The sequence below is a fragment of the Triticum aestivum genome, chromosome 1D (assembly GCF_018294505.1).
Source record: "Triticum aestivum cultivar Chinese Spring chromosome 1D, IWGSC CS RefSeq v2.1, whole genome shotgun sequence".
In the NCBI taxonomy this organism is placed as follows: Eukaryota; Viridiplantae; Streptophyta; class Magnoliopsida; order Poales; family Poaceae; genus Triticum; species Triticum aestivum.
Window position 1 is genome coordinate 21,391,035 of NC_057796.1, and position 72,089 is coordinate 21,463,123.

Below are 72,089 nucleotides of genomic sequence, written 5' to 3' on the forward strand. Positions count from 1 at the left end.
AGTTCAAACAAGACTCAAATAATATTCATAGATAATCTCATCATAAATCCACAATTCATCGGATCTCAACAAACCAACCGCAAAAGAAGATTACATCGAATACATCTTCAAGAACATCGAGGAGTGTATTGAAGATCCAAGAGAGAGAGGAAGCTATCTAGCTACTAGCTATGCATCCGTATGTCTATGGTAAACTACACACATCATCGGAAGGGCAGCAAGGTTGATGTAGAAGCCCTCCGTGATCGAATCCCCCTCCGCTGGAGTGACGGAAAAGGCCCCAAGATGGGATCTCACGAAAACAGAAGTTTGTGATGGCAGAAAAGTATTTTGGAGTGCCCCCTAGTACACCGGGAATATTTAGGTATTTATAAAGCAAAGATTAGGGTTAGAGGAGCATAGGGGGGCCACAAGCTTGGGGGGGCACGCCCCTGCCCACCCCAGGGCGCGCCCTCCGAGCTTGTCGCCAACTGGAGGCTCCTCTGACCCTCTTCCCGAATGTTCCTGGATGTCTTCTGGTTCAAGAAAAAATCTCAAAAAGTTTCGTTTCGTTCGAACTCCGTTTGGTATTGATTTTCTGCAAAAGACAAAAATAAAGAAAAAACAACAACTGGCACTTGGCACTAGGTTAATAAGTTAGTCCCAAAAAGATATAAAATAGCATAATAATGCATATAAAACATTCAATATGGATAATATGATAGTATGAAACAATAAAAAATTATAGATATATTGAAGACGTATCAATCCTCCTTTTCTAAAACAAATTAACGATGCTAATATAGCCGAGTACAGCTTACAACAGTGGAAGTGAAAACAAAATGATAGTAAATAGTTCTGAGGTAAACATTGTTCGTGACTGCAGTAAAATCTGAAGGGAAACGTTTACACCCGGCGCGCCGGCCAATCTTTCCGCCGGATGCGCGCGGGCCACTGGGATCCAACCGAATCGTGCGTCACGCGCATGCTGCTGGAGGCCACCCACGGCCGCACACATCCTGCCATAGGCCATCCCATGGTTGTGCGCCATGACCGCCTTGCAGGTTTCACCACCCTACGCCTTCGCCGCCGCCAGCCACCCTCATAGCCGCACGTCGTCCCACACCTCCTGCGCTCCATTCCGCAACCGCCCTTTCCCAGAGTGCCGGTTTGCAACTTTTTTTGCTGCAACCGGCCTTGAATTTTGCTGGCATCGGCTACGCGGTGAGCTACAACCGATGCGGCGACCTCGGCCATGGGCTACGACCTCCACCGGGGGGACCAACAATGAAATGCTTCAAGGGAACAAACCCTTGATGTTGCAACCCGCATTCTGGGAAGCTACAACGATGCAGCAAAAAGCTTCAAATTGCGACAATAGATGCTGGAACCGGCCGCTGCCACAATGAAAAGCTTCAGCCGGAGTCGCAAAAAGCTTAAACCTTCATCACAAAAATCTTCAACCGACTACGAAAAAAGCTTCAACCATACGGTAGTTGGATTTTGCTTCTACCGGTGAAGTTTATTGCTACATCCATCAAGGAGGAACTGCGACCTCGTGACGGCGGCAACAATGATTTGCTGCAACCGCTGTCATTTTTTGCTATGACCGGTGATGGTTTTTGGTACGTCCATTCAACGGCATTGATTGACTGGCTGGCCGTCGTCGACGCAATTCCATGCAGCGAGTATCAATGGCAAGGGGTGCCGGCGGAGCTAGAACCGGAGTTACACCCATCGCTGCTGAGAGCTGCAACCGTAAGTGCAGCTGTTGCAGTGGTCGAGGCGGCGACGAGGACGGCCGGCGAAGGTGGGGAGAGGCGATGAGGACGGCCACCGAAGGGGATAGGCCGACGAGGAGGGCCACCGGAGGGGAGAGGAAGCGCGACGCCGAGCACCCGAGCGGGGGGAAGAAGACGCTGGGGCGGTCGTTTTTTTTATGACCGGATCCACTGACTACGCGGCTCGCATCCAAGGCTAGGGCGCGTCTGGCCCAAACTTTGGGCCGGGGCGTCAGCGCTTATCGGTGCCCAAATCTGAAATGGTATCTTCGCATCTGAGGCGTCACTCAATTCGGATCAGCGTCAATCTCCACCCCCGGTTCACTGGATGCGCTTGACAGTGTTGAATCGGCTTGAGTCAGTTAAGGTCCTGACAATGTACCACTTGGACAAATCTAAATGATCAAACAGTGATATGATGAAGATTGCTTTATACAGGGGAAACGCTCCCACAGTACTACTCCCTCCGTTCCGAAATATAAGTCTTTTTAGACATTTCAAATGGACTACAATATACGAATGTATGTAGACATATTTTAAAGTGTAGATTCATTTATTTTTCTCTGTATATAGTCACCTATTGAAATCTCTAGAAAGACTTATATTTTGGAACGGAGGGAATAGAAAGAATATGCCATGAAGTCCCACAGTGGGTGCACCAAATTCAGTTGATACATACTCAATAAATAGTGAAGGGTTTATATAGTAAATATTTTGCAATAAATAAATAATTGTGCATGTTAAAATTAAATTCACGAGATAATTACCCATAAAACTTAATACCTTTTTCAGGCATAAAGTGGAATGACAAAAGATAATATCCGTGGATGCTCCCGCATCATCCTCCCTGTATTTTGAAAAACAAATTGTCCTAGGCTTGTAGTAGGCATAATGAATGCTACTCATGAGCGGCTCAAGATCGATTCCTTTTTAGCTTGACTCGAGATCAACTGGCAAAGAAATGAGCCGAGTATGAGTGCTTTATATAGCTCGGTTGGAAAACAAGCTGATCTTGAGCCAACACTAGCTTGCTCGATTTAACTCGATAACTCAAAAAATATGTAAATATGTAGAGTAATTATGTTAAAATTTAAAAATAGGATAATTTATTACATTATATCTGTTGGATGAGATTTAATTAATAAATTTTGGAAGACTAATGTATTCCTTTCTATATGTTGTGCACAACATTTCTCTTCCTTAATTCCTTTCATATGCAAGCAATATCCGCTTTTTTATTATTATTATTTCGCTTAGCTCGAAACTAGCTCTGGGTAGACTCGAGATCATTACAGGGCGAGTACAAACCAATTTTTTTTACTGTTTTGCTTAGCTCAAAACTAGCTTTAGATCGACTCGATGACTCAATGTAAGCTCGTTCGAATTTGAGGATGAGCTGAGCCTAGTTTAACTCGCTCAAACTCAATTCGTTTGCAGCCATATATGGGGATGAGCCAGTTCGAGTGTCCTTCGGTTTTTCTTTCTTTATTTATTTTATTTTTTCATTTAAGTTTCTTTTCTAATTTTACTTTTTACTTTTCCCTTTTTCCTTTCTCCTTTTTATTTTTCTTATGTTTTCTTTTCTAATTGTAAAACAATAGTGTTATGCTCAGGTCATTGGTGCACAAATATCAAGGTCTTTTCTTATTAGCCGATTGCATATTAGGATAAAGTTCAGGTCAAGAACAGGTAGCTAGGCAGGCACCCTACCACACACCATTACGTGCCATGCGTATTTTTCTTTGAAATGGCAGCTATCTTGCATTCATTAAGATAAAAAGAGTTGCTTCGTTAATTAGAAAAAAAAAACAGATTGTCCAGTTAATTATGGAAAACTGGGCGAAAACCATCACAACCGCTGAGTAGCACACACAAGATACCCCACGCACACTACTCCAATGAGGGCCTCGTCGAGACAGCACGCAGGCGTCATCGTCATCACTCCTCTGCTAGAGGCGTCATCGCCATCCCTAAACCCTGAACAAATGACACACTGCAGAGGCCGCACGAAGATGAATGACGAACTGCACCGGAAGTCAGCCACCTGCGACCAAACAGCTCAGCTCCTACTCTGACGGAGAACTATGAAGGACAAAACCAGGCACGGCTGGCGCCACGGAAGGTCGCCGAAAAGACCACCCGCAGCTAGTCATCGTATACCACAGAGGCCCCACCGCTGCAGTTTCGACTTCACATCAATAGACAAACCGAGGCAATCCCGCGGACACGCAGGAGAAAGAGCCCACTACCTCAACCATTGCCATGTTGCCGACATCGCTCGCACCACCATCGTTGCCACAGAAATCTAGACGCCGCAACCGCGGCCATCCAGCAGTCCCGCTCGCCGATGCCGAGCTCCGAGATTTAGCCCCCAAGAGGGAAAACGACAATTACACGCCGCCATCGTCCGATCACACAAGTTCAAGGGTTTCCCCTGGAGATGCCGTGATGGCCGGATCCATGTAGGAGGGGTGTGGAAGCAAAGAAACGATGCCTCCAAGAAGGTTAACGATGGTCGCAACTGCCGTCATTGTTGGTCACAACATAAGTCCGAGACACGGTTTTCACCCAAGCTCCCTCACCACCTCGGCTGCACATTATCCCGCACCGGCGCCGGTAAGCAAAAACACGGCCATACCATCGGAGCCGCCCATAGACGAAGAAGCATCAAGATCCGTCGCAGCCAACCGCACCACACGGAGACCACCAATGGCCAACCTCCATCACAAGGCGCCAAATACATGCACAGTCGTCCGGACACAGAGCCACTGGAAACAGCGCGAGCCACTGTGCCCCGAGCACCACACTACTAGGAAAAGGGCTAGGACACTAATGGCGCACCAGACATGTGGTGCGCCACTACTATATACTAATGGCGCACCATGTGTTGGTGCGCCACTAGTAACATTTTTTTTATTTTTTTCAAAACTAGTAATGGCGCACCACATCCACGGTGCGCCACTAGTAATTTTTTTCAATTTTTTTCTATTTTTTTTCAAAACTAGTAATGGCGCACCAGGGGAGGCGCACCAGGGGATGCGCACACATCCACGGTGCGCCACTAGTAATTTTTTTTCAATTTTTTTTTCAAAACTAGTAATGGCGCACCGTGGGAGTTGTGGTAATGGCGCACCACTCTCACGGTGCGCCATTACTAACTTGACCCAAAAAATCCACCGAATGCACCATCCCCCGGACCGCCTTTTCAGTTTTAAAAAAAATAAAAGAAAATGATGGAAATGTCAAAAAAATAAAAGAAAATAAGTTTCCCATATGATATGTGGTCTAGTTGTTGGGAAAATTTACAAATATGAATTTCGACTTTATTTGCAAAATCTCTCTGGAATTTGTAAAATGGACATACTTTTGCATACGAACTCGGATTAAAAAGATTTTTATATGAAAAATCATCTACTCGAAAAGTTACATCCGAATTTAACTGGGGGAACCCCGTTAAAAATTTTCAAATTCCTCAAAAACTTAACAGAAAAAAAGTTACGGGGCTTTCAAGATCTAGAGGCAAAAAAATTCAAAAAAATTCAAACTTACTAGTGGCGCACCGTTTGCTAGGTGCGCCACTAGTAACAGAAAGAAAAATTGGTGTTGAATTTTTGTTTGGAATTTTTTTCAAAAAATGATACGTAATATGACCGGGAAGTTTGAAATATTTTTCAAAATTTGATCATACTCATGAACATGAACAAAGTCCTAGACATCAACAAGGTTTAATAGGATTGATATGGTAGATATATCAACAAGTGCCTGTTAAGTGAGGTGGTGCTGGGGTTGGATAGAACTGTGAAGTTAAGCGTCGGGCTGGAGTAGTGTGAGGATGGGTGACCTTTCGGGAAGTTTGACCACTTAGTGCGATTTGACTTGAGATTAAGCATATTGACCTGAGATTAAGCCATAGTGATCCGAGATTAAGAAAAAATTTGAAAAAAAAAATTCTAAAAAAATATTTGCGCCATTAGTAGGTAAAACAAGTGCGCCACTAGCAGGCCTTTTTCAAGTAGTGCCATGCCGACGGGGGACAAAAGAGTGTTGCCCGAGGCCAAGAACCACCATGGTTCCGAGCCATGGCCAAGCCTCAGGTGCACCGACGGCCCCACGTGTGCCACCACGCCCTCCGGAGACCAGATCTGCCACATCGATAGCCAGAGGAGCCCTTCTGTGCCAACCTGGGCCTTGGCTCGACGCCAGAACCATGGCGCCCAAGCCCCCTGGTGCAGTCGCGCGCCCAGCCCAACAAAACTATGTTGTCTCCACCCCAGTCTGCCGCGCTGCCCGAGCAGTAGCCACTGACCACGCCGCTGCGCTCCCTCACGACGGCAGAACCATGTCGCTGGACACCTCATGCCGCACCTGCCAGCACATACGAACCGTGACCCGGCCATGCCCATACCTCGTGTCGCACCTCCCCGCCAGAGCACCACCAGGCCACGCCTACACCGGCCATGCCCGTGCCGTGCAGGACCAGATCGGTCGAAGCACGGGCCACCGCCCCATAGTGCCAGGGCTGCCGCTGTAGGCCGGCCCCGCATGCACACCAACAGATCTGGGCGCGAGAGCCCCGGATCTGCCGCCCACCACCGGAGGAGAGGAGGTCCAGCCCTCCGGTGTCGAGCTTGCGACAACCACACGCCGGCGCCGCATGAGGCAGCCAAGGGCCGCTCACTCCTTGGAGACGAAGCCCCGCCGCCGCCGCTGCCACACGGGCTTTGCCCGGCGACGCATCCCGGCGGCAGCGAGGGGGGGAGACGATGGAGGAAGCGTTGTCAGCGGTGGCTTGGGTCGCCGCCCGTGTCGCTCGTGCGGAGCAGCGCGGGGGCCCTCACTTTGGTACTCACACGGCATGCGTATCATTGTACATAAACCAGGTATATATGATTGAGCTTTGTGTACGTGGAATATGCATTATTGATTCCATCCTCATTGCTGGACGCCATGTAGATAGCAACATGCTCCACTAGCAGTTTTTGGTATACGTTCTATCTTTGTATAATTGGATAGTGGCAAGTTGTTCAACGCAGGTTTATCAGCATATTTAATAGATTAATAAAATCAACATGCCAAGATGTTGACGTAAAATGAATAAACCTATTTGATTACCTAGTAGATTAATCAGCAATGTATTATTGAATAATATGAACAAGAAAGTAGGAGTATAATTTTAAGTAGAAATAAGCAAATGCTAAGATAAGATATGACCGGCACGATCAGCCAATACAACTTGTAGCGAAGTATTACCATTTTCCAGCTAGCGGTTAGATACTCCCGTGTCTTGCATTATTTTGTTCACAACTTCTTATTTTGGGCTAACGGTATAATTATTAATTGACAAGTTGCAAACTGAAGTTGATTTGATCTGGAGTACATGAAATGAAGACTCTGTATAGTTGGCAAGTGCACGTCTCCTATCTCACAAGTGGCACCATAAAAAAAACGTGAGATAGTGATGTTTTGTCCTTGTATTCATTGTGAGACATATCCGATCGGATATTCTAATAGCTGCCACTCCACAAAATGTAGCCAATTGCTGAGTAAGACATGTAAGATAAAGTCCAGATACCATGCATGCACCATGTGCGTGATACACCTTTTCTTTCAGGCTATGTATTTTTATTATGACATTGTGCAGTACACGCAAGTCACTTTTATTTGTATATACTAATAGTTTTGCATAGAGGTATTGTTGAATATTAATCATTAATTGGTCCACATAAAAAATCGTAAACTTTCTAAGGGGGTGTACCAAGGAGGTGTCGTTGTGGCTCAAGGGAGTAGATGCTTCCTATTATGAAAATCATATTTTAAACTGGTTAATTTTGTTTAACAATATACATGTTTATGTCTTATACATGTCCTGAAACATTTTTTGATAAAAAAACATATGTAGTGTCATAGGAAGAAAAAATTAAAGATAAAATATATCTCGTGGAAAGTCATTTTATGGCACAAAAATTATCATTTCACACGGGTCGCAAAAAATATCTCTATATGCGCAAATATAATATAAGATATACATCCGAGATTTTTTTTTAATATTTAAAAATAGGTTTTCCATAATGGAAGACCTATTTTGGCGTACCCAAGCACACTTTGCTTGTTAGTGTTATCTTTTCCAACATGTAAAATACAGCATGGTGTCACAACGTCTCTCTAGGAAAAATGATGTATCCAATTTCAGAGATGGATCCAAAAAAAACGACCTGTCTTTGTCTCCGTCCTCGTCAAATCGGTAAGCAAGTTTGGCACTCCAATGCATGGATAGGATGGCGGGCCACATGGAGCCCGCTCCGTTTTAGTTGCCATCAACATCAGAGCTGGATGTGGCCTCAAGCTAGCTATAGCTAGTAGCAGTATGAGCCTATAAATATGACATGCATTGGTTGATCATCATCCATCATCAAGCAACAACACAGTGCAGTAGACACAAGGGATCGACGATAGCAGTATGAGTGTCATGTTGTCTCTCGTCTCCTGGTTCCTCCTGGTGAGTACTCCAATCGCAGTTGATCATGCATATATGGAAGTCTTCAATTTTTCGCACACTAGCTAGTTAATAAACATACCCTCGTATGTGTCTACTATCCATTCTTTAGAAAGCTTATTTTTCACACATAACATGATGTTAGAAGTACTGGGTGTAGTTCACAAGTTATTTACTGTGGACTTTCCAGTTTCTAGTCAACTTATTAAGATAGGGTTCGAGTGAGGATCCAGCAATTGGTAAATACTCGTGTATATGCATGTCACTATGCATTGAGTTTCATGATATTTATTAGAAATCTTGTGATATTGTAAGGCCAATTAGTTTCTAACATCCAGCTCATAAGTCAATGGTGAGCATGATATTTATTAGATTTCTACATTGTGATATTGTGGGCATGTGTGTGCTTCTTTTTTCTCATTTCAATGGGCATTTTCAGAAGTAATCTTCTTTTTATGCATGCATGCACTATATATGGACTCAATAACATGCAGGACTAGTTAGCCTTTACTCAATATATAATGTCCAGCAGTGGCACTCTGTAATCTTCTTGTGAATCGTAGCACAGCTCCGATGATTAGGAAGATCTGTCCGATGGATTCAGTCTGTGTCACCATATCGCTGATTATGAAGATAGATCCGGCATGGTTTCAGTTTCTTCCTACTCTATATGGGTAGATATTATAATCTCAAAATCACGTGAGATATAAGATATGAACATCTCGCAGTCGCAGACGACTAGGACATGTTTAAAGTTTATTTATCTTTGTCACCCACATCGTTTGATGCTAACTAATGGTGGATATATACACATACAGGCCATGGCTGCTGGAGGAGGCTTGCACGCAAATTCAGCCACCGCCGAAGTGACGATAGCCTCAAACTCGGCTGCGGTTACCGCGTACTGGCACACAATGCTTCCCAACACACTCATGCCTTCAGCCATCCTCGAGCTGCTAGCCCCACCTGCGGGTCCGTGCCCCCCACCCCTCTCTCCCTACCTAGTGTACCTACCTACTCCCTCCGTTCCTAAATACTTGTCTTTCTAGGCATTTCAACAAGTGACTACATACGGAGTAAAATGAGTGAATCTACACTCTAAAATATGTCTACATACATCCGTATGTGATAGTCATTTGAAATACCTAGAAAGACAAGTATTTAGGAACGGAGGGAGTACATCGTTGAGCATGTACTAATCGTGTCTCCATCAAATCTCTTCACATATAATTTAATCCCAGACTAAATACCTTTTTTAACTCAGTGAACTCCTAAAGTAAATTTTCCTGCAAAAAAAAACTCCTAAAGTAAATTAGAAAATAAAACAATATTCTTAACTACCACACATGGTGATGAATTTTTTTAGCATATCCTACGATGTCGCAAATACGATTATAAAGTTTAAACATGTACAACCTACTTGAGGTAATATATGCTCAGTTGTTGTTGTTGAAGAAAACACGAAAATTCACTGATGGGACAAGTTAAAACACCCATGGGTTACCCTAAAAAAAAATCATGGGTTACATCTTACTCCCTCCGTTCCTAAATGTAAGTCTTTGTAGAAATTTCACTATGAACCACATACGGATGTATATAAATGCATTTTAAGTTTAGATTCATTCATTTTGCTCCGTATGTAGTCCATCTAGTGAAATCTCTACAAAAACTTATATTTAGGAACGGAGGGAGTACATGATATTTCTGTTCACTGAAACATTTGATCAGGACACCTATTTATGTAGTCTACCATGTCAGAAATATAACTATTATGGGTCGTTCGGATGATGTACCATGTGTGGTACCTATCCGTTCCACATTACATGGATATAAAGGTTAACTACTACCAGATACTATCTCCTGGAGGCGAGTATCTAATGTGAGCATAGAAACTAAATGCACCTCCCGGAGGCGCCCGATATTTGTTTCCCATCAGGCCAACGTTTAGCCATAGGATTTGAAGCATCTTGACCGTTTTTAACCAGTTCCATGCGGTTGTATCCGTGAATCCAGGGATCGATTGCATGCTTCCTTTGTATAAAAAACTGCTCCCCTAACCACTACCGTAACTCACGTCTGGCGTTAATGTCTCCTGCCTTTTTTCCCATAGTTGCTTCTTCCCCAGAAAATTGAGTTACATGGAAGGTTTATGTGAAACAGTTGTTTTACGTAAGAAGCATGCAATTATTTGGTCTGTAGCTCTGTAATTTTGCATGATGCAATGATTTATTTTTAGCTGGCCAGAAGTGCAATGGTAATTGGGGCTCATCCACAGGGAACGAAGTCCAGAATAGCAAATGTGTATGGGGACCGTCCACACCAAATGACGTCGAGAAGATCAACAATGGTAATTGGGGCCCATCCACCAAAGCTGAAGACGAGAAGAGTAATGGTGTATGGGACCCGTCCACAACAAACGACGTCATGAAGAACAATGGTAATTGGGGCCCATCCACAACAAACGACGTCGAGAAGAACAATGGTAATTGGGGCTCATCCACAAGAAAGGACGTCCAGAAGAGCAAAGGTGTATGGGGCTCGTTCACAACAAATGATGTCGAGAAGATCAATAATGGTAATTGGGGCCCATCCACCAAAGCTGAAGACGAGAAGAGCAATGGTGTGTGGGACCCGTCCACAACAAACGACGTCATGAAGGACAATGGTAATTGGGGCCCATCCACAACAAACGACGTCGAGAAGAACAATGGTAATTGGGGCTCATCGACAAGAAAGGACGTCCAGAAGAGCAAAGGTGTATGGGGCTCGTTCACAACAAATGATGTCGAGAAGATCAATAATGGTAATTGGGGCCCATCCACCAAAGCTGAAGATGAGAAGAGCAATGGTGTGTGGGACCTGTCCACAACGAACGACATCCTGAAGAACAATGGTAATTGGGGCCCATCCAACAAAGCTGAAGACCAGAAAAACAATGGTAATTCAGGCTCATCCACAACAAATGACATCCAGAAGAGAAGTCGTAAATGGGGTCCATCCACCAAAGCTGATGACCAGAACCACAATGGTAACTGGGCCTGGGGCTCATCCACCAAAGCTGAGGACCAGAACCACAATGGTAACTGGGCCTGGGGCTCATTGGACATCCAAAAGAGCCATGGTAATTAAAATTCTTTTTGCATTTCTATTTGCATCAATCATCTGATGAATAAAATACATAATTATTGTACCCATTGTCTTAATATTAAAATGTCTTGTAACTATATATTAAAATTTAGCAGGAGAATCCCACATTGGCCAAGACAACCACAAACATGGAACCATGTCAAACATGGTGTTCTTAGAAGAGGCCCTCAAACCAGGATCAACTATACCTTGTTACATCCAACCATCGGCTACCTTAGGAGCTCCTTTGTTACGGCGTGATGTCGCCGACTCTATCCCTATGTCCACGGGGAACTTCATCAAAATTCTGACAATGTTTGCACCAGCGTCCAACGACATGGCTACCAAAATATGGTCGACGCTGGATGATTGCGAGCACCCGCGCGCTATCAAGGGTGAGACGAAGGCATGTGTCAGCTCTGTGGAGTCAATGGTGGAGTTTGCTGCATCCGTGCTCGGGGTTAGTACCTACAACCTCGCGGCCTTCTCCTCACCGGACGTGCCCGTGGATGGCGTCATGACAGGGAGGGGGTACAAAGTGGCGGCTGTAACGAGGGTCAGAGAGGCGGGGGACACCATGACTTGCCATCGCGGGAGTTTCCCATTCGCTATGTTCATGTGCCACGCGGTGAATCCCACCAGAGTGTACTCGGTGACGCTGGAGGGGGAGGACGTTGATGCTGACGGCGCGGGGCAGAGGATGGAGGTGCTTGCCGTGTGCCACCTGGACACATCAGACTTCCACCCAGCTAAGATGCCGTTGCACGTCAAGCCTGGAGATGCTCCACTCTGCCACTTCATCTCCAGGGACAGCATTCTCTGGGCGCCTGCTACGCCCGCTTCTGCTCACGCTGCTGCTTAGCTACATGTATAGGTACATAAATAAGAACAGTGTGTACCTATGTAAGGCGTATGCATGCATGTCCAGAGCAGTCATGCATGCCTCCTGCGTGTGGCTACGTACCTACACGTATGTGCTCTGAATAATTATTTGTGTAGTGTGCTTGATGTGGTGTACGGTCGTGTGAGCGAGTATCTTACATATATATAGTGTGTACCGATGTATAGGTGTATGCATGTATGTCCACCGCACTCTTGCATGCCTCTCTGACTTTTGTCTGCGTACTTGCACGTGCGTATGTGGTCTTATTTATTTGTGTAATATGCTTGATGTTGATGTACCGTCATGTTAGTGAGTATTTTACTATCACTAGCAAATATGTTCTTGTGTTGTTACTGTTTGATTTTTCCTGAATATTCTGACGACATGGATGGAAACACGTTATCGTCTTGGTTGCACACACCGAGTGTGGAATGGAATTGTTCATCACTTATACAGACGTAATTGTTGATTTGCTCAATTGAGAATACATTGCGCTCAATGGGAACAAACGAAGTTTCCGCCTCCTAGACACCACCTAAGTAGACAATTTTGCCCAATCTTAAAGACTCGCCAGAAAATAATTGTAAGACCCCAAGTGTCAACCCTATCTAGAATGCATGCTACCACACTACACTAAAATCTACCAAGTCTGAAATTTATTTGAAATATGGATAGCGTTCCGGAAGCGGCGATTCGGTGCCGGAGCGCAACTGCTCCTGAAATCGCTCGCGTCCGTTTCTAGCTCGGGATGGGAATAAAGCCCACTGGCGCGTCAGACGCGAGTTGCAGAAAATCGGGCGTTCGCATGAATACGGTACGAAACAGTGGCTCTTTCGTGGGCCCAAGGCGAAGGGAAGGGACGGAGGAAGCGAGCTGGCGTACTGGGCCATGGACCAGGACGTTACGGATTTAGCCGGGCCATGGACCAGATAAGGGGTCGTTCTGGAAACCCTCGCCGCCACCCCTCTTCGGGCAGAAGCACCGCTATCCCTTCTCCTCTAGTGCTACGGCAGCTGCTTCCTGCTTGCGGAGGCCCTCGTCCTGTCCCGGCGCCGACGGTTGAAAGGAGGATGATGGTAGGGAGTTCCTGCTTTATGCCATTGATAGGTTAGTCCATGCAGATCTGTAAAATGGTTTTGGGATTTACCAAAAAAGGCTTTCTCCCCGCTTTATAAATAAAGCAAACCGCCACAGAGCACACATACATGGACTAGTTCAAACACACGCACCCAAGTCTCACAATCAAGTACAAAGGTTATGCTGAGGGCACAGCTCAACAAGCCCAAAAAAGATTAAAAGAAAAGCGTCGAGGCGCAAAGGGGCCAGACAGGCGCCTAGTCGGGATCCGGCGGAGGCGGCGGGGGCGGCGGGGAGAGACGGACGGCAATCGAGCGGAGGTCGGCGATGAAGGCAGAGATGGCGTCGCGGTCATCAGGGCGGCTAAGCGGCCGCCAGAGCTGCAAGAAACCAGACGGTTTGAAGATAGCGTCAGTAGCCCGTCGAAGAGGAGCACGCTGGATCACGATCTTATTACGGATCATCCAGAGGGTCCAAGCGATGACCCCAATCTCAAGCCACCTAATGTGGCGAGACGCCAGGGGGGAGGCCTGGAGCTCCGTATACAGGTCGGGGAAGTTGGTGTGGCACCAATTTCCATCCACCACCTCGCGGAAACAGCTCCACACGAATTGCGCGGACACACAGGAAAAGAAGATGTGATTCGAGTCTTCGGGGGTGGCGCAAAGCGGGCAAAGGCCAGAGCCCGGACCATTGCGTTTGCGAACCTCAACGCCAGACGGGATCCGACCGCGAATCCACTGCCACATGAAGATCCGGATTTTCAGAGGTAGGCGGATGGACCACACCGTGGCAAGGGGGTGGAGCGGACGATGGGGCGATGGCCTGGTACAGGGACTTGGTGGAAAATTGGCCCGAAGGCTCGAGTCGCCATCTAACCTGATCCGGGCCACCGTCCACCACAGGCTCATGGAGAGCCACGCAATCTAGCAACTCACGCCAAGCGGCGGATTCCGGGGGGCCAAAAGGTCTCCGGAAAGCGAGGCGCCCTAAGTCAATAAGGGCCCTCTCCACTGAGACTAAAGGGTCAACCGTGATGGAGAAGAGGTCAGGGAAGCGCGCGGCGAAGGGGGAGTCTCCGGCCCACCGGTCAAACCAGAACAGGGTCTCCGAGCTGGAGCCTACCGAGATGGAAGTCCCGATGCGAAGGACAGGGAGAAGCTGGACGACCAATTGCAGGAACTGCGAGCCGCCAGACCTCTGACAGATGGCAAGGGGCTGTCCACGCAAGTACTTATTCCGGATGATGTCGAGCCAGAGGCCACCATGGCCTTGCGAGATGCGCTAGAGCCATCGGGAGAGAAGGGCGATGTTCATGCGCTTGGAACACATGATACCGAGGCCGCCCTGTTCCCTAGGCTTGAAAATGTCAGGCCAGCTGACCATATGATATTTCTGCTTATTGTTGTCGCCGACCCAATAGAAGCGGGACTGGATCTTGGCGATCTCGTGGTGCAGAGTCTCGTGGAGGCTGTAGAAGCCCATGAGGAACAGGAGGAGGCTGGAGAGGGATGACTTAATGAGAATGGTCCGAGCCGCCTTAGACAGCCATCTACCCTGCCAAGGTTCGATGCGTGTCTGAAGCTTGGTCACGGTCGGGCGTAGATCCGCGACGGTGAGCCGAGAGTCGCTAATAGGCGTTCCCAAGTAGGTCGTGGGGAATGAACCAAGGCGGCAGTTGAGCCGGTTAGCGATGGCAAGGGACTCGGCCTCAGAGTATCCCATCACCATCACATCGCTCTTGTCGAAGTTGATCTTAAGGCCAGACATTTGTTGGAAGCAGAGAAGAAGGAACTTAAGGTTGGGGATGTCCAACTCAGAGCCTTCGACCATGATGATGGTGTCATCGGCGTACTGGAGAAGGGAGATCCCGGAGCCGCCAGCCAAGTGGGGAGTAATCCCACGAATGTGGCCAGCAGCCTTCGCTTTATCTAGGATGGCGGCAAGCGCGTCCACCACCATATTGAACAGGAAAGGGGAGAAGGGATCGCCTTGTCTAACCCCACAGAGTGTGGGGAAGTAGGGGCCAATCTCCCCATTAATGTTCACGGCAGTGCGACCGCAAGAGACCATCTGCATAACCCTGGTAATCCAGCGGTCGTCAAAGCCCTTCCGGAGCAAAACTTCGCGAAGGAAAGGCCAACTAACAGTGTCATAGGCCTTATGGAAATCAATCTTCAAGAATACCGCCTTGAGGTGTTTAGATCGGACCTCATGGAGTACTTCATGAAGAACTAGCACCCCATCCACGATATACCGCCCCTGAATAAAGGCGGACTGGTTGGGGTGGGTAATGTGGTCAGCGAGGAGGGTCACCCTATTGGCGTACCCTTTAGCCAGAATCCGGAAGATCACGTTGATGACCGTGATTGGACGAAATTGGCGGATGTCAGAGGCACCCGGCACCTTCGGGATGAGCGAGATGATTCCATAGTTGAGGCGCCCAAGGTCAATGGACCCAACATAGAACTCCTCGAAGATGGCCATGATCTCAGGTTTAATTACATTCCAGAAGGTTTGGAAGAATTTCACCGGAAGACCGTCGGGACCCGGAGCAGAGGTGGGGTTCATGCCTCGAATGGCACCCCAGACCTCGCCCTCGGAGAAAGGGGCCATGAGGGCCGCATTCTCCTCATCCGAAACCAGCAGGGCGCCGGTCCAGCAGTCAGGAGCCAGGGAGAGGCCGCTCCTAGGAGCAGCAGAGAACAAGGATCTGTAGAAACCGTCAACATGGCTACGAATGTCACGGGGGTCCTGCAGGAGGGAGGCACCATCCCAGAGAAGGGGGATGGTGTTGCGTCTACGCCGGCCATTCGCGATGGCCTGAAAGTAGGCCGTGTTCGCGTCGCCCTTCAAGACCCATTTCTGGGCCCCGCGGAGGCGCCAATAAGCCTCCTCATCAGTGTAGATGATGGAGAGCTGGTCTTCTAAGTCGTAGCGGGAGAGCCACTCGTCCGGAGAGAGGCCGATGGAATCAGCACGAAGGTCAAGGGCTTGTATGGCGGCCAACAAGGCCTTCTTACGCTCGCGGAGGTCACGCCCCAAGTTAGCGCCCCATCCCTTCATGAACTGCCGGCCACGCTTGGCACAGAAATGCCAAGAATCAATAGCCGAGGGGGGACGAGGGTGGGGGTGAGCACGGGCTTCCACCCAGCGGGTGCCAATAGCCTCCACAAAACCGATTTGGGACAGCCAAAATGTCTCAAAAAGCGGAAACGAGGGGGAATCGGCGGACGCTCATCGGCGGAGGAGAGGAGGAGGGGCACGTGGTCGGAGCCGATCCTGGTGATGGCACGAAGGGAGGCAAGAGGGCAACGGAGGTCCCATTCCGGGGAGACTAGAACCCTGTCCAGCACGGACTGGGTTGGGGAGGCCTGACGATTGGTCCAGGTGAACCTGGCACCAATCCTATCAATCTCGCGAAGGCCGAGATCGGCAATGCAGTCATTAAACATTTGCATCCGTGCAAAGTTAACGTTCGCGTTGCTCTTGTCCTCCGCGAAACGGAGGAGGAAACGGAGGAGGTTGACGAACGAGGCTTTTGCTGGTGAATGCCGTCGTTTTTTCAGATACCCACTGCGAGAGGAGTTCGCTAACAACCTTGATCACCAGATTCGGTTCCCCTCGTGTTCTGGTCGGGCCTGCGGTTCCTGCTGACTCTAATGCTCGGTCTGGTTGCGCCGAAAAGGTCGGGGACGATGGCGCAGGTAAAGCGCGTGAAGGAGTGTGCCGTCGCCAGTACGCATCTCCGACAAAATCGGCGCAGTCGACTCACAGAGTCAATCCAGAAGCCCTGGCTGGACAAAAAGGTGTGAAACAAAATCTTCCCCGCTGTTGGACTGTATTGCTTAATCTATGTCTGCAAGTTAGTATGCAGTGAACGCTTTTTATCAGAAACATTAGTTTACTTTGTTAGTCCGAATCAGACTTTCAGTAGCCATTGTGAAGGCGATCATTTTAGGCCAAACTTGATGATTTTCCGTGCCTCAATTACATTGCAGGAACTCGACTCTATACTTCAAAGCCATGGAAGTCGTGCGGATGGGCGATGCGAGTGCAGAATCTTTGGATCACATGTTTGTTGGTCTCTGAAGCTCTGCTTGTGAGTGGCGCACCTTTGGTAGAGAAGAGGGATGGTTTGGGTTTTGAGGACTGTATGGCAGGTCTGGCAACTGGCAACTGGGAGAATGGACGGCAATGGCGAAGTTGCATTTGTTGGGGACAACGGTGCTGACCAGTGCCATAGTGGTGGGCACTCATTCAGTGTGAATGCCCTTCAGGGTCTTGCAGCTCCAGATAAAGATAGAGGGTCACAAAAGAACAACATGCTTGGAAAGAGGGGAGTAAGGCCCCATGCAAAGGTCTGAATAAGCGAACCAGGTTCTGTAGCATTTGCCGTCGCGAGGGTCACAAAAGAACAACATGCACGGAAAGCGGGGGTGCCCCCAAGAAGCCACGGAAGCCGGGAAAAAAATGCAAGAACTGAGGGATGGAAGGACACCGATGGAACACTTGCACAAGGCCACTGGGAGTTACTGAAAAATGAGTTACTATGAAGTTTCGCTTTGTAATATCTGCTGGAAATTTGAATTGCTGGAAAGATTAAATGCAAGTGTTGCTGTGGCATCACGCAAGGCAGTATAAAGAGTGCACGACGGCCAGCTGCTACCTTGCCTTCCACCTTTGTTGTCTAATTCAAAAAAATTGAAGCTAGCTTCTGCAGCCGATGGCGCGGACGTTTGCTGAATCTGGCTTCAGTGGCATGACCAGGAGCTGTGAAGGAGGCTATTCAGTCAGCGGAATGAAGGTTCACGTACGATATCTTGTGTTTCTTGCGTGTTTTCTGCATTATTAAGAGCGATGCTTGATTTGTATGCTTGATTTGTGACTCTGTCGCTGTTCGCAGTCATCTGCCTCTTCAGTGATGGACTCCGTGACGACCGCTTGGAGTACAACACAGCTGCCGGCGCAAGAAGATGGCGTGATTGAGGAGGTAAAGTGGAATCGTCTTTGTCTGACGGTGTGTACCTTTTCTGTACCGAGAGGATACATACATGGATTTTCAGGGGGAGGTGATCCAACGGGATTGCTGTTATGTGTTCAAGCAAGAGCTGGACGAGGAGGGAGGACAAGATTCAGTAGAAGAAGGCTTCGGCGACCATGATCCTGCCGATGCAGAGGGGATAGAGGGCGGCGGCGAGTTTGATGTGAAAAACATATCTTGCGTAATTGATGCGGCGGAAGAAATTGAATCCGTTGACGATCAAGAAGTGAGCAGCAGTAGTCAAAGCGGATGCCGTACTCAGGCGTGATATGCGATGATGGCGTATGGGATCAGAGTATGTATGTGTATAATTTAAAGGCGTAAAATATGGCAGGTGGAATTTGTTTAGGCATAATGGATGGTTTTGTCAGCTTTTTAAAAAAAAGCCAACATGCGCGCGTGTCTTAAAAAAATAGCTGACTATATTAAAGTTCACTGTAGTTTGATCCAACCGTAGGAGACAGTGGTCATTAATTAACCATTGGAAGGGGCCGTGCACGTCCCAGTCCGGCTCAGAAACATGGCTGAGCCATCCAACCGCAATCTGATCCGGAGCTACAGTGCGACCTGCCGTCGCATTGATTACAAGGCTGGGCTGACCTAATTTTCGCAACATAATTCAGGAAATACACCACAGCGCACAAATCCACATGCCAACTTGTGGTGTGGATATCAGGATCATCTGAGCACGGGCTCAAAAACTGATATTCGTAGCGTTCCCCTTTATATAAGGGCAGCCACAACAAGCAATTGATATAAGATGATAGATCGTGACGTTATAGCTTGAAAGAAACATCCACGCAGTTCATAGGATCTCAGCCAGTCTCGAGACATAAAGTATAACGGTTCAACGATGTAATGTAGAATAAGCAACTTATAATTTTACAAGATTACAAGTCACTAGCTAGCTACGGCGAGAGATGGTAGCAGAGGAGCTGTCAAGGCACTCTGTCACGATGACACAGGCCCTAGGGCATCGACTCCAATGTAGTAACAGAAGGAATTTTGTGACCTTGCCTGGTTAGAAGGTGATGGCAAGAGTCCTGACTAGCTAGCCTCTCTGACTGTACCGGTCGTCGGTAGCTCAAGATCTTGGCTCCAACTGTCAGGTGGCTATTCACCGAGCAAGCGATTTGGACGTCACGCTGATTTCACGAAAACGTGTTTAAATGAACGAAACGGTAAGAAGCCATCCTGGCCGTACGTGCAAAGCATCGTGACCTGTTGGATAACAGTAGATAGGAGGCTGACACTACTACCACCACCATTCTCTTTCTCTTCCTCTCCCTTTCTTCTACTCCCTCCGTTCGAAATTACTCGTCCAAGAAATGAATGTATCTAGATGTATTTTAGTTGTAGATACATCCATTTTTGTGACAAGTAATTCCGAACGGAGGGAGTATCTTGCATTCCTATTATACACAGTGTTGTTATGACTGCTCCAAACGTAATGGTTTTGTTGTCATACTTGTTCTTGCTATCATTGTACTCAAGTCGAAAGAATCCTCACACAGAATCTTTCAATCACTAGTAGAAAAACGACCTAATGTTCACCTCATTAGTCCCGGTTTGTAAATAAACCGGCACTAATGTAACCATTAGTGCCGGTTTCAAGGACTAGGTGGGCGGCACTCATTAGTCCCGGTTTGTGGCGAACCTCTAGCACCGGTTTGTGCCACGAACCGGGACTAAGGAGGTGGTGGTAGGCTGGTGTCAGGCTGGGGCCCCACCAACACCTTTAGTCGCAGTTGGAGCCACCAATCGGGACTAGAGATGCACCTTTAGTCCCGGTTCGTATAATCAACCGGGACTAAAGATCATCCTGTATAAACCCTTCGTCGAGCCCGAGCACATTTCTCTCTATGTTCCCCTTTCATTCCTTCCCCTCCTCTGTTCTTCCCCATTGCCTGAGCTCATTCTTCAATTTTGCCAAAATTTGTGAAGATTTGAAGGCCCCCCATCCATCCAAGTGATCACAAAGGTTAGCAACTTTGTCCTTTCATCTCTCATTGCTAGATTAGCTCTTGCAATGCTCTATAAGTATAGTGATTTGTGGGTTTTAGTTCAGGAGTAATTATATGTGGTAGTTTATTTGATTTATATGCAATTTGAGTTCAAATTAACTCTTAGTTTGCATATGTAGGTGTGGTTTACTTAGTGCCTTCCTGTCCCCGTCCTAACCACCGTCGATCGCCCGCACCATCCCGTCGTCGGCACCACCTTGGTGAGCCTCTTGTTCTTATCTTTTTTATATAAAAAGCATGTTTGTGTGATTTAGATATATAGTTACTTGTATAATTTTCTTACCCGTACGTTGTTTGTTATACATAGTGGCATGGTTTTGATATCCGTCCCCGTCGGTCCTCGTCCGGGTTATGATTCGGATGTGGTATATTCTCTTTTATAACTATTTGTTGCATTTCGTGTTTATGACAAATTATGCCCATCAAGTTGACATAAATATTTTTATGTAGGAGGTATGTGAACCCGAAATTCCAACCGACCCTCTTGTCGAGAGGTTAAATTTAGTTGAAAAAGAAAACAACTACTTGAAGAAAAATTTGAAAAGAATTGACGAGGAGAAGATGGAATTGGAGTTGCATGTTGCCGATGTCGTCGATGATCACAAGATCAAGATAAAGAAAATGCGCTTGAAGATTAAAAAGACTGGAAAATATGCCATTGATAGTGATGCTTGGTATCATTATGCTGTTGGATCAATTGTTACCTTAGTTGTGATCTTGATCTCATTTGTTGTTGCATTTAAATGCTTTAGCTAGAAAGTTTGTATCTTGTTTTATGAGAATAAGTGTGTATGAACTTGTATTAATTTGGTCTTTTTGGTGTTGTGTAATGAAGATGAGCCGGCAATGGATGTACGATGACCTCTGTTCTCCCCAGTTCGTTAATGGAGTGTGTACTTTTCTGCTTGCGGCTGAGGCAAACAAGCGGGTGGATGGTTTTATGTCTTGTCCATGTGCTGGCTGTAAGAATGACCGAAATTACTCTAAGTAAAAAATCATTCACGTCCACCTGTTTGAGTCCGGTTTCATGCCCCACTATAATATTTGGACCAAGCACCGAGAAAGAGGGGTTATGATGGAAGAGAATGAAGAAGAAGAGGATGACGACAGCTAGCCTAGCCATGGGTTCTCCGAATACGATTGTACAACAATGGGGGAAGAAGCTGAGCTGGCAATGCGGGAAGAAGCTGAAGAAGAGGCGTCAGATGAGCCCGATGATGATTTTGGTTGGGCCATTGCCGATGCAAAGAGAAACTGCGCAAGTGAAAAGGAGAAGGAGAAGTTGCGGCGCATGTTAGAGGATCACAAGAAATCGTTGTATCGACATTGCAAAGCTGACAAGAAAAAGCTGGGCACCACATTGGAATTGCTGCAATGGAAGGCAGAGAATGGTGTATCTGACCAGGGATTTGGAATGTTGATGATAATGTTAAAGAAGATGTTTCCAAAGGACAACGAATTGCCTGAGAGTACGTACGAAGCAAAGAAAGTTGTCTGGCTTCTCGTTGAATAAGAAGAGAAGGAAATCTTCTTTGAATGCCTGCTCAGTATGAAGGTCCTATCTGGGTTCTCGTCGAATATAAAGGGAATAGTAAATACGGCAGAGAAGAAGTTCCAGAACTTAAAGTCTCATGACTGCCACATGATTATGACGCAACTAGTTCCAGTTGCATTGAGGGGGCTTCTACCGGAAAATGTTCGGTTAGCCATTGTGAAGCTATGTGCATTCCTCAATGCAATCTCTCAGAAGATAATCGATCCAGAAATCATACCAAGGTTAGAGAATGATTTGGTGCAATGTCTTGTTAGTTTCGAGTTGGTGTTCCCACCATCCTTCTGCAATATCATGACGCACGTCCTAGTTCACCCATGCAAAGAGATTGCCCTTCTGGGTCCTGTATTTCTACACAATATGTTCCCCTTTGAGAGGTTCATGGTAGTCATAAAGAAATATATTTGATAACCGTGCTAGGCCAGAAGGAAGCATCTCCAAGGGCCATGAAAATGAGGAGGTCATTGAGTTTTGTGTTGACTTTATTCCTGACCTTAAGCGGATTAGTGTTGCTGAATCGCGGCATAAGGGCAGACTGGGTGGAAATGGCACGCTAGGACCGAAACAAATAATATGTATGGACAGGCATTCTCTCACTCAAGCAAACTACACAGTTCTACAAAATTCCACCTTTGTGGCTCCGTATATCGAGGAACACAAGAATATTCTACGCTCCAACCACCCGGAGCAGTCTGACGACTGGATTACACGTGAACAAACGGGGACTTTCGCTGGTTGGTTGCAGACACGTGCCATGCATGACGACGCTGTTAAAGATATCATGTACTTGCTATCACAGTTACCATCTTCAAATATAATGACTTTCAAAGGGTACGAGATAAACGGAATATATTTTACACAATCACCCAAGATAAAAAGAGCACCAACCAAAACATTTGTGTCTGCTTTGATGTAGCAACCAATAGGGGAAAGGACACATATTATGGTTACATAGAGGAGATATATGGGAACTTGACTATGGACATGGTTTGAAGGTCCCTTTGTTTCGGTGCAAATGGGTCAATCTAACATGAGGCGGGGTAATGGAAGACCCGCAGTACGGAATAACAACAGTGGATCTCAACAATCTTGCATACGCTGACGAACCATTCGTCCTAGCCAATGATGTGGCGCAAGTTTTCTATGTGAAGGACATCTCTACCAAGCCGAGAAAAAGAAAAGATAAGGAAGCGAATACATCATACGATGAGCCAAAGCGCCACATAGTTCTTTCAGGGAAAATAAACATCGTGGGAGTGGATGATAAGACAGACATGTCAGAAGATTATGAAAAGTTTCATGAAATTGCTCCCTTCACAGTGAATATTGACCCAAGCATCCAGTTAAATGATGAAGATTGTCCATGGTTATGGCGCAAAGGGACACACACGAAGAAAAAGTTTCACACCCAAAGATCCCACTCTGGGATGTGACCGGCTTCACTGTCAGCACTTTCTTCTCTAGTGAGTTTCCGGACTTATATATCTCAAAAAGTCCCACTTTGGAAAAAAAAACGTAGGGAATCTTTGTAATAGTTAAGGTGCTTATGTGTTTTGGCATTTGAAACGTGTACTTTCGTACTTCGGACAAATGTCATCAATTTTCAACCCTTTCTGACTTCATTTGCTATTTTTCATGCATTTACAGTTTTTTAGCTAAATGACCCTGAAATTGAAAAGCACTGCAAATGAACTCTGAAAAGGTTGAAAGTTGGCATGGTATCGTCGTTTCACCCACATAGCATGTGCTAAGAAGTTGAGAGGGTTACGGCAAAAATATGATGCACTTCGTGTAGAAAATGGACAATCTCTTTCGAAGTTTCAGGGTTTTGGACGAAAACTCATCTGTTACAAAGGCATTTCATTTTTTTAAACTTATTTCAACTTCAAACTTTTTGTGCGTTCAGTATGCACCATTCAAAGCCACGTCATCAATTTTCAACCCTTTCTGGCTTCATTTGCTACTTTTCATGCATTTACTGTTTTTTTGAGCTAAATGACCCTGAAATTGAATATCACTACAAATGAACTCTGAAAAGGTTGAAGGTTGGCATGGTATCATCATTTCACCCACATAGCATGTGCTAAAAATTTGAGAGGGTTACGGTAAAAACTGGATGCACTTCGTGTACAAAATGGACAATCTCTTTCGAAGTATCAGGGTTTGGGACGAAAACTCATCTGTTACAAAAGCATTTCATTTTTTAAACTTATTTCAACTCCAGACTTTTTGCGTGTTCAGTATGCACCATTCAAAGCCACGTCATCAATTTTCAACCCTTTCTGGCTTCATTTGCTACTTTTCATGCATTTACTATTTTTTTGAGCTAAATAACCCTGAAATTGAAAAGCACTACAAATGGACTCTGAAAAGGTTGAAAGTTAGTATGGTATCATCATTTCACCCACATAGCATGTGCTAAAAAGTTGAGACAGTTACGGCAAAAACTAGATGCACTTCGTGTAGAAAATGGACAATCTCTTTCGAAGTATCAGGGTTTCGGACGAAAACTTATCTGTTACAAAGGCATATCATTTTTTAAAACTTATTTCAACTCCAGACTTTTTGTGCATTCGGTACCTACCATTCAAAGCCACATCATTAATTTTCAACCGTTTCTGACTTCATTTGCTATTTTTCATGTATTTACTTTTTTTTAGCTAAATGACCCTGAAATTGAAAAGCACTACAGTTGAACTCTGAAAAGTTTGAAAGTTGGCATGGTATCATCATTTCACCCACATAGCATGTGCTAAAAAGTTAAGAGGGTTACGGCAAAAACTAGAGGCACTTCGTGTACAAAATGGACAATCTGTTTCGAAGTATCAGGGTTTTTGACGAAAACTCATCTGTTACAAAGGCATTTCATTTTTTTTAAATAACCTAAGTATTACCAAATTGAATATAATGATAAAACACACTAATATTAAACAGAAGAAAAAAGAATCACTAAAAAATCTATTTTTAAAGTCACAAACTAGTGATTCACACAAAATTTTAAAGTCACAAACTAGTGATTCACACAAATCACTGAAAAAAGATTCACACAAATTTTGTCAAAAATATAATGATAAAACACACTAATATTAAACATCTGTCACAAACTAGTGATTCACACAAATTTCAAATAATTCAAATTTAAACTATTCAAATTTGAAAACTCCTTGCACTAACGGAAAGTTTATAATTTTTTTACCTAAAGTAAAAATATTCACAAATAAACTCTAAATAAATAAATAAACAACTCGGAAATAAAAGAAAATAAATAAAGCTGGAAACAAAAAAATGAAAAATCAATAAATAAATAAATAATCCGCCTACTGGGCCACAACGACATGCATACGACTAGAAACCCAACCTGTAGTTGGGCTAGGATGAAGGCCCGCAAGGCCCAGTAGGCCCATAGGGCAGCGCAACACAGGTAGGCCGAGAAGGCCTGCTTTGGAGAGGAGCTCGAAGGAGCAGCCGCGGCTGGGTTTATAAACCAGTGCGGCTGCCCTTCGCTCGGCGAGGTGGGACTATACTTCCTGCACCGCGCACACGGGAAGCACAGGCCTTTAGTCCCGGTTGGTTGGTCCAACCGCGACTAAAGGGTGGTCTGTAGTCCCGGTTGGAGCCACCAACCGGGACTTAAGGCCTGTGCTTCCCATCGCTTGGCCTGGCCAAAACTGACCTTTAGTCCCAGTTGCATATATATTAACAAATCAATCTTTCTTCTTTCAGCCCTCCGGATCGAGCAAATCTTCTACAAGCAGCAGGACAGTTCGAGGCCCGGCCAAAAAGTTGAAGGATGGCGTAAAGTACAACATCGATGCCATCAAACCTAATGGCGAACCACGCGAACCTAAGAAGAATGCGAGCAAGTTCATTCGTCAATGCAGAGTTATTGTGAAGGACCAAATCCCGATCTCCATTCAAGAATGGAAAAAGGCAGCAAAGGGACATCCAGATGTTACTTTTGTCGACCAAAGAGCAAAAGATCGGATTTCGGAATCTCTCATGTCACATTTCACCCTACCAGATCAGTTCACAGATGCAGATGTGGAGAAAGTCAAGAACGCTGCTCTTAGGAAGATGGCGATAGCATTCAACAACCACAAGAAAACTATATGGGCCGCGTACGTGAAAGCCGGAAAGCAGACTCCAGAATTCAAGGGAACACTAGAGAAGGCAAGAGATCACTGGGACGCTTTCATGAAATTCAAGGAATCGGAAGTAGCTCAGGAACGGTCGAGAATAAACAAGATCAATGCCGCGAAAAAGATATGGCAACATAAGCTGGGACCAGGTGGCAACGAGGTGGCCCGGCCTAAGTGGGATCTCGCTGAGCAACAGATGATGGATGCAGGGGTCACTCCAGTTACATTGAGTTGCCCCCCTAGGTGCAGGACTTGGTTCTATGCGCATGGGGGGGGGGGGCGTTGGACCCAAAGACATGCGAGGTTTTGGAGCGGGCAAGTCTTAAAGGAGGCGACCTCAGTTTACTTGTTGCAATAGAAGATGCTCGAACGGGGGTGTTCACGCCCAACAGAGAGAACGACGAGCTTACGCGCACCCTGAAGAATCCTGAACACATGGCGAAGGCATTGTTCCGTGGTTTGAGGAGTTTCTGGACTGGAACACTGACTACAGAAGCCGTGCGAGAAAGATGATGCAGGAGGAGAAGAAGAGGAGGCTGGAGGAGGAGCAGAGGAAGCAAGAAGCAGACCGCCTTCAATGCCTAGAATCAAGGCACACGGAATTGGCACTCGCTTTCCAGCGACAGCAGCAGCAGATCGACTCACCGATCCAGGAAAGGGGATCGCAGCGGCAGCAGCAGAAGCTAGCGGATCCAACATTGGATAGCACCGCGCCATCCATGCCAAGAAGCAGCGTGGGTTCCGCCCCGAGCGATGAGGCATTGCTGGATAGATACCATGTGGATGACATCATAGATACGACTAATTGTGAGCTACACTTTAAAATGAAGAACATATCCATGAAGGTGGCGGACGGCGTTGCTTATACAAATCCCCCTGAAGCAACCTTCCATTGCAATCCGATTCCAGCTGGCTATGCTCGTGCCGCGGTTGATGAAGTGGCGGCACAATATTTGGGGCTAGAGCTTGACATTCCTGAAGGTGATGACGAGCGCACACTGGGAGAGGACATACATCATATCATTCTATGGAGAAAGGATTGCATCGTCTTTCCAAGGCCGCCGACACCGTGTCAGCCGGCTCCTCCTCCAAGTCTGCCACCGCGTCAGCAGACTCCCGCTCCTCCAAGTCAGTCACCGCCTCAGCAGACTCCTGCTCCTCCAAGTCAGCCAACGCGCCAGCCCACTCCTCCAAGTCCGGCACCGCGTCAGCCCACTCCTCCTCCTCCAAGTCCGGCACCGCGTCAGCCCAGTCCTCCTCCTCCAAGTCAGACACCGTGTCAGCCGTCTCCGCCGCCTCAGCGGGCTCTGCCGCCTAAGCAACAACGGAAGAGAGGCACCGCAGCTACGGCGGCTAGCGGTACAAGTATAGAAGGCAAGAAATATAGATTTGGTCCAAGCCTCAAGCCTCTTCCGAGGTTGCCTTATGACCTGGCCGAAGAGGAAAACGAAGCCGAAGTGAGGGCCCAATTGAGGGCCCATTTTGGTCGACGCCGCCCGTCCGGATGACGTCTGTCTACTCTCGCGCTCGCTCTACGGCCTCAAACAGGCACTGTGGGTGTTGGAATATTAGGCAAGTTCATGATTAATTCCAGTAAATAATTCATGACTAGAAGAGATACTAGCATGCAATAATCTAGCAAACTAGAAGAACAACAAGACATGCATAACAGCAGCAAATACGTAACAATAGCTGTAGAGACAGACATGAACAGAGGATGTTGGACGTACCGATCGTTAGCTATTATGGGTGCGACGGTGTTGATGACGATGTTGGCGACGATCTGCTGCTGACGGCGATGAATACGACGATGAGTAGCACCGCCCGACTTGGACGGAAGACGACCCGTGATGACGAATTTGAGCAGTCGCGCGCAGCGCTTCCCAAAAACCTAATTCGTCCTCTCCCGGTGCAGGATCGCAAAGACGAACGGTTCCGGAGACCTGCTCTCCCACGCGCCGATCCACGCCGGCGTTTGGGATGGAGTAGACTACGATGGCGGTGCAAGTTGTGAGTTGAGGCAAAACCCTAGGTGTTTTCAGTGTGTTTTTGGCCGCAGCCGGTAGCTGTATATATATTAGGACCAGAGGCGGTATTGTGTCGCAATCACAATCCCAAACCGACTCGGTTTCTAATTCGTATACTTACCGGACAAGAAATCAAAAACTTGTTTGCCAAGACATAAAAATAAAACGGCAAAAGGAAGCTGCGCTCCTGCAAGGAGACGGATTGGATTTCGGCGGACCATTCACGCGCATGTCGCATGCACGCGCCGCCTCGCCTCGCCTCGCCACGCCACGCCACGCCATGCCACGGCACGGCACGGCCCGGCCCGGCGAGGCGAGGCGAGCGAGCGTGCGCGTGTGGTTTTCCCTTTCTCTTCTCACACACCACTTAGAGTGGTGGAGAGAACCCACTATATAAAGAGGTCCAACTCTTCTTCAACTTCCGGTGTGGGACTAAACTTAGCACCACCACTTGCCATTTTACACATGGGCTTTGAGATTTCAGAAATTGCTATGGGCCTAGCCCATTAATTCTAACAATCCCCCACCAGATCTCAAATACCCATTTAGAGATTTTCCTTCTCTCACCACTTGTTTAATATACCAGTGTTTCAGCAGAGACTGTTAAGTTGAACTTCTGCCTAGAACTTTAAGCTACATCCATTCACAACTTGACAATGGACTATGCCTTGAATTGCTAGTTTTGTGTGAACAGGTTTCACTCAAAGTCTTAACCAGTACCTGACCGCCAGTAGGCTACCCCGCGGTTTGGAGCTTATACGTCATACTCCCTGGTCTCTTCGTGAGCTTACTAGAGATCACCCAAATCTCATAGACTGCGACGTTTACAGTCAGAACTCATATAGGTGTGTTCTTTCAAGAATGCTCTGTAGGACAGCATCTTTGCTAATTATAGCCAATAGAACCACGTTAAGGCATGTTGCCAACCTACCTTACAGATCTGAGCCTTACAGCTCTGAGAGTTTTGCATCTTCACTTGGAGACGATCATTAGTTATTACTCTCCTCAGTTAACCAATAGCTTGTTCTTCCCAGATCCTAATTCACGGGATCTCCGATCACAAAGGATGGGTTACTACTATGGTGTAACATCTATGGGTCTCATACCCATCTCCCTCGATGCAATATCTATCACATTTCGTGATAGTCCCTTTGTAAAGGGATCTGCCAGGTTTTTTTCTGTTTGTATATATGTAACAGTTATTACTCCGGAGTTTCTCAACTTCCTGACAGACTTCACGTGTCTTGATGACTTTGCATTATCTTTAGAATTGTTCACTTTAGCGATAACCGTTTGGTTATCACAATTCATAAGAATAGCCGGTACAGGTTTTTCAACAACCAGCAAGTCCATCAAGAGCTCACGCAGCCATTCTGCCTCCACAGTAGCTGTGTCCAAAGCAGTTAATTCTGCTTCCATAGTTGACCTCGTCAATATGGTTTGCTTGCAAGACCTCCATGACACTGCACCACCACCATGAGTAAATACATACCCACTTGTTGCGTAAAGTACATCAACATCGGAGATCCAATTTGAATCACTATATCCTTCTAGCACAGCAGGATGCCCTGAATAAGTAATTCCGTAACTCATAGTACCTCTCAGATAGCGCAAGATCCTTTCTAGTGCATGCCAATGATCATCACCCGGGTTGGACATGAACCTACTCAGTTTGCTCACAGCAAAAGAGATATCTGGTCTTGTAGCGCTAGCTAAGTACATGAGTGAACCGACAATTTGAGAGTATCTTAATTGATCTCTCGTTTCTTTCTTGTTCTTTCTGAGTGTCACGCTGGGATCATAAGGTGTTGGAGAAGGCTTGCTATCCATAAAACCGAATCGGTTCAAGACCTTCTCAACATAGTGAGATTGCGTTAATGTAATCCCACTCTCATCCTTAATAAGTTTGATGTTTAGAATTACATCGGCTTCTCCCAGATCTTTCATGTCAAAACTTTTTGATAGAAAAGACTTGACCTCATTAATTGCATTAATGTTTGTACCAAAGATCAGTATGTCGTCCACATACAAACATAATATGACACTATTGCCCCCACCATGGCGATAGTAAACACACCTATCAGCCTCGTTAATGACAAATCCTGCAGAAGTCAGAGTTCTTTCAAACTTCTCATGCCATTGCTTAGGTGCCTGTTTTAGACCATACAAAGATTTTAACAACTTGCACACCTTTCTCTCTTCACCCTTTACTACAAACCCGTCAGGATGATCCATATAGATCTCCTCTTCCAACTCTCCATTGAGAAAAGCTGTCTTTACATCCATTTGATGAATGATAAGACCATAAGAGGCAGCCAAGGAAAGTAACACTCGAATGGTGGTCATTCTAGCAACGGGTGAATAGGTGTCAAAGTAATCTTCGCCTTCTTTCTGAGTGTAGCCCTTGGCCACTAGCCGCGCCTTGTACTTATCAATAGTACCATCAGGCTTTAGCTTCTTTTTGAACACCCACTTACAGCCCACAGGTTTACAACCATATGGTCTATCAGTTAGTTCCCAAGTTCCATTAGAAAGAATTGAGTCCATCTCATTATGAATAGCTTCTTTCCAATCATCTACATCCAGAGATGCATATGCTTCTGCAATCGTCTTGGGTGTGTCGTCCACAAGGTATACAATGAAATCATCACCAAAGGATTTTGCAATCCTTTGTCTCTTGTTCCTTATAGGAACTTCATTGTTATCCTTCTCAAGGACTTCCTCATGTGATTGTTCGAAATATTCATCTGTTGTACTAGATTCAGGAATTATCTCAGAAGAAAATCTAGCAATGCTATGCATATCTTTCATAGGAAATATGTTCTCAAAAAATGTTGCATCACGAGATTCCATTATAGTATCAACATGCATATCAGGTACTTCAGATTTTACCACTAAAAACCTATAAGCAATGCTCCGTTGAGCATACCCTAGAAAGACACAATCCACTGTCTTTGGTCCAAGTTTGCGTTTCTTAGGAATAGGAATATTGACCTTTGCCAAACATCCCCAAGTGCGCAAATAAGAAAGTGATGGTTTTCTCCCAACCCACTCCTCATAAGGGGTTTTCTCCTTATTATTGTTGGGAACTCTATTCAGGACATGACATGAAGTCAATAGAGCCTCCCCCCACCATGCCTTAGATAAACCAGCAGTGTCTAACATGGCATTCACCAAGTCAGTCAATGTGCGGTTTTTCCTCTCGGCCACTCCATTTGATTGAGGTGAATAGGGAGGCGTCCTCTCATGAATAATACCATGTTCCTCACAAAATTCATCAAAAACTTTGGGAAAGTACTCTCCACCACGATCGGACCTAAGACGCTTGATCTTTCTCTCTAGTTGATTTTCAACTTCAGCTTTATAGATTTCAAAGTAGTCTAATGCTTCATCTTTAGTTTGCAACAAATAAACATAGCAAAATCTAGTCGCATCATCAATCAAAGTCATGAAATATCTCTTTCCACCTTTTGTCAACACACCATTCATCTCACAAAGATCAGAATGTATGAGTTCTAGAGGTGCCAAGTTTCTCTCCTCGGCAGCCTTATGAGGATTTCAAGGTTGCTTAGATTGCACACAACTATGGCACTTAGAACCTTTGGCAACTGTGAAGTTCAGAATTAAACTCATGCTGGATAGCCGAGACATTAAACCAAAATTAATATGACATAAACGAGAGTGCCAAATACTTGCATCATCATTAACACTAGCGCAAATTTGGTTTATTGACTTATTGCAAAAATCTGAAAGGGAAAAGCGGAACAAGCCTCCGCACTCATAGCCTTTTCCTATAAATTGTCCAAATCTTGACACGATTACTTTATTGGACTCTAAAACTACCTTAAATCCATCTTGACATAGAAGGGAGCCACTAACTAGATTCTTGTTCATAGTAGGGACATGCTGCACGTTCCTTAGTTGCACGATCTTTCCCGAAGTAAACTTCAGATCCACCGTGCCAATGCCACGAACAGAAGCATGTGACCCATTCCCCATTAGGACGGAAGAATCCCTTGCGACCTGATAAGAAGTAAACAGGGAGATGTCAGCACACACATGAACGTTAGCACCCGAATCAATCCACCACGAAGATGATTGAAATACTGAAAGCACAATAGGTAAATTACCATACCCATCAGTATTGCTAGCGGTCACCATGTTGACAGTCTTGGAGCTTGTTTTCCCTCTGCGGTCTGCACGTTCAGGGCATTCCTTGGAAAAGTGTCCAGGCTTCCCACAGGCGTAGCACTCTAGCTCAGCCTTGTTGAACTTCTTCTTCTTGAAGGTAGTAGTCTTGGTAGGCTTGTTGAAAACAGGTTTGTTCTTCCCTTTGTTCTTGTTCTGTGGGTACCTCTGCACCATGTTAGCAGTAGGCTGAACCTCACCTCCTTTTTCAGTAGTATCTTTAGCCCGAGCTTTTTCCTCAACATCAAGAGATGCAATCAGATTTTCAACTGATATCTCCTATCTCTTATGCTTCAGAGTTGTGGCGAAATTCCTCCATCAAGGAGGCAACTTTGCAATCATGCACCCAGCCACGAATTTGTCGGGTAGAACACATTTAAGGAGTTCAAGTTCCGTCACAATGCACTGTATCTCATGAGCAAGTTCAACCACAGAACGGTTATTCACCATCTTGTAGTCATGAAAACTCTCCATGATGTACAGTTCACTGCCTGCATCTGTTGCACCGAATTTTGCATTCAGTGCATCCCACAGAACCTTTCCGTCATTTATGTGCATGTACACATCACACAGACGGTCAGCAAGAACACTCAGAATGCATCCCACAAACATAGTATTGGCTTCCTGGAATTTTCTCTGAACTTCGTCAGTCATTCCCTCTGGAGCACCAACACTAACGTGGAAAACTTTCAGAGCAGTAAGCCAGAGCGTGGTCTTCACCTGCCACCTCTTAAAGTGCACACCGGTAAACTTATCCGGCCTCAGTGCATCAGCGAATCCACCATAGTTAACTCAGGAAATTGCCTACAATTAGGTTTTTGGATTGTTGGAATATTAGGCAAGTTCATGATTAATTCCAGTAAATAATTCATGACTAGAAGAGATACTAGCATGCAATAATCTAGCAAACTAGAAGAACAACAAGACATGCATAACAGCAGCAAACACGTAACAATAGCTGTAGAGACAGACATGAACAGAGGATGTTGAACGTACTGATCGTTAGCTATTATGGGTGCGACGGTGTTGATGACGATGTTGGCGACGATCTGCTGCTGACGGCGATGAATACGACGATGAGTAGCACCGCCCGACTTGGACGGAAGACGACCCGTGATGAAGAATTTGAGCAGTCGCGCGCAGCGCTTCCCAAAAACCTAATTTGTCCTCTCCCGGTGCAGGATCGCAAAGACGAACGGTTCCGGAGGCCTGCTCTCCCACGCGCCGATGCACGCTGGCGTTTGGGATGGAGTAGACTATGATGGCGGTGCAAGTTGTGAGTTGAGGCAAAACCCTAGGTGTTTTCGGTGTGTTTCTGGCCGCAGCCGGTAGCTGTATATATATTAGGACCAGAGGCGGTATTGTGTCGCGATCACAATCCCAAACCGACTCGGTTTCTAATTCGTATACTTTCCGGACAAGAAATCAAAAACATGTCTGCCAAGACATAAAAAGAAAACGGCAAAAGGAAGCTGCGCTCCTGCAAGGAGACGGATCGGATTTCGGCGGACCATTCACGCGCATGTCGCATGCTCGGCTCGGCACGGCACGGCACGGCACGTCCCGGCCCGGCCCGGCGAGCGAGCGCGCGCGTGTGGTTTTCCCTTTTTCTTCTCACACACCACTTAGAGTGGTGGAGAGAACCCACTATATAAAGAGGTCCAACTCTTCTTCAACTTCCGGGGTGGGACTAAACTTAGCACCACCACTTGCCATTTTACACATGGGCTTTGAGATTTCAGAAATTGCTATGGGCCTAGCCCATTAATTCTAACAGTGGGCGTGGTACCAACGGATCGCCGGCTTCCTCGTCGAGCTGGGCTTCGTGTCGACATGGTCCGACGCGTCATTGTTCGTCTACCTGCATGGAGGGGACGCTGCACACCTCCTCTTGTACGTCGACGACATTGTGCTGGCGGCCTCCAGCGAAACGCTTCTTCGCCGCCTCATATCATGCCTCCAGAACGAGTTCGCGTTGAAGGACTTGGGCGCTCTGCATTACTTCCTCGGCGTCGAAGTCACCCGGCGCCCCAACGGCTTCTTCCTTTGCCAACACAAGTACGCGCTGGAGCTCCTCAAGCGCGCCAGCATGACAAACTGCAAGACCGCTTCCACTCTAGTTGACACCAAGGCCAAGGTGTCCTCGATGGACGGCGTGCTCGCCACGGATGGCTCGTTCTACCACAGCATCGTTGGCGCGCTGCAGTATCTCACGCTGACACGTCCCGACCTGACGTACACGGTGCAGCAAGTATGCTTGCACATGCATGCGCCGCGGGACGTCCATTGGGCCTTGGTGGAGCGCATACTCCGGTTCATTCGCGGCACGCCGACCCTTGGCCTCACGCTGCCTGCATCGTCATCGCTCGACCTCGTCGCCTACTCCGACGCCGACTGGGCGGGCTGTCCGGACACGCGCCGCTCTACCTCGGAGTACTGCCTATACCTCGGGCCGGCGCTCATCTCATGGTCTTCGAAGCGGCAACCCACAGTCTCGCGCTCGAGTGCCGAAGCCGAGTACCGTGCCATGGCGAACGCCATCGTTGAGTGTTCATGGCTACGCCAACTGCTCACGGAGGTTCACTACCGCGTCCGTCATGCTACGGTGGTGTATTGCGACAACGTGTCTGCGGTCTACATGTCTGCCAACCCAATGCATCATCGCCGGACAAACACATTGAACTTGACATCCATTTTGTACGAGAGAAGGTCGCGCTCGGCCACGTCCGGGTTCTTCACGTTCCTACCTCGCAGCAATTCGCCAACATTATGACAAAGGGATTGCCGCCGTCTATCTTCACAGAGTTCCGGTCCAGTCTCTGCATCACCGCCGGCGAGGCTTCGACTGCGGGGGTGTTGAAACTGCCCGTGTAACCCGCTACGTTGGCAACAGATCACCGCTGCTATGGCAGCCAGTTTGTTAGCGCATGCACAGGATCAGCTAACGTCTTATCCTATCTTCATAGCTTATCTCTACTATTAAAGGAGGATCGAACGTCGTGATGGTTCGACCTCCTTCCCCGCCCTCCCCTTCGCACGCAGTAAAGAAAAACTACCCCTCGCGACCTGGTTCCACCTTCCCTCGCAGCCTTCCTTCGCGCAATTAAAAAAACAGGACCCACTCCCGTCCCACGTCCCGTCTCCCAACTCCCAAGTCCCAATCTCCCCCACCTCTCTCTCCCGATCCGTCCTCTCTCTCGATCTCATGAGAAAAATCGCCACCGTCGCCTCCGCCCCAACACTCGTCCGCCACGATGAACTGCCCATCTCCATCGCCGTTCGATGCTCGTCTCGGTCACCGTGGCGCAGCCCGTGCAAGCCGCCCTTGTACGGCCTCCTCGCCTCCGCCACCGCAACAACCGTCGCTTCCATGGACTACGTCGACGAGCGGCCAACCAGATCCAGTGCAGCGCCGCCGATGTCTGGGTGGAAGACGAGCGCGAGCTTCCGGGGTCAGCATACCACCGGGAAGGAGGGCAGACGGATGAGAGGGAGGCTCTCCAAGGAGGAAGCCGGCCAGCTTGTCACCAGGGGAAGCCGACCAGCATATATAGGCATGGTTGTCGTTGGCAGAGATTGTGAGTTTTGATTTTTTTTGCTGATAGGTTTTCGCCCAATAGCCTCTACTTCTTCTACTAATAGCTAGCCATGATCTCGATCTATTGGTGGTTCGTGATGGATGACTATCTTTTGTTTCTCTTGATTGGATTTGGTGTAGGTGTAGGGATGGACTATCTTTGAGATCCTGCGGTACATGTCGGAGCATAACTGGTCGGCGTACGAGGAGGCCCTCAAGGCCAATCCGGTTCTTGCCAAGATGATGATCAGCAGCGTCGTCTACTCCCTCGGCGACTGGATAGCCCAGGTGCCAATCCAATCCAATCCCCCCTCGCTGACTGACTGTTTTACTTTTACATCCCCTTTCTGCTGCTGCAATAGCTAATTCAGTTCGTTCTTGTTTGTGTTGCTCCTGCTTGTTTTATTTGTTGATGTTTACAGTAGAAACTGAATTAATATGAGCTTACTTGCTCTACCTTTTGGTATTGTTGTACGCAATGAAGCTGACAGGAGCATGGCCTTCCTCCTGCTAATGGAAATTTCGCTGATTCATGTCATGAATAGTCAGATTTTTCGTTGCATATAGTTCAGTGAAATGATGGATTTGGACCAGCGCACTATGGATCGCTGATGAAGATCAAGGAACTACAAATAGAAAATGATTAGTACAAAATGAGGCCCAAGCTGTCCTGCCAATGTGCAGGCCAGATAATAGTTAGTCGTGCACTTGAAGTAGCATGTTCTTCCGAAAAATATATCTCCATGTCCATGTCTTCTTATATAATCAACTAATTAGTGTACCTACTACTCTAGCATTTCTGAGCAAAATAACAATGATAAGGACAGGTGCGCTGCTAGCTAAACTGAAGTAAAATATACTATGCAGGCATTTGAATACTTTGGTGAAATGCTAATTACTCCCTCCGTTCCTAAATACTTGTCTTTCTAGGCATTTCAAATGAATATCACATACGGATGTATGTAGACATATTTTAGAGCGTAGATTCACTCATTTTACTCCGTATGTAGTCACTTGTTGAAATGCCTAGAAAGACAAGTATTTAGGAACGGAGGGAGTACTTCTCTATAAGGGTAATAAGATAAAGATTGTTGCCTCATGTGCAATCAACAGAAGTGACAAAGTATTCTTTTAAAAATTATATAAGCTTGAGTTGTCATGAAAACCAAACATTGTACATTACCAAGATATTTTTTACTAATTAAACCAAACTGAAATTGAGAAATAGAATAAGGTGCTAATACTTCTGTTGCACAAATCTGTAGGTTTGCTCATTAATTACATGCACTGATGATGTTTGTGGTACCAGGGTGCTCTAGCGCGACGACACGCCTACTTAGTTCCTAGCGCTCGCGAACGCCGGAGTTGGACGCGCCCATGCATGCATTTTAGCTCCGAGGACGGCATCGTGAACGCACATACTCAGGTGCTCCTCAGCAGCAGTTGATCCACGTGGGGTTCTACTTGAGTTCCTCCGTCCCCTGGCAGCGAGGCAGCAGGTCCCCGTCCCCCTCTCCGTCTCTGGCATGTTGATCCTGGTGGCGTCACAGTGGTGGTGTGTGTGGTGTCATGTCACAATAAGGTAGCATCTGTTCTTTCCCCACCCTAATTTTTGTGGTCAGCGTCCGGAGCCCAACCTACCGATCGTTGTCCCCAAACCTCACCGACTTCTTCTATGGGTGCTCTTTCTTCCCCCTCTCTCGTTTCACTTGACGCTGATAGCTGATTGCTAGCATCCTCGGTTGTGCTCATGTCTTCTAAATTTGGCATGGTATGCATTTGCTTGAGATGAGGGTATGGGATGGAGGTGGCTCTAATTTCAAGGCTGTGGTTTATTGGGCTTATAATGTCGACATGATTAATGATATGAACCGTATGTTTTGTTTTCCACAAAATAGGTTTTTTCTATGCAATATGAGGCTAGGTTTCAATAACATGTGCCTTGCATTCGATGGCTATACAGTAACATGCTCTCTGAGAAAAGGTTATGTTTCATGTTATTATTATCTATTGCCTTGCATTCGATGGAAAATTGACAACCGCTATGTCATATCTTTGCCCACTCATGATGCCAATAAATAGTTCAAAAAAATTAGAAAGACTTATATATTTCACTATGCTAGCTACATATGTTTATGATGGTTTATTTTCACCAAATTTTGTTGCACTTTGACAGTAGACTATGTGATAATTTGTAATAGAGTTCAGAGAAACTGGCAACACACAGTTCCAAAAGAGTGCAATGCACATGGAAGGAAAGACTGTAGTATTAGCTGTTGTAATCTACGAAATTTCGTACTGCGTGAGTAAGGTTAAGAATGACCAACTGATTGAACTTGTTCACAACATTAACAGTAATCATGATAAACTTAGTATTCCTGACTTTCTATTTCTTGTTGTTTTCTACTGTGGACCTATTTGCAGGTTTTTACAGAGGAATTAGTTTAGGTGTTACTGGTTCACTTGCTACAGCTGAAACATATTTTGCTGTTATTGTTATTGAATGAACTAAGATATGGCTGGAGCACACTAATCCTAATCTAAGAGGTCATTTCTCTCACTTATTTGCTGGAGGAGTTAGAGAGAAATTTTTTTATGACCACTGTGTTTTCTTTCCAGAAAATCTGCATGACGTGGCGTAAAATTTATATTGGTTCTCAGCATGTTACTAGGATCTTGCTGCACAAATGGATTTTTGTATGTCCTGCATGGAGTTCTCGATAAGTTAATCCTTGTCATTTTTTAGTGCCACCAATGCATGTGGTCTTTGTATATTAAAACTTTTCCGGTCTCTGTTTTGGCTCATGTAATACTTACCGATACGATTTACTTGTTCATCAGAATAATGTGTTGATTCCTTGACACAGCATAAGCTTTTTTTCAAGCTCATTCCAGGAGATACACTTGCATCTTTTATCTATCCAGAAGGTACCCTATGAGGGGAACGATCGATGAGCTCAAGTACAAGGTACTCCGGCGTGACACCAAGAAGAAGGGGCGTTACAACAAGCTTGGTTTTGATATCGTAAGCGTCTTCCCTGCCCACAACCCCATCGTATTTCCTTTCAGGATGGGCAAGAAATTGTGCAGAATTGTGCAAACCATTGATGGCCTTGTCACATGGATGAATACCTTTGGATTCAAACAGATGCAATAGGCACCACCATCTAAGCATGGGAGGTTCTAGTGTGGCGGTCATGGGGGCCATCCCCCCCCCCCCCCCCCCCAACACACACACACACACACACACACTTTCCAGAACGTTTTTTACTAGTGCATTCATATGTATATGAAGTACTTTATTAACTATTTGTAATGTGTTTTGCAAAAAAAAACTACAACCCTTCATAATGTTGCCCCCTTGTTGGTCCAATTCTAGATCCGCTAGTGTATCTAAGTAGTGGCGCATGCATTACAGATTCCACCATACTCGACTCCGAGAATGACATTGTCAGGATGTCCATATAAGAAGAGAAGAGTAGATCGTGAGTATATTGATTGGTCAAGCTAGTGACAGGGATCATCACCCTTCCATTGTTGGAATGGGTGGGCTGGGCGAGAACGCCTTTGCTCGGCTTGTCTACAATGACCCGGAAATCCAGGAGTATTTCCAGCTCTAGAGGTGCTGGTGGGTGTCTGATAATTTTGACATTGTTAAGGTTGCAAGCAACATCTGTTAGACCAATGAGATTAATCATGAAAAGGCATTGCAGCAACTTCAGAAGAAAGGGAGTGGGAAGAGATACCTTATTGTGTTGGATAATGTATGGAATGAAGATGTTAATAAGTAAGAAAAACTCAGGACCTTCCTGAAGCACGGTGCCAAGGGAATTGCAATACCGACGACCACTCGTAATGCACAAGTGGCTCAAATTATGAAGACGTGCACTAAATGCAGTCTTAATCTCATAAATCTAGATAACATATTCCTGAAGGAAATATTTGAGACAAGAGCATTCAATTTCCAAAATCCAAACAAAACTAAGATAAGTGACATGGTTGAAAAGATTATGGATAGATGTGGGGGCTCCCCTTTGGCTGCCAAAGACTTTGGATCTATGCTGAGTAATAAGACTAGCACGAAACAATGGAAGAACATACTAACCAGAAGCAACACGGGCAATGAGAAGATGGCAACTTTAGCAATACTCCAACTCAGCTATGATGACTTGCCATCACACTTGAAACAATGCGTTGATATTTGTGCAGTATTTCCCAAAGATTACCAGATTGATGTGGAGATTTTAATCCAGCTATGGCACGTGATTACATACCATTGGTGGAAGGTGACAATCTTGAAAAGGTGGGCAAAGAAAATTTTAACAAGCAAACTTGGAGGTCATTCTTTAACCAACTCAAGCAAATTCTTTGGGGGGGGGGGGGGGGGGGGGTCCGTTCTAGAGCAGTATGCAAGATACATGATCTTATGCATGACATTGTCTCATGTGTAATGGTTAAAGTTGTCGTACTATAATTGACATGCATGATCAAAATTACTTGTTGTCGTGAGGCCCTACAAGGCACTTGTTCTCGTCTATCGCCATATCGGAACTCTTTTGTATGATTATCTGGAAAAAGAACTCTACATTTCTCCACTCGCTGTTGTATGCAGATAAACACACTGTTGGGTCAACACCACACTTGTCGAAGTACATTCATATGCATGCACTTCCACTCTTTGCATTGTGCAAACTTCCACTTGAACCAAGGCACTTACAGCACCTGAGGTATCTCAATCTCTCATAGAACACGTGGGTCAAAGAGCTTCCCAGGGAAATGAGCATACTATATAATCTACAGACCCTTACCCTTTCTAATTGTGAGAGTCTTGGTTGACTTCCTAAGGATATGAAGTATATGACAAATCTTGTCAACTATATACTAATGGTTGTAGATCACTGGAGTGCATACCTCCATAACTCGGGAAAGTCACTTCTCTGCAGACATTAACATATTTTGTGGTGGGTTCTAGCCCTGGTTGCAGTACTATTGGAGAAATACATGGCTTAAACCATGGTGGTGAATTAGAATTATCTAGTCTTCAATAATATGTAACTCAAACAGAAGCTAAAGCGTGCAGTCTTGCAAATAAAGACAAACTGAACCAGCACTGGGATGTCCTTGATGCTCCTAAACCTCAGGTTGCATTGGGGTTGTTAAGAATACACTCATACTCTACAAAGGTACCAATTTACCAACATGGGTGACAGATCTTACTTTTCTGGGGCATTTGACTGAGCTCGACCTAGATGGTTCTACAATGTGTGGCGAGTTTCCCAAATTCGGTCAATTTAAGGCTCTCAAAGTTCTCGTTTTGATAAGAGCATGTGCAGTCACAGTTCATCTGCAGCATTTCGAACATTAAAACACCTCAGGTTATAAAAATCGGAGATTTTGAGAGATGGGTGGCAATAGAAGGAGAAGAATTAACATTTCCTCTTCTGGAGAGAGTTCACTTGAAGAACTGCCGAAAGCTAACAACTCTGCCTGAAGCACCAAAACTCAAAATTATCGACATTGAGGAATATAAGGCTCAACTTTCCTTATCAATATGAATCCAGGCACGTGTGTTGCTTGTCTGACTTGTGGTTGTTTGTGAGTGATACAGAATCAACACCAGAACTGGAGCTTGATCAGGATCTTGAAGTATTCCTTTCGACACTACTATCTTTCGATTGCAGCTTTTTGTTCCGCTCAAGTCGATTGCAGCCAACAGTAGGGGTCTGGAAACAGTTTGGTCAGCTCGAGGAATTAGTGATCGGCGGTTTTGATACGCTCATCTACTGGCCTGGAGTTTTGAAGCTTGGTATCATTCAATAGTTAATACATTTATAGTTGCAGCAAGCTAGTAGGCCCCACCAAGCTGAAAGGATACTCAAGGGAGGGATCAACTCCTACCAAGCCTAGAAGATCTGAAGATATATCAATGTGGAAGCTTGATAGAGCTTTTCGTTCTCCCCCCTTCTCTCATGGGTATTGAAATTAGGTGGTGTGACCTTCTTCGGTCCATACTGGGGCAGGATGATAGAGAGTTGGAGAGCGTACAACACTACGGTACAGCAACACCATCAGAACAGTGCAGTGATCTTGCATCAAGAAGTTAGCCAGAGCAGTCACCTTCACCCAGAATTAATCATTTGCCATGTCTGGAGGCTTTAGTAATAGATGGTTGTAAGAAGCTTCGTTTCATGGCAGCCCAGTTGGATGGAGTCCTAACTTTTTGTATGTGGTGTTGCGATGGTATGGAGTCCATGTATTGCTTGCGAGGCCTGGCGTTACTGGAAAAACTACATCTTGAGAGATGCAAACATCTGGTATATGTACCAGGTAGTCTCAGGAATTATTCAGCCCTTCAGTACCTCTCATCACTCAATACTGCCCAGCTATAAATATATTTTTTGCGGGTGTGCCCAGCTATAAATATGACGCCAATTCATCGTGTCTCCAACAACAACTAGATAGCCTTGAGCACAAGGATATATCTTATGCTTGTTCGAGCTATCCTGATGAAGGTACCTTTTAGTTTCCTTTTCTTCATTTAGTTCTCTTATCTACCCTTCTCTATTGTGTTACAAATGTACACCTTCTGGCCTGCAGGTCAAAATGTTATTCTACTCGCCTTTTATTTTTGCTTTTGTTAACACATTTTGTTTGGTGTGTCTATTTTTCTTTGAATTCAAAGTCAAGAAGCATGTGAATAGTGTTAGTGTTAGAGTACGCAATGGGCCTAATGGGCCCGGGCTGGCGGTATAGCCCGTTAGTCTTATGGTTAATTAGAGATAAGGGTCGCTTGCTTAGGGGTCAAGTAAGCCTTGCCGGGGAGTCAAGTAAACAACTCTATGTAAGGGGAGGAGATGTATCAATCTAATCAAGCAAGAATTAAGAAGAAAATCCCTTCCCTCTTGGCCGGCCGTGGGCAAAAAGGCCTCCGGCCAGCCCTCTCGCGCCCTCCTTCTAGCAGCCACATAACAATCTGGTATCAACTTTTCTGGATTCGATCATGTCCAGCCCTCCACCGAGTTCTTCCCACCCGCCGCCGCCGCAAACCTACTCGTTGCCACCAGCGTCTTCATCGGCGCTGCTGCCCCACACAGCAGGCGCACCGGCATTGGGCGTGCTGGCGTCCTCAGGGGCGATTGCATCCTCTGCCCCGGCGCCGTCCGCCCTCATCCTCACCCCGGAGCAGATGACAGCCGCAATCCTGGAATTACCGCAGGCCGTGGCGGGCATCAGGGCCTTCCTCGTCGGGCCCTATGTGCCCCAGCCGCATCCCCAGCAGCCACCTCCTCCGCCGCCACACCAACAGCAGCTACCCCCGCTGCCGCCGCCCTCGGACGCGACCACGGTGCCGGTCATCTCGTACCAGTATGGGATGCCCTATGACGGGACTGCGACGACCTCGTTCCCATCAGCGCCGCCGCCGTCCCAGGGCGTCCCCATCCAGCAGATCAAGTTCCCGCCGTCGCCGTCACCGCTTCCGGCTTGGATCGCTACCTGCCACGTGTCGGCGGCGGTGAGGGTGCAGGCTGCTGTGCGCGGCCTCCTAGCGCGTCGGCGTGTGCGGGAGATGCGTGTTTTGCAGATGCTGCTCTTCCCAGTTGCGCTTCACTGCACAAAGGACCTCGATCTCGTCCGCTACGTCGGGGATCTTGGGCATGCGGCTTTCCCCACGGGCGGCGGGCATGTTGTTTCCCCACGGACAGCGACCTCAAAGTCTGCGACATCGGCGGTTGGGGGGCGCACCCCTCGTCGCCATTCTCCATCGAAAGCCCTCCACTCTTCTTTGTACGGTGCAGACCAACAGCCGTCCGGCGGGGAGAAGGCATGGTGTCACCGACAGGAGCGCACCGCGTAGCACCCCTGCATTCCGCCGCCGGCCACCGCGAGGGCGCCTCTGCTGGTCGCTCTTGCGACCACTTCCAGGTAGCCATACACATGCATTCCTTTTGTCCAGATGGTGTCCATGAGATCCAGGTGGCTGTACACGTGCACGTCCGGCGTGCGGATTGTGTCCACTTTATGTTCAAGGGTCCAAAATAAAGTATCCCTGTCCATTTCAGGTTGAGAGTAATAAAACAAGCCGAGATGTAAAAGGCTTGTTTTTAGGTGTTAGGTTTGTGTTGCACCGAGTCATGGTTATAAGTTGGTTAGGTTGTAGCTCGGGGACAAGCTGCATGTCCAGGTGGGGTGTAGTGTTAGTGTTAGAGTACGTAATGGGCCTAATGGGCCTGGGCTGGCGGTATAGCCCGTTAGTCTTAGGGTTAATTATAGATAAGGGTCGCTTGCTTAGGAGTCAAGTAAGCCTTGCTGGGGAGTCAAGTAAACCACTCTATATAAGGGGAGGAGATGTATCAATCTAATCAAATAAGAATTAAGAAGAAAATCCCTTCCCTCTTGGCCGGCCGTGGGTAAAAAGGCCCCCGGCCGGCCCTCTCGCACCCTCCTTCTAGCAGTCACATAACAAACAGAGTTTTCACGTGTCTTACTAATGAGTAATGACAGGAGAGGTTTTGCCTTTGATAGACATTAACTTTGATCAAGTCAACTTGGATTATACTTAAATCATCATTTGCACTCGTCATATGCTATGTCCCATTTCTAGTGGTCACTGTTTTCAAATTTGTGAACATTTTTTTATAAATCAATGAAATCTTTTCAAAACCGCGAACACGTGGGCTGGCCTAAGAGGCACATGAGGGCAACGATGCTCAATGGGATACCATGCCCGCTGATATAAGAGGGATAGTTGCTTAGAATTTAAGCACTCCCAGCTCCATTCTAACTCATCAGCGTCCATGAATTGAGAAAAAAATAGGAATTTTGGAAAAAAAAAATCAAGGATTTGAAAAAACTTCAACGATTTTAGGAAAAGTTTCTCGATTTCTGGAAAAATCCATTTATTTTGAAAAAAAAAATCATCAACTTTGAAAAAATCATTAATTTCGAAAAAAATTATCATCAATTTGAAAAACAAGTTCAGCAATTTTGAAAAAAGTTCATCGATATTGGAAAATTTCATGAATTATAAAAAAAGTTCACCAATTTTGTAACAATATTTACAATTTATGAAAAAGTTCATTGATTTAAAAAATCGAAATTGAAAAAGAATTGCACTGCAAAACAAAAAAGGAAAAGGAAAAAGAAAAATAAAAACCGAACAAAAGTGTTTGAAAAAATGAGAAAGAAAGTAACAAGAACAGAGAAAAAGGAAAATAGAAAAAAGAAAAAAGGAAAAAAGAAAGGAGGAAAGAGGAAAGAAGAAAATAATGATAAAGAGGCATGTAATCATATGAACTGACATTGGCTGGTTGGCTATTGCGTCTGCCTCTGAACCAGCAAGTCGCTGGATTGAATCCTGCCACGCTCATAATGTTTTTTGCAGGTTAAAATCAGAAAGAAAAGATAGATGGGCCGGCCTAGCTCGCAGGTGTACCACGTATACGTATACGGCGGGCGAATGGTTTCTTAAATATGACCATCATGCCCTTTCTTATGAAAATGTATGGGCTAATCCGAGCCATTCCTGTGTTTTGGGGGGGGGGGGGGGGGGTACCGAAGCATAAGTGTTTTAGAGTTTCTATTAGTGGTTATCCCTCCGATCCTTTTTAGTCAACATATAAATTTTTTCTGAAGTCAAAGTATCTCTACTTTGACCAAATTTGTAGAAAAAGAATCAACATTCACAATGCCAAATCAATATTGTTAGATTTATTACGAAATGCATTTTCATAGAATACATATCTAATATTGTAGATGTTGATATATTTTAATATAAATTTGGTCAAACATTGCATGGTTTGACTTGACACAAATCTAATACGCAAAGTAAAAAGGGTCGAAGGGAGTACTACAAGTTGAAGTCATACAACACTGAAGTATGCTTTCTCAACTCATCTATTTCTACAAATCATACTTAAAACAGGGTCAAACTTGCAATGTTGACCATTTTGTGAAGGTTTTTATTTTAAACTTGTGGTATTGCATGTTTATGATTTTTTTTCACTTACTAGTTCACACAAGAGGGCTTCATGCACAAGGATTTCAATTTTTGAGGCATTTTTCATTTTCTTTGATCTTTCCAAATGGGGCCAAACTTGCAATGTTGACCATTCATATCAAATAGGTTGGTTGTCCCAAGTGCATGCACCACCAACATAAGAGCATAAAATGATTCTTTTTTTTATTTTCAGGACCATCAAATTTGAGCAAGTTCTGATAATTAACTGGAAATCCAGTAAATCTATGAAATATAGCAATAATTCTCCGAAATTCATTAAACTTGGTCAGTGGGATGGCAATGTGGTTCTTTGGACGAAAAATGGAACGGCCCAATTTCCAAACTTATTTCAAGCACTTCCTTCACAAAAAAGTCATTTCTAACACTTGGAAAATGAAAAATTTAGTTTTTATTCAAAAATATATAATTCCTATGGCAACATTATTCACAATGGTAACACCCATAGTTGTGACAAATACGGACATGTTATCATGGACAATGCCATGGATGTGGCAATGGCCATGGGCATATGCCTTGAAATCCATGAAAATTCATACTAGATAGACCATTTTGTAAAGATTCTTTTCTAACTTATTGTATTGCAAGTTTGTGATTTTCTTACTTACTAGTTCACACGAGAGGGCTTCATGCACAAGGATTTCAATTTTAGAGGGTTTTTTCATTTCTTTTTCATTTTTTCTAAAAGGGGGGTCAAACTTGCAATGTTGACCATTCATACCAAATGTTTAGACTTTCAAATTTGTTTGTCTCAAGCACATACACCACCAACATTATAGCATAAAATGACACTTGTCAATTTTCAGGATCAAACTTCATCACACTTGTAGTTCAAATTTGAGCAAGTTCTAATAATTCACGGAAAATCCTGTAAATCAATGAAATATAGCAACAATACTCTAAAATTCATGAAACATCGTCAGTGGGCTGACAATGTGGTCTATTTCAGATAAAAAATGGAAAGGCCCAATTTTTGAACTTTTTTCAAGCACTTCACAAAAAAGTCATTTCTGGCACTTGAAAAATGGAAAATTTTAGTTTCTTTTTGCAAAAACAATTATAATTCCTATGGCAACATTGCTCACAATGTTAACACCCATAGTTGTGCCAAATTTGGACACCTTCTTTGTTTTTTTAAATGAGGTTAATCTAGCACATGAAAAATGAGAAATAATAGTAGTATCCTCTAGTTTGGTCATATAAATTCTGAAAATTACGTGACTTGTAAAAAAGTACTTTTATTATAGTAAGGCCATCTATGCTTACTTTCTGCAAGAGATGATCAAGAATCAATTCATCTCCTTCACAACGCAAGCATTGATGGCCATATTATAATTCAAGTAGTTTACTGCATCTGAACAACACTGCTATTTAAGATGGTCGGCGAGCCTCTCGCGCGGCTACGTGGGACTAAACACCATCCGTCAATACGGTGTGGAGGATGCTCAAGTGTGTGTGTGGGCCGGCCAGGTACTCCCATCGGAGTTAAAATTTTTAGACGGTTTTGCAAAGTTTTGATCTAAAATAAAATCAAAATAGACTCAAACAAATACGAAATGGTGGAAATAAAAGAGAGAGAAGAAAACTTACCTAGCAGCCCACCACTGTGCAGTGTAACCCATCTAGGGACAACCTCGTATTCAACCTCGCGCCTAGTGGTAGAGGAGGACACGTTTGAGAGCTCCAGCTCCTGCTTCGTGCCGTCGAGCGCCTTCTTCATCCCCAGCTCTACGCCAAGAGACAAGCACGATAACACTAGTTCGATCCTATCTACTATCCATCACTTTCCCCTCCACTTGCTCGCTCTCCAACCATGACCGAGAACGCCATGTCCGCGCCGAGGTCAACCAACGCAGGCACGGTTCTGGCCGAGGCTGAACGTCCAAGCTTTTGCTAACAAATTCATGCACGTCCCCGGCTAGACCATAGGATCAACCTCCTCCGTCATCCAGCACGCCCATGGGTGACGTCATCCAGCACACCCATCGACGGCGGAGTGGCTCTCACCTCTGCGACACTGACGCCGGACGACGCACACGTCCATGACACCCACACGGATCTCCACAACAACTACATCCTGGAGCCGCGGTGGAGGAAGGCCACGCCACCGCCATCATCCCCTGCCTGGGCTTTGTCCCATGGAGCACCAGCGGCGGCGAGGAGAGAGGCAGCGCCGGTTTGAAGCCCTAGATCGGATTTGTAGGGAGCATGTTCCTCGGAGGGACGATTTTGAATGAGCCCCTCTTGAAGTGATGTAATTCGTGTACATGCTTGAATAGATAGGGGTATGTGAAATTCCTCATCCAGTTTAGTGGAATTGTACATGCTTTGAACGGGAAGGCTAGATCTCGTGTCCGCCTCTATTTCAGTGCTCGGCCTCAATGATCTAGATTATAACTGAAAATACTACATATACTACACCTCCATCATTAGTTTCTCCTTCTAGGCCATTGTTCACGGTAAAGTTTGTCTTCATTGCAAATCAACATGTAGACAGGATTTAAATGTGAACTAACTCTTCGCAGCAACCATCCCTCCTGCCGTTGAGGAGGGTGTGCTTAAGTAGCCAGAACACACGTGACATCTCCAGAATCGTGCATGGGCGAGTCACTTGACGAGACGTACATCCCACTGAATGTTTGTGCAACCAAGCATGCACAAGCGGGTGATATGTTTGTATATGCAACGTGTATGTAATATGTATCAATCAAATATTCAAAATCTAGAATATACAGTATGTGCGACATCGTTGTACTCGGAATGTTCACATCCCATGAGTTGAATCCGATGTATTGCATTGCATAGTATACAAGCACCTGCTTTGTTGTTGCTTGTGGAAAAAGTGAGACAACAAATTTAGCATCATAGTACTTCGGTTCATTTGGCAAACTACTCGCCCTAATGACGACTGAAAGACTTGTTTTGGTCGGCATTCTGCCTGTGTCGCGTCTTCCTGGAGAGTCTCAACTACACGATGTGTGGCTGGAATGCCGACACCGGCTTGGATATTTGTTAGAGCAAACAATAGCGTAAACATGTCGATGATGTAGCTGGTAGACGAGATGATTTGCCCACAACCTCAATAACGCTCGCCTTGTTCGTCTGCTACACCAAAGCTCTGCCTACCAACCGCAGAGACGAACTCCGCCATCCTGTCAAAGCTCGACCTGTCGCCGCAATGAATCATGACGAGTCCCAAGCTTTGACCTCTAGCTCAAATTCCAATGCATCCCATTTCTGAAATATACCCCCATTGAACTACCAGTGCCACTTATGTGTGTTGGTAATTTTCGCTTTCTCCATAGACTTATTCATATTCTACACGGTTGTCTCACAATGACACACCTCTATTGTTGTTTCGAGCATTGCTTCTGCTGCATGAGGAATCTAGTTATTTATAGTCAGCATGTATGTGTAGACTTCATTGCTTCACCAAACTTCTCGTATCTGCTTCTTTAATTTTCTTCTTTCGATTGCAGTCCTAGCCATCGACAAAATAACATCTCTAAGGCACACTAGCGCATCCAACGTATGTAGTCTTGCGATACACAAGTTGGGTTCCGCCTTGTTGCAGATTTATCGCCTTCACTAAACTTCACATGTTTGCCTCTTTATTTTCTTCATTTAAGTGTACTGTGGTGGTTGAGGAACTAAAATCTCCAAGGTGCATTAATGCATCCATTGTAACCATGCTTGACATGCCAAAGGTTGGGCTCAATGTTGGTGCATGGAGTAGACGTAATAGTCTTCATTGGACAACGAATGGCATGTCGCCGGGTATGGATCCCTTGAGATGACTTCCTAGGCGCTGGCTAGGAGAGGGATCTAAAGCCATTCATGATCTAGGTAAAGCTGGGTGAAAATGAGTTCAACAAAGTTTTGGTCAACCACGAAATCTCATTAAACATTATCAACACATTAAGAATGCTGGGGGCCCCGTAAGCGAGGTCGTGAAATACGTTGACTTTTTCATGCACTACTAGGTAATGATAGAAGCCTTGGCATGCCGAGAGCCATGCCTCTTGTGACAGATGTCAGGCTACATAACACATGGTGGCTAGAGGTCGTTGTCTAGCAGTGGTGAAGAACACGAAAGCCGGTTGTGGTGGTGGGAGGGGGGGGGGGGGGGGGGGGGGGGTTGAGTATCTTGCAGTAAATGCAACATGTTGGAGATCAACAAACGAGGAAAGTGTTCCTTTGAGGTGTTCTTTGCACATGAGAATAGGGCTTTGAATCCTAAAGCACATCGATTTTCCCATAGCGCTCTGTATTTGCCTCTGGGTCATCATCTGTGGCTTGCAGTTCTAGCCGATGGGCTCTCTATCTTTCTAAACTCTACTAGTTAACAAAGAGGCAACTATGCTGATGCCATAATTTACAACAATAAGCAAGAATAAAAGGAAACAAACCATTGTACATAGGAAACAATTGGTATAAAATGCACCCAAGAACCTAACAAATTAAAAGTAGCAACTAACAATAGATTCGATACTGACTCTTACATAATATATTCATATCATAAATTTCAATGCTAATAGATCTACATGAAGTTGCAAATTTGCCTCTCCGAATATATGTTCCATCTTGCCACCGGTGACGACGAACCGATTCTTTCAGTATTTGCAGAACTGGCAAAAGATGATAGGATGATTGTTGGTCGCCATTGATAAAATCTTGTGAGTTATTCTGGTTTGGAGTTTCAAACGAGAACCATCACGTTTAAAACAAGTTGACTTCAGTTTTCTGAAATGGTACAAGTAAGCACTCGCAAAAAAAATGCTACAAGCAACAACGAGTAGCTGCTGCAACAGCAGCCGCAGATCGACTCCGGCAAAAACAAATCGAAATCCTCACGACCCGCCGCCCCCACGCCCTTGAGTCTCGCACAAACCGCCACCGGCGATGATTCCCTGCTCCATCCTCCTCACCTTCTTCTCGCCTCCCTCGACTGCTCTTCCACACAGCGCAGGCTCCGCCACAACCCCCCGCCCCCCTGCATTCTCTCCGCCGACGACCCCCCTCCAGCATCCGGCTCCCTCCCTGCCGGCGACCCCCTCTGCCACATCAGGCTCCCTCCCCGCCGGCGACCCCCTCTGCCACAACCAGCTCCTTCCCCGTCGCGATGCCCCCCTCCACTACCTCCTGCTCCAGCCCCTTCGCCCCATCTCTTCTCCCCCACCCTGAAGTGAAGAGAGAGAAAGGGGAGAATCGCGGGAGGAAACTGCCGCTAGATCCATGGCGGACCCGGGAGGAAAGCGGTGCTAGGCTGGGCCGGTGTGTTCCAGGATGGCATCCGATGCTATGCTAGCGTGTTAGGCTGGGCCCTATCTTTTTCCGTTCACACGCCATTCTTCAGTTCAGAATTCAGATGCGGTTTCGGATGGCGTAGCAGCCGGAGATGCTTGCCCCATTCTCTCTAAACAAAAAATGCTTGCCCCACCTTCTTCATCCAATTGGCCTAGGTCTGCACAGAACCCCATTCCTCTCCAGCATAGCGCCTGTGTTTCTAAGTGTCCCCGTGCCCGTGCGTGCGTTCTTGCGAGCCCGGAGAGCAACAATGGCGGAGCTTGTGGTCGGGCCGCTGCTCTTCATGCTCAAAGACAAGGCGTCCAACTACCTTCTGGAGCAGTACAAGGTGATGGACGGCATGAAGGAGCAGCGTGAGATCCTGAAGCGCAAGCTGCCGGCCATCTTGGACATCATCCAAGATGCCGAGGAGAAAGGGGCTTACCGGCCCGGAGTATGTGCTTGGCTAGAGGCACTCAAGAATGTCGCCAATGAGGCGAACAATGTCTTCGATGAGTTCAAGTACGAGGTGCTGCGGCGTGATGCCAAGAAGAAGGGGCAATACAAGAAGCTTGGCTTTGATATCGTGAGTCTCTTCCCTGCCCACAACCCCATCGTATTTCGTTGTAGGATGGGGAAGAAGCTCTGCAAGATTGTGCACACCATTGAGGTCCTTGTCACAGAGATGAATGCCTTTGGATTCACACCAATGGAGCAAAGCACCAGCATCCAAGCAGTGGCGCAACACAGATTCCATAATTATTGATTCTGAGAAGGATATTGTCAGCAGATCTAGAAACGGAGAGAAGAAGATAGTGAATGTACTGGTTGATCAAGCAAGGGACAGGGGTCTCATTTCCCTTCCCATTGTTGGAATCAATGGGTTGGGCAAGACCACCTTCGCGCAGCTTGTCTACAATGACCCTGAAATTAAGGAGTATTTCCAACTCCAGAGGTGGTGTTGTGTGTCAGATGATTTTAACGTTGCTAAGATTGCAAGCAATATCTTTCAGACCAATGAGATGGATCGTGAAAAGGCATTGCAGAACCTTCAAAAGGAATTAAGTCAGAAGAGATGCCTTGTTGTGTTGGATGATGTATGGATGGAGACGCTGATAAGTGGGAAAAACTCAAGACCTGCTTGAAGCATGGTGCCAAGGGGAGTGCAATACTGACGACCACTCATAAACCAAAAGTGGCTCACATTATGAAGATGTGCATTGATGATAGCCATAACCTCGGAAAGCTACATAAAGTATTTCTAAAGGAAATACTTGAGAATAGAGCATTCTGTTTGCAAAAACCAAATGCTGTTGAGCCTGAGCTAAGTGAGGTGGTTGAAATGATTCTGGATAGATGTGTGGGCTCTCCTTTAGCTGCCAAAGCCTTTGGATCTATGTTGAGTACAAAGACTAGCATGAAAGAATGGAGGTACGTACTAACCAGAAGCAATACTTGCAATGAGGACACTTTACCTGTACTCAAGCTCAGCTATGATGACTTGCCATCACACTTGAAACAGTGCTTTGCTTTTCGTGCAGTATTTCCCAAAGATTATGAGATTGATGTGGAAATATTACTCTAGATATGGATGGCACATGATTTCATACCACTGAAGAAAGGTGAACTTCTTGAAAGGGTGGGAGAGAAATTTTTGATGAGCTAACTTGGAGGTCGTTTTTTCAAGATGTCAAGCTAATCTCTCAAAGAAAAAAATTATCAGCTCCGTTCTAGAACAGTATGCAAGATACATGATCTTATGCATGACATTGTATTATCTGTTATGGGAAAAGATTGTCTTACTATAGTTGATAGGCCTACTCACAAGGAGTTGTTGTCAGCAGGCCCCACTCGCCACTTATTCTCATCATATCGTTTTATTGGAACTCTTTTGGATGATTATCTGAAGATACACTCTCCAGCTCTCCAGACACAGTTGTGTCCTACATACGCTCTTGGCTTAGCACCACACTTGTTGAAGTACAGTCATCTGCGAGCACTGGAATTTTGTGGACCGAGAAAACATCCACTTCGACCAAGGCACTTACAGCACCTGAGGTATCTTGATATCTAAGGCATTTCGAGGATCGAAGAGCTTCCCAAGGCAATAAGTTTATTGTATAATCTCCAGACTCTCAATCTTTCCTAATGTTGGAAACTTGGTCGACTTCCAATGGATATAAAGTATATGAGGAATCTCCGTCACCTCTACACTAATGGATGCAAATCACTAGAGTGCATGCCTGCAGACCTCAGGCAACTCAATTCTCTACAGACTGATGGGGTCTAGTCCTGGCTGCAGTACTATTAGAGAACTACGGGACTTAAATCTTGGTTGGGAATTAATGCTATCTCGTCTTCAGTATGTAACTGAAGAAGATGCTAAAGCATGCAGCCTGGGAAATAAAGAGAAACTCGCATGTTTATCTCTTGAATGGAGCAATTACAGCAATAGGGAACTGGACCAGCACAGAAGTGTGCTTGATGCTCTTCAACCTCATGTTGCATTGGAGCTTCTAAAGATAAACTCCTATGAAGGTATTGGCTTCCCGACATGGGTGACAAGTCCTAATTTTCTGCAGCATTTGACTGAGCTCTGCCTAGATGGTTGCACAATGTGTGAGGAATTTCCACAGTTTGGTCAATATAAGTCGCTTGAAGTACTTATCTTGAAAAGGTTGAGCAAACTGCAAAGCCTATGCAGCCACAGTTCATCTACAACATTTCCAACATTGAAATACCTCACATTAGAAAATTTGGAAAATTTTGAGAGATGGGTGGCCTCAAAAGGAGAATATTTAACATTTCCTGTACTCAAGAATGTTAAAATTGAAAACTGCCCAAAGCTAATGACTCTGCCTGAAGCACCAAAACTCAAAGTTATAGAGCTAGCAGAAGAGAAGGCTCAACTATGCTTATCAATATTCAGATCCAGGCATGTGTCTTGCTTGTCTGATTTATCCCTGTGTGTCAATGATACAGAAGCAAAACCAACACTGGAGCTTGATCAAGATCGTGAAGTATCTCTTTCGGAACTAAGGTTGCATGGTTGCAGCTTTTTGTTCTGCTCAAGTCCATCGCAGCCAACATTTGGGGTCTGGAAATGATTTGGTCAGCTTGTGAAGTTGATAATCAAATCTTGTGATATGCTCGTCTACTGGCCTGAAGAAGAGTTCCGAAGCTTGGTTTCATTGAAGTTTTTTTACATCAATCACTGAAGTAAGCTAATATGCCCCACCAAGGTGAAAGCATGATGTACTCGAGGAAGGGATCAACTCCTGCCAAATCTAAAAAATCTAATAATAAAATATTATGAGTGTTTGATAAAGATTTTCGTTCTTCCCCCATCTCTCACGAGTATTCAGGTTTCCAACTACGGTAGTATTGTGTCCACACTGGGGCAGGATGATAGGGAGTTGAAGAGTCTACAACACTTTGATACAGCAGCATCGTCAGAACATTGCAGTGGCCTTGCATCCACGAGTATGCCAGAGCAGTCACCTTCACCCAAAATTAATACTTTGCCATGCCTCGAGTCTTTAGGTATAATTGGCTGTAAGAAGCTTCGGTTCGTGCCAGAGCAGTTGGATACACTCCTAGAATTGTATATTTGGGATTGCAATGAGCTAGAGTCGCTGGATTGTTTGGGAGACCTTCCATCACTGGAAATACTATTTCTTTCTGGATGTAAACATCTGGCATCTATAAATATGAAGCACTGTTAGATACTGCCCAGCTATAAATATGAAGCCACTTTATCAATGCCTCCAACAACGGCTTGATAGCCCTGAGCGCAAGGATATATCTCGTGCTTGTTCAAGCGATCCTAATGAAGGTACCTCTCAGTTTCCCGTACTTCATTTTTTTCTTTCTCTGTTTCCCCCTCACTGGTACGCCTCGGTGCTATACAAATAGTTTTTAACCCTTTTCCGCGACGGCATTTGAAACCGTCGCCAAGTGAGTATGGGCGATAGGGGGTTCTTCCCACACGATCCAGAAACCGTCGGGGATAGGGAGCCTTGATGCGTACAGTTGTCCCTATATAACCGTTTCCGATATCTCGAATATCCCAAACGCTTCATCCTTGCTACTCGTTTGTGCTCGCATTGTCATCGCAGTCGGAGTTTTGTGGTTTTACCTAAAACCAGGCAGACTCCAGGCACGGGAGCTTTCCAGCCAGATTCCAGGCACGGGAGTTTTACGATGCCTAGCACATCACAAACAGTTCATGATTACAAACCGTGTACGATAGGTAGACAATCACACACATTTACTTTTCCCGCATCATATGTGATTGTGTCTGACATCACTCACGCTTTGCAAATGGCAACTGTGTGCATACTTGCACACGTTTCCTCTCTGTGAACCGTCTCGGATTATGGTGTATATCGCAAACGTTTGTGTTTTACCAACCGTGTGTGTCGTAATGACCTGCTCAACGTAATTTCAGCCTAATTTAATTGCTGCTATTTAAAATTATACCTAATTTAAACTTGAAAGTACGTTATAGTTTTATTCATATCCATTAGGTTGAAACAACCAATGCATTATTCGATTCACAGGTACATATGTTTAAGAATTACATAAGCACCAAATAAAGAATGATGAACCAGGGTTCTATATTTGTACTATTACAGATGGTAAAGAAAGAGGCGACAGACATTCCGGTTGTTGAAAGGTGAAGCGGAACGGCCCTATTGTGCTCTCCTGGATGCAGAAGGCATGCAGGACTCTAGTCCAACCCCTTGTGATGGCCGGCCACCAATCATGTAGTTTGAGAGGTAATCTTGAGTAAACTGCTTCTGGATCCACTGCAAAAGAAAAAAGATTCAGATATTGCCATCTAACACAACTCATTACGGGCAGTAAAAAGAAGGCTACAGGGTTCTTACTTACCATCCTGCTGTTTATTGTTGTCTTGCATAAAGTGTAAACAAATAGTTCGATTGACATCTTTTGACTCATTTTAATAACAATCTTTATCAGTTTCCTCACTTGATGCTGGTTCATGAATATCTCATTGCCCCATACGCAGAAAGGGTCGAAGTGTGGATCTTTGGCAATGATATATGTACCTAAAAGCACCAAGTTAATATTATAAGCTAAACAACAATTGAAAATGATGTAGTACAACACTCCCTCCATCCCATTATATAAGATTTTATTACATGTATATCTAGACATCATCAGAACATTAAGGTAACACTCTTTCTTGTTGCTATGTAGCCTGAGATTGCATATTTAGTCATTCAGTACAATGCATGTTGCTATGTAGCCTCAGATATGTTAAATATGACCCTAGTTTATTGATAAATGGGTTACAGATATATTCAGTGAAATGTCCGATTCGACGATTAATCCCTTATCAGCCCCAGGCTATATGGTACCAGCTACCGATATCCTGAACAGTGAGTACGTATAAGCAATGCGATGAAACTAACCTCGATGGAAAACAACACTGTTCTCAATATTGTCATGCATGATGAGTACATATAAAGGCATGTTAAGCACAACAGGCTAAACATCAACCAAATATATCCATGGTAGACCACATAATCTACAAATGATAGATTCAGTGTGCAAGCTTAAGCATGCTAGTTAAGCAAAACAAGAAGTGAAAATGTGTGTTAACTGCATCAGGCATAATATTTAAAAACAAGAAAGTAGTCATTCAAACTGGTATTGTGCAGGTCTACAGTACACTAGTTATTCTTAAAAAAACGAAAAGGCATGTTAACTGCAATATCCTTAACAGCAACCAAATATCGTAATTCATAGTGGTATTGTTGAAACTGTTATTGATGAAATTGAACTGCACGGCAAATAGTTGCACATATAAAGCATCACATTGTGAAGAACTGAAATAAAAAAGTCAGAAGGACATCTCTAGGCGATCCTTAAAAAGTTAAAGGACTAAAACCCTTAGTAGATATATATATATATATACTCCAGCAATTTTTGGCCTTTTCTAGTCGATCCCCTAAACTTAAGGTTGTAAACTTCAATTTCATCAAGTTCAAAGCAGGTTCAACCGAAAGTAGCATGCATTCAAACATAAACATAGATAGTTTTGCATAACCGAACATAAAACATAAATTTAAACTAAGCTAAACTACTTTCGGTAGCAGTAGAGGTCAAGCCAATCCTTCCTCGTCATGTACGGTGTGCTGCGAGCCGGGTCCGGGCCGGTACCATCGTCGGGGTCGTTGGGAAGGCACACCTCCCCTCGTCGACGTCGATCTCCTCGTCCTCGGGGCCCACCTCGACGCCCTCTGCGCCACCGTCGCCGCCGCCTTCGACCTCGTCATCGGAGGAGAGCGCGATAACCTCGCCGCCCTTCGCGCCGCCGTCCTCGCCACCTTCGACCTCGTCATCGGAGGAGAGCGCGATAACCTCGCCGCCCTCCGCGCCGGCAAAGATCGCCCGCTCGGCCTCCACGAGCTCCGGGTCCTGCCGGCGGAGCTCTTGCATGTAGGCCTCGCCGGCGGCCTCGGCCTCGAGGCGCTCCCACGCCTTGCAGTCCTCCCGCGCCATAGCCGAGCTCACCACCCCTGGCTCCGGCGGAACGAGGTCGACCGGATGTGTGCCGAAGGGAAATTGAGCCTAGCTGCCGCGCCATGGTAGCGGACCTGCCAGCGGTCGTACTCCATGGCCGCGAGCTCGGCCGTGTGGAAGCTACCGAGCCACTGGCGGGTGTGGGTCTCTCGATCTGTAATCTCGGCGACCCACGTCCCCCACCGCCGCTGCCGGACCTCGAGGTAGGACCTCGTCGGCTGCCGGGTCCGAGGGAGGACGGGGAAGTCCTCGAACCGGCGTAGTGGCGTGGCGGCGGGCAGATCGGAGGGCCGGCGACGGCGGATCGGGCCCGCGGAGGACGACGGAGACACCTTGGTGGCCACCTCACCGGCGTCGGACGAAAAGGCCGCGATAAACCTCTTTTTGGCCATTGGCTCCTCGAGCTCCCCGGCACACAGGCAGAGAGGTTGAGGATGGAGGCGCCGGCGATGGCGGCGAGCTACCAATGGTTTCGAGGGTTGTGTGTATCTGTGTGAGCGGAGGTTTTGGGGTGTGTGTGGAGGGGGGGCAAGGTTGCGTTTGAGGAAATACTGCGGCAACTGAAAAATTTACTAGGCGGGAGTAACAAGGCGGGGCTACTAAAATTTTGGATCAAGGGCGAGCAGATATTTTTGAGATTGTGAGGGATTCAGAGGCTGGAGTAAAATGCCGGGGCTACTGAAAATTTGAATCAAGGGACTGAAGTAGAGTGAGAGTAACAGACATCGCACATGGTCCGCACATACTAATCGTGTGCTATTAAACATTAAAACCTTCCAGGTGGTAGATATTTTTGAGATTACGAGGCAGTAATATTTTCGAGATTGCGAGGGATGCAGAGGCGGGAGTGTTTAGGGAGCGAGCCAGTGTGCTTGACACGCTGATACGTCTCCAACGTATCTATATTTTTTGATGTATTCATGCCATGTTTATAATATTTTTACATGATTTGGTTAGAACTAACCTGGACTGACGCTGTTTTCAGCAGAACTACCGTGGTGTTGTTTTTGTGCAGAAATAAAAGTTCTCGGAATGCGCTAAAAATCAACGGAGATTTTTTCTGGAAAATATAAAAAATACTGGAACGAAGAGTTACCGGAGGGGAGTCTCGTGGGCCCCACGAGGGTGGAGGGCGCACCCACCCCCCTGGGGCGCGCCCCCTGCCTCGTGGACTCCCTGTGGGGCCCCCTGACTTGTTCTCGAAGCCAACCTCTCCTATAAATACAGAAACTCCCAGAACATAACCTAGATCGGGATTTCCGCGGCCGCAAGCCTCTGTAGCCCCCAAAAACCAATCGAGACCCTGTTCCGGCACCCTGCCGGAGGGGGTATCCCTCACCTGTGGCCATCTTCATCATCTCGGCACTCTCCATGACGAGGAGGGAGTAGTTCACCCTCGGGGCTGAGGGTATGTACCAGTAGCTATATGTTTGATCTCTCTCTCCCTCTCTCTCTCTCTCTCTCTCTCTTGTTCTTGATTTGGCATGGTCTTGATGTATCGCGAGCTTTGCTATTATAGTTGGATATTATGATGTTTCTCCCCCTCTACTCTCTTGTAATGGATTGAGTTTTCCCTTTGAAGTCATCTTATCAGATTGAGTCTTTAAGGATTTGAGAACACTTGATGTATGCCTTGCATGTGCTTATCTGTGGTGACAATGGGATATTCACGTGATCTACTTGATGTATGTTTTGGTGATCAACTTGCGGGTTCAGTGACCTTGTGAACTTATGCATAGGGGTTGGCACACGTTTTCGTCTTGACTCTCCGGTAGAAACTTTGGGGCACTCAATGAAGTACTTTGTGTTGGTTTGAATAGATGAATCTGAGATTGTGTGATGCATATCGTATAATCCTACCCGTAGATACTTGTGGTGACATTGGAGTATCTAGGTGGCACGGTTTTGGTTTATTTGTGTCTTAAGGTGTTATTCTAGTACGAACTCTAGGATAGATCGAACTGAAAGAATAGCTTCGTGTTACTTTACTACGGACACTTGAATAGATCGATCAGAAAGAATAACTTTGAGGTGGTTTCGTACCCTACAATAATCTCTTCGTTTGTTCTCCGCTATTAGTGACTTTGGAGTGACTCTTTGTTGCATGTTAGGGATAGTTATATGATCCAATTATGTTATTATTGTTGAGAGAAGTTGCACTAGTGAAAGTATGAACCGCAGGCCTTGTTTCAACGCATTGCAATACTATTTATGCTCACTTTTATCATTAGTTACCTTGCTGTTTTTATATTTTCAGATTACAAAAACTATATCTACCATCCATATTGCACTTGTATCACCATCTCTTCGCCGAACTAGTGCACCTATACAATTTACCATTGTATTGGGTGTGTTGGGGACACAAGAGACTCTTTGTTATTTGGTTGTAGGGTTGTTTGAGAGAGACCATCTTCATCCTACGCCTCCCACGGATTGATAAACCTTAGGTCATCCACTTGAGAGAAATTTGCTACTCTCCTACAAACCTCTGCACTTGGAGGCCCAACAACATCTACAAGAAGAAGATTGTGTAGTAGACATCACATGCCGGCTGTGGACTGTAGCCGACACACCTTCTCGTGTAAGCCATAGGCGTACTATACACCGACAGTGCTTCAAGATATTTTGTACTACATCTCACAGGGTTGGTGATAATAAACTGTGTGGGATCTACTTAATTTGAATTACATAATGGGGTCACAGCGGCAATGGACGCTGTTTGAATTGCTAGACCTTTTATCTGCAGTGAACATGCAACTATATGTGTGTCGTAAAATAATGGGAATTATTCAGGGTTCGTTTGGACATTTTATACATTAAACTGGTTTTCTAGCCATTTCAGGTGCACAATTCAAAATTAAACTATATGCACATGCTCCGGTGCATATAAATTGGTTGAAAAATCAAATCTGCGTCCTTGGGTGCATGCTTAGGTCCCATGCAAGAAATGGGAATGAATTTCAAACACCAGGGCACTGTTGATTGCCGGCAAAACGTTGAGATACCTGGTTTTTAGATTCTAGTAAATCATAAACTCGTCTGAAATTCATGAAACTTGGCATGGTATCATGGAGCGGCATCAACATGCCGTGGTAAAAAATTTGTCCCATTTGGGGACAGGTTTGGGTATAATCTTCTCACAAACGAGAGCTTCTCACAACAAGCGTCATGGTTTCGGTAGGGAACGTGCCACCTTTGGGGACGGAACGATATCCATTGCCTCTTATTGCTTTCGAAAATTTTCTAGTGTCAACATAGAACAACAGGAGTGTTGTGTTTAATCTTGGAATTTTTTGGGGTTCGTTTGGCCTTTTTTATACATTAACTGGGTTTTCTAGGCATTTTATGTGCATAATTCAAATTTGAACTACAAGCACATGCTCCAGTGCACCAAAGTTGGTTGAAAAATCAAATGTGTCTCCTTGGGTGAATTTCTAGGTCCCATGCAAGAGATGGGAATGAAATTCAAACACGCACTGTTGATTCCCGACAAAACGTTGAGATGCCTGGTTTTTAAATTCTAGTAAATCCAAACCTCGTCTGAAATTCATAAAATTTGGCATGGTATCATGGAGTGGCATCAACATGCCGTGGTAAAAAAATTGTCCCATTTGGGGCAGGTTTGGGTATAAGCTTCTCACAAACCAGAGCTTCTCACAACAAGCATGATGGTTTCGATAGGGAACGTCCCACCTTTGGGGACGAAACGATATCCATTGCCTGTCATTGCTTTCAATTTTTTTCTCGTGTCAACATAGAACAACAGGAGTGTTGTGTCAATTTTTGTGATTTTTCGGGGTTCGTTTGGACATTTTTATGCATTAACTGAGTTTTCAATGCATTTATGTGCATAATTCAAATTTGAACTACATGCACATGCTCTAGTGCGTATAAATTGGTTGAAAATCAAATCTGTGTCCTTGGGTGCATGCTTAGGTCCCATGCAAGAAATGGGAATGAATTTCAAACACCAGGGCACCGTTGATTGCCGGCAAAACGTTGATACCTGGTTTTTAAATTCTAGTAAATCCAAAACTCGTCTGAAATTCATGAAACTTGGCGTGGTATTATGGAGCGGCATCAACATGCCGTGGTAAAAAATTTGTCCCATTTGGGGCAGGTTTGGGTATAAGCTTCTCACAACAAGCATGATGGTTTTGATAGGGAACGTCCCACCTTTGGGGAAGAAACGATTTCCATTGCCTCTTATTGCTTTCAAATTTTTTCTCGTGTCAACATAGAACAACAGGAGTGTTGTGTCAATTTTTCTGATTTTTGGGGTTTGTTTGGACATTTGATGCATTAACTGAGTTTTCAATGCATTTATGTGCATAATTCAAATTTGAAGTACATGCACATGCTCCAGTGCATATAAATTGGTTAAAAATCAAATCTGTGTCCTTGGGTGCATGCTTAGGTCCCATGCAAGAAATGGGAATGAATTTCAAATAGCAGGGCACCGTTGACTGCCGGCAAAACATTGAGATACTTTGTTTTTAAATTCTAGTAAATCTAAAACTCGTCTGAAATTCATGAAACTTGGCATGCTATCATGGAATGGCACCCGACATGCTGTGGTACTTTTCGTGTCCATTTTGAGAGAAGGCGCACTCGAATAATGATAGCCAACAAAGGCATTTTGAAAAAATAGCTGCCACTTTAATATCTCAAATGTTTGTATAATTCAAACCGTGTGCGTTTCGTTAACCATTCACGTGACGCCACGTGTCTTTGTTTTAATGGCTATAGGAGGTGCCGTGTGGACAGCTACGCGCAGTCCGATGCGCAGGCTCACCGGGAAGCGTACAAGTTGTTCAACGCAGGATCTGTGCATCTCTTCAACGCAAACGGTTCAGATTACGGTATGCAAATTAAAGCCAGACTTCGGCGCTAAGCCAAGAGACACTGCGATTTGTCAAAATATGCAGCTAAAAATCAATAGAACTTTCTATTTTTTTGCAACTAAAATTCAGTAATTAAGCATAGATTTCATTCATAGAGATTAAGCAGTCATTCTCACCGGGAAGCGAGACAGCCTTGGACCGCCACCCACCTCGCTCCCACTGGTCTATATTAATGGCACCGCCAAGCGGCCACACCCCCCCATCCTCGCCACACACACAATCCTCTCTCTCTCCACCCGCATCCTCGACGCCGCTCTGAGTCCTCAAGGCCGTCAGTGTACGAGGTTGCCACCGAAGCGCCCCATCGGAGGGAGTGGCGACGCCGGGGCTGCTGAAGCACCGGAGCACGGCGTGAATATGGAGATAGAGGTTTCTGTCGCCGCCGACGTGGTGGAGAATGAGGCTGCCAACAAGCAGAGGCGGGTCGAGAAAGAACCGCAAGCGACTCTAGCAGGCCTAGACTTCATCAACAACCTCCCTGATGATATGTTGATAGTCATCATATCCCTCCTCCCAATCAAATATCGGGCGAGGACAGCCGCCCTTTCCCGGCGGTGGCGCCCCCTATGGCTCCTTACCCCTGTCGTCCTCCTCGACGCCCACAAGCTCTGCCATGGCTATCGCCAAAGCTTGGATGCGTTCTCCCAGATCCTCAGCAGTCACCATGGCCCAATCAAAGGCCTTATCACGGGCAAGTTCCGTTCCAATGGCAAGGACCGAGCCAAGCTTGATGAGTGGTTCCGATCCCCCGCCATAGATCAGCTCGAGAAGCTCAGTTTTAATGATGGGCATATGCGCTTGCTGCCAACGTCCGCGCTCCGCTTCGTGCCCATGTTGCGCCTCGCCAAGTTCATGAACTGCCATTTCCACCCCCTCCCCCCCCTTAATGATGTGCCCGCTCTTTTTCTACTACGACTGAAGCACCTCGAGCTCGTCGCCGTCCGCATCCCAAAGGATGACATGGAGCGCCTGCTCTGCGGCTGTACTGCACTCGAATTCCTTCGTCTTCACGCGATGAATTGGTCGAGTACCTTGCACATCACCTCCAGGACTCTCCGGACTATTTATGTGTGTTGCTGGTGCTGCAACGAGAGATCGCAAAAGGTGGACCACAATATGGTCATCCAGGACACACCTTCACTTGAGAGATTACTTGTAGTTGATCAACAAGGTCCAACAAGAATCAATGTCATTTCTATGCCAAAATTGAAAGCGGTGGGCTACTCGTCTGTCAAATACTACAACTTTCAGGTAAAACAGTCGCCTTATACCTCTCCTTCTTGATATCAACGTTATTTCTAGTTTTGAAGATGTATGTTTGTCTCTCATCCGGCGAAGCTTCACACAGACTCTGGGCATAGTGAAGGTCTTGGCACTAGAATTTGTCGGCCCCAACCTGGACCAAGTTGTCAGTTGCCTGAGATGCTTTCCGTGCCTGAAGAAGCTGTATATCGAGGTGATGTTCCTTTCCTGTTAAGTGTTAACCATAAGGGAGTTCAATTTTTTGCACCTTTTCCCAAGTTTACAATGACAATGTACTACGATTTCTGAAGGAATTTTGGAGGATTTTAGGACATACACCCCACCCCATATTGGTTGCTTCATTCATATGGTTACAATCGTCCATAAGCATTTCTCCTTTGCATTCATCTGTATTAGTTTTCTTAGGGAATTTTTCATCCAATCCAACCTCTTGTGAAGAAGGCTACATGTTTCTAGATTGTAATCAAATGCCCATGTTAATCCTGCCAGATCGAAGATGGCACGTTGGTGCATTTTACAAATCCTGCAAACCAAATGGGCGTGTAGCAGTGTTCAAAACTTCATGGAGGCACTAACACGTTCTTCTTTTGCAGATAATAATAGGCCCGGAGGTGGATAATGTTTATAACGACAATCACATCGAATGCCTAGATCTGCATCTCTCAAATATTACTTTGAACTCCTACCGAGGGACCTTACCGGAGATTACACTCGCTAGGTTCTTTCTTGCCAGAGCAAAGGAGCTGAGGGTACTGAGGTTGAATACGCATTTAATTAGGAAAGATGAATGGTATGATTATCAGGAGCCGGAAGGTACTGCGGAATGGAAGAGCCTACAAAAATGCAAAACTTCGTATTTGAAGAGCATATGGCAAAGCAATTGGAAGTCATTGTGTCAAACCCATACATGACTTGTCAGCGGCTGATCCCTTCTCAGAAATGACGGAGCTTGCAATGTTTGAATTTGGGTGTTGTAATCTTTGAATTTGAACCTTGCAATATTTATGGTATTATTTATATTGAACCGTTTCTGTTCTCTTGTCTCAACGCAAACAGTTCATCCGAGTGAACCGCATGTCGTATATCGCACACACCTTAATCTGGCTGACCGTTTCTTTTGTGTTGCCTAATCACAAAAAGTTCATCCGAGTGAACTGTATGTTGTACATCGCACACACCTTGATCTGGCTGACCGTTTCTTTTGTGTTGCCTAATTACAAACCGTTCATCCGAGTGAACCGTATGCTGTACATCGCACACACCTTCATCTGGCTGCCCGTTTCTTTTGTTTCTCCTCATCGAAAACAGTTAATTGAACTGAACCGTATGCCCTGCATCGCACATGCAACTAAAATCTGAACCGTGTTTGATGCATCCTCCATCGCAAACGTTTTGCACCTTTTTCGAGGGTTTCTTTACACCACTGTTTGCGATTATTGCATCGCATACAGTTTCATCGAAGGGTCTCTGATCGTAGTGTCACGTTAGCAGCATCCTGCAGTAGTGCCTTGTCTATTGTGTCACAACCGTACACCTTTGCAGCCTGTAGTTTGCCCGTTTTGTTCAACTCTCCTTGTATTTATAACTGGGAAACTCAGTTGGTATGTCTGTTTTATCTTATTTTCAATGTCAAGAAGCTTGTCAGTAGAGTTTTCTCGCGTCTTAGTGACGAGAGGGGAGGTTTTCTTTCAATATGGTTGTCCCAATATCACTCTTCTGAATTCTGATATGGCTACCCCAATATCATTTAGTTGTATAGCTCTGTAAGTTTATGACTTTGATGCTGCTAATGTTCATAAAGATATTCTGACATCGTTTTCCGTGTACAGGGCCTAAACTATGGGAACCAAAATCCTGGAAATATATGATTGCTTCACAGCACAAGCGCAAGGGCTGAATAGAAATAACCATGTACTAGTATGTTTCTGGAATTCTTTTTTCCATCATGTTTTCTAAATGTTGGTATGCTAAAAGATTTGGTCTTGCTATATGTTCACTGTTCTTGGGCTGACAGTGTGAATTCATTGCAGGATATTGCATGGCTCCTGCACATGCAAATGATCTGACATGATTGATAACTTCCCTCTTCAAGGGAATCTTCAATGCGAACTCTGATGAAAATAAACCGCTCAAAGGCCCGAACCTTTGACAAAATGAACTCCCAAGTTGGAGAAGCGGAGAGAGTAGCTCGTGCTGAAACCTGTTCACTTTGTGCAGAACAAACATGCACAAATCAAGTTTAATTCGGAACTGGAGAAAGAGCACATGACTTATTCAGCTTGTAAACACTTTGAATACTATTTAAATCGTGTGCTTTCGAGCCGTTTGTGTTCTTTCTTGTGAGGTACTATCACTACTCGCTGGAGGGAGTATGTTATTGGGGGGTACCTAGAACTCACCAAGATGAGATATAGTCTGGGGGGCCTCCTATGCGCCGGGGAACGCAACTGGCGCTCACAGCCTTGTCTGGGTGGGCCGGCCCAAGAACAAGCGTAGCACAAAAAAATACCTCAAAGGGAGACTAACCACTCGACTAACTAATTATTACGGACTGTTTACAGCATGAATAGTTTAAGAACAAAATAGTAGACGCACTATTTATTGCGCATTAACTGTACCGCTTAGATTTTTCAATTATTTGAAAATATGTTCACAATTTCAAATGAAGTGTACGAACATGCAAAAAGTTCACGTATTCAAAAAAAGGTACACCAAATGGAAAAGGTTCACGAATTCAAAAGAAGTTCATTTTTAATAAATAGTTCGATACATCTTAAAAAAATTGTAAATTCGAAAGCAGTTTACGAATTTGAGAAATAACACAAAATTGAAAAATGTCCGTGGTTTGAAGGAAAGTTCATCGAATTTAAAAAAAATTCGTCGAATTGCAAAAAAGTTGATCGATTTGAAAAAAATGATTGAATTTGAAAAACTTTTATTGAATTTGAAACAAAATGTTCGTCCAATTGGAAAAAAGTTCATCGATTTTTGAAAAAGCTCATCGATTTTGAAAATAAGCTCATCAAACTTGAAAAAAGTTTCATTCATTTGAAATAGTTCACAAATATGAAAAAAGTTCATGGAATTTGAAAAAGTCAATCGATTTTGCAAAAAAGTTCATTGAATTCAAAAAAAATCATCAAATTCAAAAAACATCAAATTCGAAAAAATTCATCACATTCGAAGAAAATCATTGAATTTGCAAAAAGATCATCGATTTTGAAAAATAGTTCACTGATTCGAAAAACATTCCTTGATTTTGAAAAAATGTTCATTCAAATGAGCAAAAGACAAAGAAATAAAAAATAGAGCAAAACCTTCTGAATAAAAAGATAAACAAAAAAAGAAAAAAAAAGACATAAGAAGAAAAGAGTGTATAATAGCACATGAGTTGAGGTGGCTAGCGTAGGGTTCGAACAACTAGGACGTCACCTTCAAGCTCATGTTTGCCAAAACAATAAGAATGGGCGCCATATTATGAAAGGGAAAACTTTATTTTTGTCACTCTAGTTTTTGCCCACTTTGCTTATGCCACTATAGAATTTGACATATCACTTTTGCCACTCCTAGATTTTGACTATACATCACAAATGCCATTGCATGGTAAAAGCAATAATTTTTCATTTCACTTTTGCCACTCTTAAATTTTGACAATGTATCACAATTGACACTCTGATAATTTTACTTTTGCCACGTTGTGACAATTGTGATAGTTGTCAAAATCTAAGAGTGGCAAAAGTGATATGTCAAATTCTACAGTGGCATAAGCAAAGTGGGCAAAACCTAAAGTGACAAAAACAAAATTTTCCCGTTAGGAAAAGGGAGAACCATGGTTTGATCCTGGCTCTCAAAGGTTAACCGCGGGTGCTGCTACCACTCTGACCAACTCACGTTCGTAATAAGTGTTAGGTGCGTGTCGTATTTGAGGCGATTCAAGCCGTATTTTATTTGAGTTTTTCTTTTCTTTTCCTTTTTTCTTCTCCATTTTTTTCATTCTTTTTTGCTCTTTGTTTCTTCATTTTTGTTTTCATTTCTTTTTCTTTTTATATACTTTTTCATTCTGTTTTTCTCTTCTCCCAGTTTTTTCACTTATTTCTTCAGTTTTTTTCATTTCCCTTTTTCTTTGATTTATTTTGATTCTTTTTTATTTTTATTTTTATTTCTTTTTGTTTTTCGTTCTACATTCTTATATACTTGTTCAACATTTTTTTAATACTTTTTAAACATTTTCAAATGTTTTCTGAAGAGCTTTTGTAATATATATATTTCGACTATTTTAAAGTATAAAAAGGTACAAATGGAAAGCAACAAACGAAAACAGAAAATGTGAAAAAAAGGAAAACAGGCTGGTGTCTCCCGCACGCGTGGGCCGACCCAACTAACTGTTCCCTTCAGCGAGGGGTTCGCTCCTGCCTCGCTTGATGCGAGACATAGGTGTGCCCATTGTTTGGTCTTATTCATCTGACATCAGCTGACATCATATATTGTTGTTTCAGCCCATTTATATTCATAAGCCATACCAAAAGTTGTTTCTTGTTCCCATGGGCCATCATCTGATCATTATCACCATATATCGTTCATTAATAATAGAATAACTAGGGGTAATTAGGCCGGCCTACAGATAGGAAAGCGCGAGTGAATCGAAACGCAATGACGTGGCTCAAGCAAAGCATGCAGCAAAGCATTTATCTGAAGAAGGAAGGAATCAACTACAACCTTGTACAAGCGCATGATATAAAATTTAAAATTTCACATTTTCAAATGAAATGTTTAAATTGTGCCCTTTTTTAACCATAATCTATATATATATATATATATATATATATATATATATATATATATATATATATATATATATATATAGACTCCCTAGAAATTGCCACGTTAATTAGAAATTACGGGCCGTTCATCTTGTGGGACCAAGTTATTACGGTAGAGATCGACCCTGTATGATTTTTTTGTGGAGATTGACCCTGTTCGATTTTTTTTATCAAGATTTTTTTTCTATCAATGGTCTCTTAATTGTCCATCCAATCTCTATATATGTTAATTCCAGCCATTGGATGTGGTACGTGAAAGAGTCCTACCTCTAAAAAAATGTCAAAGAGTCCAGCGCTGCTGTCCCACGCGCATGCCTATTCAAGGAAGACTCCCTCGCCCAGCCGAGGCTCCGAGGCGGCGTCTAAAGGACCTTAGCATCGCTCATCCCTCCCGTCAGATATTCCAATCTTCTCGTGGCACTAAACTTCTGCACAAAAATCCAGGAGATGATGCAACCAGCGTCTGTTTCCAACCTCTTCAACCTTTGAATCCCCGCTGCCCCATCTAAGGTGGAATCCATGTTGGATGATGCTACTGAAGCGGCCATGCTTTCAATCTCCTCATCATCCATGCTCCTTTGAATCCCCGCTGCCCCATCTAAGGTGGAATCTGTTGGCTGATGCTGCTCAAGAGGCCATGCTTTCAATCCCCTCATCATCCATGCTTGAACAGACTGCAATCCACCATGATTTGGCGCACAAAATCCATGTTGGTTGATGGCTTGATGCTCAGCAATTCTGCCCTGTTCCGTTCCTCAAATCCAGTTTGTCCAAGTACAACAACCAAGCGGGTAGGCGGGTGTCTCTCCACACGTGCATCTCCAGACCCTTAAACATCCTCTGTACGTCCTAAAACCACCATAATCTGCCCCGAGGTTTGCTGTTTTTTACTTTGGCTGAAAGTTGTGGATGTAGGACGAATTTGATCCTCTATTCATAATTTATGTAGTTCAGACTAGCAAACATATCTTATATTTTTAGCAAGACTAATTTATCTTACTTACTTGGTTGTTCACCAACATCTGCAAATATGCTTCAAACAGACTCGATGTACATGTATTGTTGACCTGCAGGTGAAACTTATATAGATATATGCATGCATGGATGGAGCATGGTTCTATGGATGCTTATACTAAAACAGATAGAATTCCCCTACAGCACGGACAACTTAAGATGTCGTGCTCGCGGCATCGGTTATGTACAGTTTGTCAATCGTGCGGGGCTCAATTTACGTGCGTTGTTGGCCTGCAGGTAAAACATATATATAGCTATATGCCTGGATGGGGTGTGGTGCTATGGATTGTTATACACAAAATTTTAGGATTCCACAACAGCGCGGATAGCTTATGACGCAACGCTCGCGGGTATCGTTCATGTACACTTGACGTCAGTGCATGTAAACATCGCTCCTGGGTGGTAGGCCATGCGGCGTCGACAGCGTTGCACCACAGCAACATGCCGCGTATGTTTGCTCACGAGATTTCTCAAGATTTTATCCCCCAATACCTTCTTCATGTTGCAGCTCTGTTGTTAAATAAAGGTCTCAATGGGTACACAAAACATTCAGTATAAATTGTATGTTATCCGAAGAACCTAACTGCTGGATCACACTATTAGTTCTGCTTTATCATGCTACTGATCGAGCCATCAGTAATATGCTCTTAGGTTTATGTACTGAAGTTACTTTCAGATGTTTTGAAACAAAGTTACATGAGATTTAGCTAGACTGCATTGTACATTGTTTCACATAATTTTCATATATCACAATAAATAAATATGAAATCCATATTATGATTTTTTCCTATTTGACAAATACCCTATACAGCAACACTGCCAAACATTAATTCTTAGATTTTATAGGGCAGTCAACAAAGATAGGTGTATATGTTATAGGTACCAAACATCCGTTGTGTTATGTTGACATTAACTTTTGCTTCAGTGTTAAATACTTAAAAGTTCTTTGCATAATTAAATATGTTTTTTTATGTCTTCCGACTGTAAAATACATCTTATACCATCCTCTATTGCCTCCCTTTTCTAGAGGTAACTCCTACCTTTCTTACATGGTCTAATAAATTTCAAAGAAACATGCTGGCATCTTTTTTGTTATGTAGGCTATTTGATGGATGGCTTGCTTCTGTGAAAAATCTATTTCCCTATTTTATTAAATGATCTGTAGAGAAGTTAAACAGTACTTATTGTTGGCATACTTCTCTTTCCTTCAGAACGTACTTTCTAAGCAAATGGAAATGTCGTACCTTTTTGTCTACTCGGAATGATGCATCCAGCTGAGAAATATGAATATTGTATCCCTAAGGTAAAAAAGAATGATATTTTTGTCCTTGGAGTTAAAGTTATTTACTCCATCCAATCCGTATTAAATCTCGCTGATTTAGTACAAATCAGTAACAATTAATATGGATCGAGGGAGTACTAAATTGGTAACCAGAACTTCAATTAGTTGCAGATTACCAGAACGAAGATATATGTCCTGTTGGAGAGCAGCGCTGCTATGGTGGAAAATATAAGGCGCTAGAAAATATTTCATGTAGATTGTTCCATATAAAAACCATTGTGTTTCAATGGATACACTAATACCTGTATCTTCTGGAATGGCCATTTTTCATGCTACTGATAAGTGATATCAATGGTGTGAAGCTGATCTTACTTCGGGGTACAATACGTAGGTATATATTTATGTTAGAAGCCATCAACCTATATGCCCTTTTTGCCTACTTTAGTTACAGCCAGCGTGATAGACCAAGTAGCCTCAATATTAGCATGATGTCTATATGTAGACTGTGTTGGATAGAATCCATAGATACTAGACATAGTACAAAGCTTTGGAACCATTCCAGTACAATTACTCATTCGATGCTTAATTTTCTTTACCTAGGCAACATATTTCTGATGTCAAACAAATGGTGCCTGCCCTTGGCTTAAGCTCCAATCATTTTTTTACGAATTACTTTGTTACCTTAGGGATACAATATTCATATTTCTCAGCTACGATATATGCTTCATGCGCTGCTACTTTACAATAAAACATCAATAAAAAAGGGCTAAGATTTATATTGTTGCAATTGTTTGCTTCAAGGTTTCCATGGATTCTTGGATTTAAGAAAAAGTTGTATATGTATAATTGATTTATTCCTTGCTGAAAATATTAAAATTATTAATTTTATATTCATTCGTAGTTTTTGTTTCGTTTTTATATCACAAATCACTTTGTCTATTATTAAGTCCAAATTAAAGTACTATTTAGTATTTGGTTATTGGTTGTATGTCCAAATGACATCTCAATTAAGGAGGCCTCAACTAGCTAAAGGAAATGGCTTTTCCCATGCAATATCGGT

The 72,089-nt window shown here is 44.8% G+C and overlaps 2 protein-coding genes and 1 pseudogene across 4 annotated transcripts; all 3 read left to right on the plus strand.

Moving 5' to 3' along the window:
* The first annotated feature begins 8,048 nt into the window (after positions 1 to 8,048).
* Positions 8,049 to 12,599, plus strand: LOC123180024 (DNA-directed RNA polymerase V subunit 1). Of its 3 annotated transcripts, none has more exons than XM_044591976.1 (4): positions 8,049 to 8,256; positions 9,072 to 9,225; positions 10,490 to 11,374; positions 11,493 to 12,599. In XM_044591976.1, exons 1-4 carry the CDS (start codon positions 8,218 to 8,220, stop codon positions 12,239 to 12,241), a joined length of 1,827 nt encoding a protein of 608 aa, XP_044447911.1. In that variant the 5' UTR covers positions 8,049 to 8,217; the 3' UTR covers positions 12,242 to 12,599. The 3 variants fall into 3 exon arrangements, with proteins under 3 accessions (XP_044447911.1, XP_044447913.1, XP_044447912.1); XM_044591978.1 differs by having other exon boundaries at positions 8,057 to 8,256; positions 10,529 to 11,374; XM_044591977.1 differs by having other exon boundaries at positions 8,059 to 8,256; positions 11,496 to 12,599.
* A 26,226-nt stretch (positions 12,600 to 38,825) lies between these two features.
* Positions 38,826 to 41,710, plus strand: LOC123157209 (uncharacterized; annotated as a pseudogene).
* A 9,752-nt stretch (positions 41,711 to 51,462) lies between these two features.
* On the plus strand, positions 51,463 to 54,298 carry LOC123163660 (putative disease resistance protein RGA1). Its single transcript, XM_044581024.1, has 5 exons — positions 51,463 to 51,861; positions 51,968 to 52,288; positions 52,405 to 52,622; positions 53,114 to 53,249; positions 53,555 to 54,298. The coding sequence occupies exons 1-5, from the start codon at positions 51,463 to 51,465 to the stop codon at positions 54,296 to 54,298; spliced, it is 1,818 nt and encodes a 605-aa protein (XP_044436959.1).
* The last annotated feature ends 17,791 nt before the right edge of the window (positions 54,299 to 72,089 follow it).

Excerpts from the sequence above, each read along its gene's own strand:
- LOC123180024 (XM_044591976.1), top strand. The coding sequence starts at position 8,218 with ATGAGTGTCATGTTGTCTCTCGTCTCCTGGTTCCTCCTG. Across the intron at positions 8,257-9,071 it reads TCGTCTCCTGGTTCCTCCTG|GCCATGGCTGCTGGAGGAGG; the intron begins GTGAGTACTCCA and ends ATACACATACAG. Across the intron at positions 9,226-10,489 it reads GCTGCTAGCCCCACCTGCGG|CTGGCCAGAAGTGCAATGGT; the intron begins GTCCGTGCCCCC and ends ATTTATTTTTAG.
- LOC123163660 (XM_044581024.1), top strand. The coding sequence starts at position 51,463 with ATGGCGGAGCTTGTGGTCGGGCCGCTGCTCTTCATGCTCAAAGACAAG. Across the intron at positions 52,623-53,113 it reads ACTAGCATGAAAGAATGGAG|CTCTCCAGACACAGTTGTGT; the intron begins GTACGTACTAAC and ends TACACTCTCCAG. Across the intron at positions 53,250-53,554 it reads AGGCACTTACAGCACCTGAG|TATGTAACTGAAGAAGATGC; the intron begins GTATCTTGATAT and ends TCTCGTCTTCAG.